At 30.7% G+C, this 72,089-nt stretch overlaps 3 protein-coding genes and 1 long non-coding RNA gene across 20 annotated transcripts; all 4 read left to right on the top strand.

Moving 5' to 3' along the window:
• Window positions 1-21,281: 21,281 nt before the first annotated feature.
• Window positions 21,282-56,954, top strand: LOC146888638 (uncharacterized). Its single transcript, XR_014993051.1, has 2 exons — window positions 21,282-21,397; window positions 56,737-56,954. It is a non-coding gene; the product is annotated as an uncharacterized LOC146888638 (long non-coding RNA).
• LOC146888639 (protein APEM9-like) lies at window positions 27,159-37,628 on the top strand. 13 transcript variants are annotated; one of them, XM_085668393.1, is made up of 11 exons: window positions 27,159-27,414; window positions 28,005-28,041; window positions 30,442-30,541; window positions 30,771-30,819; window positions 30,898-30,999; window positions 33,645-33,757; window positions 33,834-33,977; window positions 34,051-34,128; window positions 34,564-34,846; window positions 35,626-35,978; window positions 37,289-37,628. In XM_085668393.1, exons 6-11 carry the CDS (start codon window positions 33,654-33,656, stop codon window positions 37,416-37,418), a joined length of 1,092 nt encoding a protein of 363 aa, XP_085524519.1. In that variant the 5' UTR covers window positions 27,159-27,414; window positions 28,005-28,041; window positions 30,442-30,541; window positions 30,771-30,819; window positions 30,898-30,999; window positions 33,645-33,653; the 3' UTR covers window positions 37,419-37,628. The 13 variants fall into 13 exon arrangements, with proteins under 13 accessions (XP_085524519.1, XP_085524516.1, XP_085524515.1 ...); XM_085668390.1 differs by having other exon boundaries at window positions 30,442-30,545; XM_085668389.1 differs by having other exon boundaries at window positions 30,442-30,545; window positions 30,728-30,819.
• Window positions 42,360-51,917, top strand: LOC114178899 (uncharacterized protein At4g29660-like). 5 transcript variants are annotated; one of them, XR_014985440.1, is made up of 6 exons: window positions 42,360-42,617; window positions 43,206-43,242; window positions 44,830-45,053; window positions 47,175-47,294; window positions 47,525-47,623; window positions 51,584-51,917. XR_014985440.1 is itself a non-coding variant. In XM_085668216.1 (5 exons), exons 3-4 carry the CDS (start codon window positions 44,871-44,873, stop codon window positions 47,280-47,282), a joined length of 291 nt encoding a protein of 96 aa, XP_085524342.1. In that variant the 5' UTR covers window positions 42,360-42,617; window positions 43,211-43,242; window positions 44,830-44,870; the 3' UTR covers window positions 47,283-47,294; window positions 47,525-47,742. The 5 variants fall into 5 exon arrangements, 3 of the variants coding, with proteins under 3 accessions (XP_085524342.1, XP_085524417.1, XP_085524397.1); XR_014985434.1 differs by lacking the exon at window positions 51,584-51,917 and adding an exon at window positions 49,007-49,404; XM_085668216.1 differs by lacking the exon at window positions 51,584-51,917 and having other exon boundaries at window positions 43,211-43,242; window positions 47,525-47,742.
• Window positions 56,955-63,252: 6,298 nt separating the features above from the next.
• LOC114173441 (G-type lectin S-receptor-like serine/threonine-protein kinase At4g27290) lies at window positions 63,253-66,995 on the top strand. Its single transcript, XM_028057851.2, has 7 exons — window positions 63,253-64,555; window positions 64,841-64,981; window positions 65,178-65,326; window positions 65,406-65,616; window positions 65,708-65,945; window positions 66,027-66,180; window positions 66,472-66,995. Exons 1-7 carry the CDS (start codon window positions 63,289-63,291, stop codon window positions 66,778-66,780), a joined length of 2,469 nt encoding a protein of 822 aa, XP_027913652.2. The 5' UTR covers window positions 63,253-63,288; the 3' UTR covers window positions 66,781-66,995.
• The last annotated feature ends 5,094 nt before the right edge of the window (window positions 66,996-72,089 follow it).

The raw sequence follows: 72,089 nt of genomic DNA, 5'->3' as shown, positions 1-72,089 counted from the left end.
TCTCTTGTTGTAAGACTCGCGAAATTTAATTAACTAAATAAATAATTAATTAATAAATGCGGGTAGTGAGAGCCTTTATGCATTAAATATTAATTGTTGTGACGTGGAAAAGTATTGGCTCAAATAGTTCAGAGTACTTGGTTGTTGTGAAAGGACTTGGGTTTGAGTCCTATGTAAGCCATTTGTGTGTTATTTAATTGATTATTATTTTAATAATAAAGTGCTTGATCATGATGATTGATGATATAATCCTAGAATTATAGGAATTATCACGAAACATGAATTGGCCGAATGATTGTGCATTGACTTGACATTTGTGTGGTTGTAAGTTTGAACCTTGGTAGTCACAAACTAAGCTTTCTTTCATGTTAATGCCAATTTTCGTTTTAGGACCATTAACTTCAATTAAGAGTGCGAGAGAGAGTTTTCGGATTCCATCAATGGTGTGCACTGTGAAGAGAGAAAATTCAACTATGAATCAAATATCAACCAAGACAAATTTATTTACAACAAGAGTAAGCACACATGGCCAAGTAAAGATATGCAGAAATTGAGAAACATGAACAAACTAAACCAGCACTGAAAAGAATTGAAATCAAAGTACTAGTGTTTTAAGCCAATAGACACAATTCTATCTCAAGGAAATTGATTTGAAAAAAAAAACACCGCAGAAATATAGATCATTCTTCAAAACTCACAAGTAAACTCATGGCAATGCAATCAGACTTCAACCAAACAAAAAATAAATTTACCAACATAACTAAGGTAATATATGAAACTTCATATGTATGATAGAATGCACACTCTAGGCTAATCACAGATCAACAAATTGTGATTAAGCAAACACACAATTAAAACAAATACAGTTTCCAATATCAACAAATATCAACATGATTGTACTTCAAATATTTGGATATGGTTCCGCTTCAAAGCAAAATGACACAGCTAAAGCAATGGAACTGCAACTTGTGAATTCAATGGATGTATACAATCTGATATAATTTCACAGCTAGACTTCAAGGAAGTCAACAAAGCAAGCATGAATCAACTACTGAAATTCAATTTTTCAGAATAAAATTGAAGGCACACTAAACACATGAATGAAGATCACTGCCTATTCATTGACTTAAGCAAACTGAATTCCTTCTTCAACAATCTGAATACAGTCAGATCTATCATGAGTTCATTAGAACACACTTAGTTCGGTCAACACAATCCTTAGCCAGAAAAATTGATTCAGAAACGGCACTAGCAACAAACATAGGCAACACAGATTCAATTGAATAGAAATTCAAGAAACACGATACAAATTAAACACGAACAATGGCAAACATACATTGCAGAATAATTTGCCAATGGTCTAATAGCAAATCCAGAATCTCAAACATACCATAGGATCATAGAACAAATCGGCTAACACCAAAATTTACAAAATAAACACACTAACAACATACAAAAATCACAATATTACTTCTATTGAATAATGAACATGTAAACACAACTATACAAAACCTAAGACAAAACACAAGATCATAAAAATTGAAAGCTAGGTAAGAAAATTGAAATTAAACCTAATTTCGAACAATCCATATTGATTCATGATAAATTGGCACAAAGTCAATGAGTCAATTTCAACAAAACAATATCAGCACACTAATTCAACACAGAAATGAAGCAAACTCAAAATGAATCAAAACAAGACCGGAATCAAACAAATGAAGAATAAACAAAGATAAGAAGAGGAACGCTTATCTCTCAACGCTCCATAATTGAATGGCTCTAAATACCACTTGATGAGTAGCACTTCGCGAAGAATCTCCAGATCTGAGTTATGTTCAATGGAAAATCCTGGCAAGGCCGTTAAGTTAAAGGTTGAAAACTGGAGTATGGGTTGCAACTTCAAGTTAAAGCCCACGAGTGATATGCTGCTGAAAACATGTTCATGCGATGATGCTTGGTGATGAATTAGGTTGTGCGAAGATGTGAAGCTTCGACCCAAACAATCAAGGCAGTTGTTGGCTTTGTATTCGTGCTAGAATCATCATGCTTCCAACTACTTGACCCAATAGATTTACAAAGGAAAATAAAGAAAAGATCTTGGGCCTAAATACAACCCAAACATTTGCTAGTTACACCACTAAACACTATTCTATACAATTATTTAAGAATTTAAAAACAAACAAATAAAAATAATTGGGCCTAGGCGTTGACCCAAACTATAAGTCTTGGGGTGGATTCATTAACATGTATATGAAGAAGTGTAATATTATAAATTTGATAAAATTTTGGCAACATTTCTCATTGATCTTTGAAGTACACAAAATAAAAGTGACTACTCATTTATCAACTTCAACACTTTCATTATCCGAAATATGTTTCTGGGTTACACTATTTGCTTTATCATAGACATCTCCATCAATATGTTTGTTAATTGAATCATCCATTATACATATGATGTTCCTATTACACAAAATAAAAATTGAAACATTGAAGGAATTAAAGTGTTTTTGGCCACATAGAATATTGGTGTTTATTGATTTCACAACAAAGCCAAATAATCTCAAAATCCGGGAGAAAATCTTACACGAGCAAAAGAATGTTCGATACTATTGTGTTTCATCCTCATCATGTTATCAATATATTAAAATTGACCTTTGATATGGTTTTAAACACAACTAGTGATTAATGGATGATGTATAATACATAAACAAGCTCCTTTTAAGAAAATTCAATCCCTATTTTTTATGAATACTATTTTGAAGGCATTATCTTTTAAAATATTTTGACCACTTAGAGTTATTCCATTTAAATACTTAAAAAAAAGAAAAAAAATATGGAAGACAAGATATTTATTTCAACTTTCTAACAGACTCCACAAACCAATACTACAAGGCTAGAAGAATTAAATACATAACTAAGAATTAAGTGAGGAATGCTATAGGTAGAAACCCACTCTTCTATGACAAGCTGCATAACTCCCGCTATATACTTCACAACTAGATATCAACTCCAACTAAGATTTTTGTCTTCCAATAGGAAATAACAACACAAATATCTGACAAACTTATATTAACTTTTTCTTTTCATAATTTTTCTTAATTATTTATAAGACACATATTAAATATCTTTAACCTTTTTTATAATTATTTTATATTTATCAAATTGTTATTTAGTACTTTTATTTAATATCTATATAAATATAATTTATTTCTTAATATTTAAAATTGGAAAGAAATATGTTTTCTTTTCTCATCGAATGCTTCATGAAACCACGAATATGAAAATCATATCCACCCTATTGTCATTCCTTTGTATTTGAGTAAATTTTTTTTTTTTAAAACAACAAGACCCAACGAAAGAAACAAATATTAAATTAAAATCCAAAACAATAACTTGTAAAATCCAAATCAAACGTTAGTTTGATTTCATCATCTCCACTTCAGTAACGCTTTTATTTAATACTCATCATTTATTGTTTTTTGTCTCTTTTACATTAATTAATTATATATATATATATATATATATGGTTTGTGTACATAATTATTTTATCAATATTATTTTTTAAAGTGACAATTTTTTTAAATTTAATAGTCAATTTGACAATTTTTTAAAATTTATATATTCTTAATTAAAAACTATAAAAATAAATAAAAAATTATTTATTATTTTATACTTATAATAATAATAACAATAATAATAATTTTATTATTTTTATTATCATAAAAAAAACATGTACATATGTTTTCACTAATACACTATAAAAAGAATACATTTTTAAGGTCATCCTTTTTATCGTTAAAAAGTTTCAATCGGTTACAAAAATCTTTAGCAAACAAAAGTTTGATTAAAAAAAAAAATATGTGGTAGCTAACGTCTTAGTCACACAGTAGCATCAAATATGTGCCGACCAAAATAGATTGGTAAATATGATCACTAACCAAATTTTATCATTAAAAAAATAATCAATCACTATTTAAATTGCATATTAGCAACAAATGTCGTGTTATGACTATTTGGTCGCAAATAATAACATACTTCCGTCTCTAATTTCAATCACATTTCTTATTGTGATAACTCGTAAAATATGTTTGTTTAAATAAATTTTCTATTCATATAAAAAAAGTTATTATTTTAGCTTGTTTCTATTAAAATGTACAAAAATGGGTGAAGAAAGGAGGGATGCTCAAATCAATTTTACAAAATTTTATATTTGACATAAATAAATTTCATTTTCAATTCCTTTTAATTGTCTTTGCCTTTAAAAAAGAAAGATTTAAATGGATTTTTTTTCTCAAAATAATATTTTTTAAAGAAAACTTTCTCGGAACATTATTATTATTTTTTCAAATGGAAAAGAAGCGCTTCTGGTTTTTTTACTGTTTTTTTTTTGTTTTCTAAAATGGGGAGGACAAATAAAAAAAATAAGAAAACTAAAAATTAAAATTATGGAAAAGTAATTTAAATAATCAATTAAAAGTATCATGTAGAAATTTTAATTACTTCAAGAGAAGGAATAAAATAAAAAGTATAAATTGTTTTTATAATATAATTTGAAATGAAATTTGTTATCATTGATTTTTTGAAAATTCAAAATATTATAATTATAATATAAAACATTTATCATAAATAATAATATATAATAATATTATAAAATTTTAAACTAATCTTTTATTTCTCATTCATCTTTTTTGACAAATCATTATAATAATAACAAATTTTATTCTAAATTATATTAGAAAATTAACATCTTTAATTTAATTTTTTTCTAAACAAAATCTTCAAATGGTAGATTCATTTGAGAAGTAACATTATAATATCTTTCCTATTTAAGAGATTTTCATTTAAAAAACATTGTTTATTTTGAAAAAGAAAATTACTCGAATGATATATAATTGATTATGTCCGGTCAATATTAAACTAGGCCCAATATTTCCTGCTCGGTATCACTTATCAGGAAAGAGAAAAGGTCCAAAGTCAAGCTGGACCCAAAAGAACTTGAAAGAAGACGTGAACATACCTCAACGGATAAAAATAGGTTAAATATGTTTTTAGTCATTGAACTTTGATCTAAAATTGGAATTTGTTCTTTTCTAAAACTTTGATACATTTTGCTCCCTAAACTTTAATAATGAATGAATATAATCATTTTAACCCAATTACATTAATTTTTTTTTTTTACGTATTGAACACATTTCATATTAATATTGGATTTATTTATACGGTTTGGCATGTTCCAAATTCAATACCTGTTGAAAAAAGTGTTCGATGTGTCAAAAAAAGTTAACTTAATTGGGTTAAAAAGACTATATTTATTTATTTTTAAAGTTCAGGGATCAAAATTTATCGAAATTTTAGATAGAGAAAGAAAGTGAATAGAGAGGAGGGGACATTTTTTGTATCGGTGATAGAGAGAGAAATTTATAATTGTTTGGGTCGGTTATTTGGCAAGGAGAATAATATCTAAAAACATAATCAATTTTCTATAAAAGTGAAAACATAATCAATTATGTTCCCATTTAAGCATTTCTCTTCTCTCTACTTATCATTACATTAATGATGTTTAACCATAATTATTGTTTCGGTTGTAAGGATCAAATATCTACTTAAATTATTTTCAAGTTCTTCATGTCCTTGGTCATGTTCATTCTATGTTCCTGTTTGTCAACCAATCAGAATGTACCAGTTAAATGTGTTTTGATGCAAGTTGTGAATGAAAGATATGTTAAAACAATAAATATTGTAATTAATGTGAGATAAAAGTTCTAATAACCATATTATTTTTTATATGTATTTATAGTTTTTTCCACTAATCTACTATTAGAATTGGCTTAACCACGACCACATCATTTTTTAATCTTGATTCTTGACTTGTTTATATTAATTAAACCGCTAAGTGACTTCTAAGTGTGTCAACATGATAGTAAAAGTTTTGGAAAAATGTAAGTATTTAATTTTACTTGTCGATAAGACTTTGCAAATTAATTAATAAATTATGTAAATAGAATAAAAATGTATTTAAGCCAACAAAACTATTTTCGTAGTGTTTGTTGCGGATGGTCCTCATTTTAATAGAATGTTTAAAATGGTCCTCATCTTGACCAAATGTTTAAAATGGTCCTCATTTTTGTAATTCGTATTTTATTTGGTCCTTTTATGTGTGACGTCGTTTAAATCAGTAACAGGACACTGTAACACACTCCAATACAACTTAATACAAACAGTGTCACTTGTACAGTGCTTCGTTACTGATTTAAACGACGTCACATAAAAGGACTAAGTAAAACACGAAATGCAAAAATGAGAATTATTTTAAACATTTTGTCAAAATGATGACCATTTAAAATATTCTGTCAAAGTGAGGATCATCTGCAACAAACACTACGAAAATGAGGACGAAAAAAGTATTTAAACCCAAATATTACGAGGAGTATTTTTGAACATTTTTTTAATTATTTGTAGGAATCATACATTTCTTTATTCGGATGATTAAAATTATTACTAAAAAGGTTTGGAGTTTTCTAGAAATATAAGAGTAACGTGTTAAGTTTAAGGTAATATAATAAATTTACATTAATTTTTATTTTGTTTTGTCTTAAGTTTTTTATTTTAATTATAAAATTCATGTATATTTATATAATTATAATTTTTATTCATTATTTTTTACATTGAAAAAAAGAAAATATATATTTTTATATAAAATATTTGATAATATAATTATATTTTATTGTAATATTTATTTTTATAAAAAATTATTTAATTGATATTTGAAACAGTTTCGTAATACAAATGAAAGGAAACGGAAAATTAATATTCATTAAATATGAAAACAGTGATAAGGATGAATTTTTAAAAATTGTCAAATTTGTACCAACCCATTACCATTATTTTGTTTTGGTGTAAAATTACAGAGAAAGATTTTCCAAACATCTAAAGATTAAATTAGAATCCAAGAGACTGAATCGTATAACGGAGATAAGATACTCTTATTGCACTTCATCTTATTTCATAAGTTGAGATACTTGATGAGGAGTTAAAAAAAAAATTTAAGCATAAATATACTATAAAAGAGTAATTTTATTTGAAGGATCCAATTCTGATTTATAAGAAACAAGATTGAAATTGCAATTGGAAGAAGATGAAAGACTTAACATGGGTGAGTACACACACATTGTTTTTTGTTGTTACATTCACCACTTGCTAAGAAGCCATATTTCTTCCGACAAAGATTCAAACACTGGTTCATGTCTCCACAATTGTTGTTTAGTATGTCTGTGCAAACCTTAAACAACGTTTTCTCAAACCTTGTTCCCTCTACCATTTTCAAACCTCCTTCATTTTCTGCACAACACAAACCACATTCGATATTCAACCAAGAATTTTGTTAAAAAAAAAACCATAAATATCATAAGTTAGTGAATAGAAACTAAAACATACCAATGTTGGTCGAAAGAAGTAGCATCACCATGAAAATTGAAGCCATAGCCTTCATCTTAATTTGATTTCAGAGCAATGTACCCTTTCATATCTTTTGATCCGTCTCTACCATATTTATAGCATTGGATGTTAAGTGTTTTTTTTTTTTTAATTAATTTATGTTATAGTATAGTGATCACTTTTTACTCTTCCATACATTAATTTGATTTCATCATCTTCTCTGCAATAACTCTTTTATTTAATATTTATCTCTATTATTATTTGTTTCTTTTAATGTGTTGTTTGAGAGTAAATTTACTATTCGTATAGAAAGGGAAAACTATTATTATTTTGCTTTGTTTATATTGAAATACGCGAAATAGAAGTGAAGAAAGAAGATGGTGTTCAATATTTTTGTTTATACACTTAATTTTTTTCTTTCTTTTTATTACATTGTATAACCTATAAATTTATATTTATATTTTTTCTTTTACGTATAAATTAAGTGTTGATGCATCTATTTAATGAACATGAATGATTTCTTAATGCTCAAGTTTTCACCCACTACATGCATATTTAAAATAAAAGTGAGACATTTTACAAATAAATTTTGTTGTAACTGCTTTTAATTTACTTTGCCTCAAAATAATATTCAAATGAGGTATAAATATTGTATAACCAATACAATACGATATTGTATCATACATGACATGTATATGATATGTTGATTGATACATTTAGTTTGAATATAGATACAAGACATAATATATACATGTTGAAAAGTATACAATAATTCTTAAATATATGATAAATTTATAATTGGTATAATGTGAATCTAAATTAAAATTCAACATTTGATTAAAATAATATAATAAAATTAAATATTTAAATGAGACAATATATATAGACAAATAATTGAGAACAAAATACGAGGATCACACCAAATTCATGATAAAAAATACATCTCATGAAACATAGATAAATAAGATCTTTTATGAAAACTATCCTAAATAAATACATGCAACTCATTAGTAGCACTATACATACACGAGAAACCTCTAATTTAACGCCATTGACCTTAATAACAAATGAAATAAATTGATCATTAATATCAAATATGTGAAACACTTTAACCGAGAAACCATAATCAATTAAAACTTGCTTATTAGAAGTGTTTTTACTTGGAAAATTTTAATATTAACTTTCTCTGATGGTACTATGACGTCCTTGAAACTATAAATTACACATTGATTCAATATTCAATAAATAATTAATAAATTTTGAATTTCCAAAATAATCACTTAATCCACTTTGCGCTTCTTCCAAAATAATATTTTACAATACTATATTACGTTTTACACAAAACGTTATATTTTACATAGTACATATTATATTTCCTATATTAGAAAAGAAAAAAAATATTATTTAACTACATTTCTTTCCTTATATATTATACTTTATGCAGTTGGAGGAAAGAGGTTATAGATAAGATTCATTTGGACTATTGGAGTAGATAAAAAGTGACTCCAATTTGCCCTTCGAGTATAACAAGTGCATTCGAGCAGTTAGAAAGGTGATGGTAGAATTTCCCGTTCCTTGAAACATTACTAAATTATTTATTGCATTTGTTTACCATGCATTTCTTGGGAAGACTGTTATGATATCGACAAAGAAGAGATCAAACATGTTAGGAGCATCCATCTATGATGATATTATAAAGTTTTGTTTTTCATACACAATCAAAAGATGGGGAAGTGAGACCAATATCACATAACAATACAACATGTCTAAATAAAACAAAACAAAATAAAATAAAAAACTCTTTTAAATCCATAAACTTGATGTTTATCTTACTTCATAAAGACTTGGATTAATTTTGTAGTGACTAGTTAGGATAAATGAGTCACATCATGGTCAACAAGTAACCCAAGAACATCTCATATTGAGTAACACTTATCTAAATCTCCAAGATTATACCTCCAACTACAATAATCAAATCTTTATTTATCATATATTTTATTTTGGTATTAAACCATATAATTGTATAAATAAATAATTAAAGGGGACTAGTACATGACTGGAGATAAATATTAATAAACAAGAGTAAGTATAAATTGGATAAATTGTTGTTGATTAAATGTATTTGAAATGTTTTTGATGATGTCCATAATAGCATGACAATGGTTAACATGACATAGCATGACAATGGTTAACATGACATGTGTATAAAATCCTGAATCTGTTAATCTGCTGCCTCGATAGTCGATTAGCCAACTAATGTAGTCGACTATGTGTGTAAAATCCTGAATCTGTTAATCTGTTGCCCCGATAATCGACTAGCCAACTAATGTAGTTGACTAGGCTCGTGCTGACAGCAACTGGTTTTATAAAACGGACTCTGCACCTGCTGTTAAAACAAGTTGTGCAATCAAAAGAAAGAAAGAAAAGTGTGGAACAGGTTCTTGGAGCTATCTTGGAAGATCTTCTTGAGATTTTCATCAAGACACATCAAATTTGGCTTGGCAAGAAGAAGAAAATTCAGACTTGGAAAAGGTGTACTCAATCTAATCTTTAGGCTGTGTTCTTGTGCTCTAAATATAGTTTGAAACTCTCTGTTTTATTGTTTTCTGGTTAAAGCAAGTGTGTGTGATAGCCTTGCTGTTTTTGGTTGTTAAAGCAAGTGTGTGTGATAGCCTTGCTATTGTGTGGTTGTGCAAGTGTGTGGATGCCTTGCATTTGTGTTCCTTTATCTTAGAATTTAGATTTATCAAGTGTATTTGTAAATCTTGAAATTCTTGTGATATAGTGAATATATCTAGCTGTGGTTTGCTAGATGAACTGGATGTAGATTCGTAAGAATCGAACCAGTATAAAAATTCTGTGTGCTTTATCTCTTTCTCTCTATATCTTGTCATAGTATAAATGCTCCATACATTAAGCATCAAACCATACTATTTCAATTGATTCAAAAGCAAAGGTTTTTATCAAAACAATTTCAAAAGTGCTAAAACTAGACAAAATTTGTTAATACCAATTCACCCCCCCCCCCCTCTTGGTTGTGAAATATTGGTGCATCAACTCTAACATAAATAAGACTAGTGCACAATAGGAGATGATTATAAATAAATAATTAAGAACAGAAACTAAATATAAATTAGAATGAGTTAGAGACACCTCACTTAAAGTAAATATAGAAATAAAAATAATTATGAATAGATGAAAAGATAATAAAAATAAAAAAATAAAATGATAGATGCCTCCTCCTTTTACCTCAAACATCGTAAGAGACAATTCCCCGTCCTCCTCCCCTCTTTTTTTTTTTATACACATGCACGGTTAAATTATGTTTTTTTTATTTTGTTATTCTCCATTGATTCTTTTGTTCACGCATCCTCTCCACATCTTTCTCCCTTTTTCTTTCATCATCTATCTTGGTATTTATAATGGTAAAGCAATCATTGCATTTGGTTTAAATTGAAGTTAATCTCCTTTAGTTTGCTATTTTAGTTTGATATGGATTCGTCGTTCAAAGATTCTTTTTCTTTTCACATTGAAAAGATAAAATACCTATGCTAATGTCACTAAATAATTAAATGTTACATTATCTTATAATTTCATCATTTCTTTCTATTTTTAATTTGTATGAGATATAATAATAGTTTCTAACGTCATTCATTGTGTTATATATTTGTTATTCAATCCAATCTTTTATGTTTATCCATTTGCTTTAGAACTTTTATATATAAATGTTTGCATATTAGTCCAATCATTTTAAATATTTGCATTTATTTATTCATACTTTCATACTTCTATATATTCTGTTCTTTATATATATATATATATATATATATATATATATATATATATATATATATATATTTTGATTAATGTTATATATGCTCTTGAATAGTTTTCTTCTTTATGCTCTTGAATATTGTATATATTCTCAAGTTTCTAATAAGCCAGCAGGGATTCAAATTCTTTCATGGTATCAGATTAGTTTTAATCCTAAATCCTTAACAACCACCTCTACTCCACTTTTCTTTTTTCGTTGCATTTTTTTTCTAATGGCTGATCAACCCAAATTTCATCCTGCTTTGACTATCACCAATGTTAAGTCCCTCATTCCCATAACATTGGATGCAGAGCATGGCATGTATCACTCTTGGGCGGCTTTATTCACGGTCCTTGTTAGGGTTCATGATTTACATCATCACATCATATCTCCTACGGAAGCCAACGAGGTAGCCTCCTATGCCGCATCCAAAGTCGCAGACCCTACTTTATGGAAGCATCTCGATGCTACAGTGCTTCAATGGATATACGGGACTATCTCCACTGATCTCCTTCACGCTATCTTGCTCAAAGACGACACGGCTCAAGGGGCATGGGCTCGTCTCAAATCTATGTTTCAGGACAACAAGGTTTCTCGGGCTACTCATCTTGAAGAGGAACTTGCGGACCTTAATTTCGAGAATTTTCCGTCGATTGATAGCTACTGTAATCACATCAAGTCGTTGGTTGATCGACTTGCCGATGTTGATGCCCCTCTTACCAACAACAGATTGGTTCTTAAACTCATGGTAGGGCTGCCTGAAGCCTATGCTGGGATAGTGGATATCATCCAAAATCAAGAACCATTACCTTTGTTTGCGAGTTCCCGATCTTGACTCAAGCTAGCGGAGCGAACCATTAAAAACCACTTGGCAAAGGAAGGAAACTCCAGCAACCGCTCTCAAGCCGCTCTCCTCATGAGCACCGACAGCCACCACGGCACGGACACCAACACTGTTGCCTCCTCTGCCTCATCCCGTCTAGGGATGTCAACGGGGCGGGTAGGGTACGGGTAGTAGTTCCCCCGTACCCTATCCGCTAAATAAATATTCGCCCCGTACCCATACCCATATTCGTCGGGTATCCGTTATGCGGGTACCCGTCTATTTTTTTCATATTCGCGGGTATCCACGGGTACCCGCGGGTATTTACGAAAATATTTAAAAAAATAATTATTTAACCATAATTATTGTTTGGATCAACAAGTTCCCTTTCTCCGATTGATTCTTAAAAAACAAACAAATAAAAAATCACTACCAATTTATATTGTAGTTTATTTTTGAATAAAATATTAAAGAAATTACTAACTTCATCAATATCCACCTCTTGCAACATTGTATAAAGTTTCATGTTGTCCAATTTTAATCTAGAAGAGCCTTAAAACATAAGGAGTTCGGTAAAAATTTCTAACAATCACTTAATTAAAATATCTAAGTAAAAATGTTAATTTCATTACCTTCCATATTGGTCCATAACCAGTCTTAGAGACACATCAATGCCTCCACAGTATATGGAAGTAATTTACTCATTTGTGGGGTAAGAATCTGACCACCATTATTGAATGAAGACTCATAATGTTTTTACTAATATATATATATATATATATATATATATATATATATATATATATATATAAATTTTCTGAATTAAAGTTTTTACTAATATAATGAAGACTCATAATGTTTTGACTCATTTGTGGGGTAATAATTTTTCTGAATTAAAGTTTAGCGGGTACGGGTATCCACGGGTACGGATACTATAATATCCGTACCCGCCCCGTTAACATGCGGGTATAAAAAATACCCATACCCACGGATAGCGGGTATCCATTTTTAATATCCATTTTCTATCTGTTGCGGGTTTTATCCGCGGATACCCGCGGGTACGGATTTTTTTGACATCCTTAATCCCGTCAGATTTCCAAAGGAAATAAGCAAAAGAAGTCCACCTCCAAGGTTTATGGGAAAAGCCGCAATAAGAATGGGCAAGGGACCCTACCACAATTTGGACCCGGGCCATTTAATTGGCAGCAACAGCCATGGGCCGCCTAGGCTCCTTGGTTGGCTCTGTGGCCAAACCCGCCTCCATGCCCATATCCTACTTCCTCCTGGCACTGAAAAATACTACTGCCCCTACTACTGGGCCACGCCAATCTAGTCCAGGGGTCTTAGGTTCGTGTCCCCAAGCGTACAATGTCGTAGCACCATCCACTAGATGCACACCCACAGACATTGAAGCAGCAATGCATGCTTTATCTTTCTCTCAACCGGATGGGAATTTCTATATGGACATCGACGTTACATCTCACATGTCTACGGACCAAGGTATTTTTTCTTCTTATTTCAATTCGAGCATTAAACATCATAACATTGTTGTGGGTAGTGGACATTTGGTTCCAATTGTTGGTCACGACAGTACTACGTTGTCATCCCCTTACCCTCCCTTTCATGAACAATGTCTTACATGCTCCTAAATTGATTAAAAATTTGATATCTATTTGTAAATTCACCACTGATAATTCGGTTTTCGTTGTTTTTGATCCCCTTGGTTTTTCTGTGAATGACTTACAGACGGGAGCCAGACTAATGTGATGTGACAGTACCGGTGACCTTTACCCTCTCGTTTCAAACACTCCAGCCACTCCTCTAGTCAATAATTCAGCTCTTACCGTTGTTTCATCTGATCGTTAGCATACTCGCCTAGGCCATCCTGGTGATGCTGTTCTTAGATCCCTTAGTAGCAAAAATTTTATTGATTGTAATAAGGCTTGTAAAACTTTTTAATCCTCATGTCCTCTCGGGAAACATTCAAAGTTACCGTTTTATGCTTCTATGTCGCACACTGCCTCTCCTTTTGATATAATTCATAGTGATCTTTGGACTTCGCCTATCATGAGTTCTTCTGGCCATTGTTATTATGTTCTATTTCTTGATGATTACAATAAATTTTTGTGGACATATCCTATTGCAAAGAAATCCCAAGTTAAAAACTTGTTCAAATTTTTTCATAGTCTCATTCGTACACAATTTACCCATGATCTTAAGACTTTTCAATCTGACAATGGCACAAAATATATCAATGGCACTTTAAAAGAGTTTTTTGCTCAACATGGCATGTTTTTTCGTCTATCTTGCCCCCATACTTCCCCTCAAAATGGAAAAGTCGAATGCCACATAAAATCCATAAACAATATCATACGAAATTGTTCATGCTTCTTTGCCTCTTTCTTTTTGGCATCATGCATTAGAAAGGACCACATATCTCCTCAACATTCTTCCAACCAAGGTGCTCGGTTTTATGTCTCCCACTCAAATTTTATATCAATGTGACCACATCTACTCGGACTTACGCGTCTTCGGTTGCCTATGTTTTCCTCTCTTCCCGTCCACTTCTATTCACAAATTACAAGAAAGATCCACTCCTTGTGTCTATCTTGGTCCCACCCCAAATCATAAAGGTTCAAAATGCTATGCCATGTCAAGTGGAAAAATTATTATTTGACGTTATGTGAAATTTGTTGAAACGGTTTTCCCTTTCTCTAAGATTCCATTCCCTCACAAAGATGACTTTAATTTTCTCGACTTTAATCCCATTTTTCATCAGTTACACCAACAAAGCATTACTCCTCCTAATTTGGCACACCACGTTGACCCACCTTCCCCTCCTAGACCGGTGGGGTCAACCGAACCCCCTCAGTCCCCCCTCTCATCTACTGGGCCACCTTCCTCCGGCCCACCTCCGCCTCCTCACTCTACAGCTGGGCCACCTTCATCAAGCCCACTTCCTACACCTGGTACTATCACATTGCCTGCTCCTGACCATCACCCTGGTTCGCCCCTTTCTTTCCCTATGCCCACTAGGCCTATCCACCAGCAAGACCATCAATCCTTCCCAAACCGGCCTACACCCATTCCCACATCGTTGCTAGGACCTACTACATTAGGTTGCATTGTGTCCACCATCCGATGAATCGCATGTGCAATCTCATCAACCCCAGTATTATCCGATGAATCGCATGTCCACCAAAGCTTGTGCACGCCACATTTCAGTTGGATGAAACCACGCAACTTAAGTCATGACTATGCAAGGAGAAGGTTTAACATAAAAGAATTAACACACTGACTTGTAAGCGGAACACGATAAGCTCACTCCCCATAGACCCCAAAAATATTTTAAAAACCATGGCTCTGATATCAAATGTAACATCCCGACCGGATATTATGAATTTAAATAATAAAATAATAAAGTAAATAATAAAAATTCATTTATTATAATTGATATTCCCAAAACGCGGGAATTAAAAACTTTTATTACTTTCACAATAAACCAAAATTCATAAGTATAAATAAGATTGTAATTATCCAAAAGTCCAGAATATTCATAATTACAAATTATTTGAAAGCATAAAAACTTCATAAAAGTTCTGATAAAATCTTCTCCCAAAACTAGCCCCGCTCTGTCTCTAGGCCTCACCAGATCCACCGCAATAACATCTGCTCTCGTGTACCGCGTACACGATCATCGCCAAACACAAGTAGATAGGGTGAGCTAACAAATTACACATATATATAAATATTGCACAATTATATATATATATATATATATATATATATATATATATATATATATATATATATCACCCAATCACACCAATACTGCTGCAGTAAAATCGCCTGGCAGGGGACACGTACCACCAAGCGCTGCCCGCTTCCAAACCGCCGGGAAGGTATGATGAGTCGAACCTTGGCTCACATTCAATATTTAAATTTTGGGAATTTAATATTATTTTTGCGCTTAAAAATTGTATTTAATTACATACTATATTATTGGGTATTATTGAGTTTAATAATGCAACTGTAATTTAATTTAGGTCCTTAAAAGTGTAAATAATGAATATTTTAATTCATAAATTAATTCCCAAAATAGCAATTTTGGAGAGAAATAGTTCTGGTACTAAATGCACCCTCAATTCTCATGTTTACACCCCTTTTTTTCCAATTGAATTATCTATTTCTAAAAAAAACATTTTTGGAGCTAATTGCACCCCTGTTTTCAGGTTTACACCCGTTTCTGCAATTGGATTTTCTATTTCTTTTCTGCACCCCTTCTTTTTACTAATTTACACCCCTAATATCACTTAAACTCCAGTCCACCAGATTGAGCACGTGGCAGTCCTCCACTTACTAAATTAACCAATTAACGATTGTCATGTCCTCAATCCCCCACTCTCTAAAATAATCACTCAGAGTTTGTCACATCATCAATCCTCCACTAACTCAAATCACCAATCAAATCATGCCATCTCATCACTCTCTCTCTCCTTCACACAACAAAAACCCTAACTCTAATCTCCTTCTCCCTCTCCATCACTCTTCCGCCGCCGGCATCCCCTATGGCCACCATGAACCAGTCCGGCCACCGCTGCTCACGCCGGAACGCAACAACCACGACGTGTATCACTGAAAAACATCATCTTCGTTGCTGCACCAGTGGCTGGCGACTGCACCGTCTTCTCCGCACCTCTCGCAGTCACCACCACGCCGTGCCTGCACGCACAGGGACAACAACCACCGTCTTCTTCAATACCCCTTGCTTCCACCAACATGCACCACGCTCGAACCTGCAACTCTCGCGCCACCATGAACCACCACTGCGTCTTCTTCATCGCAAAGCCATCGCAATCGCGCATGCACCTGCGCCCTCGTCGCACTCATGTCAGAACTGTGTCGACCCCGTTCACTCCCGTGCCATCGTCGACGGGCATCGCTTCCATGACAGCCACTACATCGCACTCGCACCTCCTGCTTGCTCCACCATCTCACTGCCTCGCGTCAGAACTGCGTACACCGGAAACCACCATGAACTCGCGAAGCCACCACCAACCTTCGTTGATCTCCTTCACCGTGAGGGAAACCACGATTCTGTGAAGCAACGTAGAGCCTTCGCCATTCGCGAACCTCTGATCTACGGCCATAAGCATCACCACTACCACTAGGATGCATGCCTCGTGTCGTCCACACTGCAACAGCGGCGAAACGCACCTTGCGGCAACCCTCACGGCAGCTAAACCCTAATTGCGAAAATGGAATCTGATTTGGGAGAGAGACTGCTCTGACACGTGGCAGCCTCTCGTTGGATAGTCGACGAGTCAACATTGGTCAACCAGTCAACTATGACCAAGGATTTGGTTAACAGTGGTCCAACAGGCTATTTTACACTATATCTGGCAGGTGGTTCCTCTATAGGAACTCTAAATTGCCTAAAGAGGAAAGAATCGTCTGGCGGCAGTTCATCACCGACCAAACAATTTTTGGAAATTCCCAGAAACAATAAATTAAAAGGAATAAAATATCAATCATGATCATACCAAATTCAGCATACCAATCAGAATTAAATTAATCGACGCATGAAATTATCCTATTTAGCATGCCATTCAAATTAAAAATAAAGTTAATGCATAAAGCTCCCCTAACTCGAATTCCTTTGCCAAATTTGAAAATTGCAAGCTCTTCCCTTGATCACTAAAAGCTTTCCTCGGTTCTTCTCAATTCAACTCCAAAAACCTCGTTCAAACCTCGCCACTCTAACAAAATTCGTGTCCTATTTTCTGAGTGCAATTTCAGCTTTGCAAAACCCTTCTCGTAACCTAATTTCTTGCCTTTTAAAGGTGCCTTACTAATAGGTAATTACCAAAAACGAAATTTAATTTTTTAATGGTAATGTTTATTATCATTCATTACTCCTCTATGGTCCGTTTTTCAGCCAACCTTGGCTGCCCATGCATCTAGGTTTTCCTTCAACTCTTCACATTCAAGCCAAAACTAAGTTTGGCAAAAATAAAGTTTAATTTGGGTTCTCCAAAACTTGAACCCACAACCATGTCAATACCAAGTCAATGTTAAACCATTAAGCCAATTCATGTTTCATGATATTTAATATAATTTTATGATTATATTATCACTCAACATGATCAAACATATTATTAAAAATAATAATAAATTAAATAACACACAATTGGCATACATAGAACTTGAATCCAAGTCTTCTCACACAATTAAAGTACTCTTAACCACTTAAGCTAGTACTTTTCCACAATATATAAATCCATAATTAATGACTTAAAGTCTCCCACTACCCGCATTTATTAATTAATTATTTTTTTAATTATTTAATTTTCACGGGTCTTACACCTATCCCTCATCCAATGACCACTAGAGCTCAAAATGGAATCTACAAACCAAATTCAAAATATTTTTCTAATTTTTCTGCCATGACTACCACTACTATATCTCCCTTACCCAAAGATCCCGCTAGTGTTATTTGTGACCCGAATTGGAATAAAGCCCGTCTTGTAGGAGATGGGAAAACGCAGCAGCCGGGTGTTGATTGTGATGAGACTTTTAGTCCGATTGTCAAACCGGTTACTATTTGCACTGTCATTAGCATTGCTATTTCCCAGTCTTGGACCATTCACCAGTTAGATGTCAAGAATGCTTTCTTACATGGTTATCTTAACGAGACAGTTTATATGCATCAGCCCATGGGTTTCTGCGATAAAAGTCGCCCTGATCATGTGTGTTTACTAAAGAAATCTCTCTATGGACTTAAACAGGCCTCGCGAGCCTGGTATCAACGATTTGCATATTTTGTTGCCACCATTGGTTTTTCTCACAATAAATCTAATCACTCATTATTTATTTACAATTAAGGCTTGGATATGGCCTATATTTTGTTATATGTTGATGATATTATTCTTATAACTTCCTCCGATCGCTTGAGATTGCATTGTATGGCTCTATTGGGTGCCAAGTTTGTTATGAAGGATCTAGGTCCTCTAAGCTTCTTTTTGGGATTGTTGTGTCTCGTGATGCTAATGGTATGTTTTAATCTAAGACACAGTACGTCACAAAGATCATTGAGAGAACTGGTATGACTAATTGTAGCTCGTGTCCCACTCCTGTTGACACCAAACCTAAACTTAGTGCATCGAAGGATTCACCTTATGAGGATCCTACAAAGTACCGCTGTCTGGCTGATGCCTTACAATATCTTACTTTTACTAGACCTGACATCTCTTATGCAATTCAACAAATTTGTCTTCACATGCATGATCCAAGGAACGAGCATATGACTGCTCTTAAGCGTATTTTGCGCTATTTGCAGGGTACTTTGTCTTATGGTCTACGCTTGTATAAATCATCTTTCAACAAGCTCATTTCTTATACTGATGCTGACTGGGGAGGATGCCTAGATACTCGACGTTTTACTTCCGGCTATTGTGTTTTTCTAGGTGACAACTTGATCTCTTGGTCATCCAAAAGACAACCAATTGTGTCACGATCCAGTATTGAGGCTGAATATCGAGGAGTAGCTAATGTTGTTTCTAATTCTTGTTGGATCCGAAATTTGTTACTTGACCTACATTGTCCTATTCATACAGCCACTCTGGTTTATTGTGACAATGTGAGTGCCATTTATTTATCAGGAAATCCGGTACAACGTCAACGTACCAAGCATATTGAGATGGACATTCATTTTGTCCAGGAAAAGGTCGCTAAAGGCGACATACGCGTTCTACATGTTCCTTCCCATCATCAGATCGTCGATATTTTTATGAAGGGCCTACCTCGTATTTTATTTAAAGACTTTCGAGTCAGTCTTAGCGTTCGTGAACCTCCTGTTTCGATTGCGGGAGTGTGTTAGAATATATGATGCATATATTCTATATTTATGTATATCTTCTCTTTTGTAACGTAGCCATTTATAATGCATATATGGTGCATATTTCTGTGCAGATTTTCTGCTAAGTGCAGATTCTGTATTTATTAGTTTCCTTCTTTATACTCTTGAATATTGTATATATTCTCAAGTTTCTAATAAGACAGCAGGGATTCAAATTCTTTTAACATTATTAAAATATTTATATAATCATTTATATAAACGTATTATTAAATACAATAAATATATATATATATATATATATATATATATATATTAATTATTAAACGTATATATAATGTTGTAGTATAACATTATTATATTGTTATTAATTAATTAGTTTTGATTTCCTATATATTTATAATGGTTATATTTATATTTTAACAATTTCTTATATTAGATACGTTATTATTTGTAATAATAAGTTTTTTAATAATTTTAAAATATTTATAATATAATACATTGAGTAATGAAATTATTGCATTGATTTTTTGTTAGGATTTTACACGTATACTTCTATGGGGTTTCCAAGTAATTTGAAGTGGGTGGTCGTCTATTTAGTATTAGAATCTTTTCTCTCGTGAACCACATTCATCCATTTAAAAGTTAATTTGAATTTCTTCACAACACGAGTTTTTTTAGATGTCAAAGAATTAAGACCTGTTTCAAAATTATACTATTATGCAAATCAAGTTGTTGTAAGCTCTATTTATAATGGGAGTGAAATCCTCCAAAGAAGGCAACCAGTTAAGGAACCAAACTCCACTAGCTTACCACCATTACATGTATCTAGATTATTAACATAAGAAGATCTATTCGTAACACAAATATTTTCAAGATGAACCACAACAATAGGCTATGACTGAGCAATAAGCGGCACCACAATAGATCATGATTACTTCGTTATCACTTTGCTATACATTTATGCATAATTTTCACATTTAATGAAATAATATGAATATAGCAACAAAATAATCTAATACAGGAACAAATGATTAATATTTTTTAATTAATTAATTATTTTCTTTAAATAAACAATAATATTAAACATTTAACGTAAAAGAGTTGACTTTCAAAAAAAATGAAAGTGATAATTAAGTAGGACTATTAATGTGTGGTGTTTAAAAAGGTAGTGGTTAATATTTTTCATTAATTAATTAATAATTTTCTTTAAATAAACAATAATATTAAACATTTAATGCAAAAGAGTTTACTTCCAAAAAAAATGAAAGTGAGAATTAAGTAGGATTATTAATGTGTGGTGTTTAAATAGGGTGGAAGAGTGGTGATAATCCAGTAAAGATTGTTTAGTTTTGAGAGGTAGAGAAGAAAAGGAGAGAAGATAGTAGGAGAGTGGGTTTGAAGATGATGAATGTAAAGATTAACATAGTTTTGTTGGGAATGATGTGCATTGGTTTGGTTGTGTGTTCAGGTATTGAGAAAATCGATGGAGAGGGGTTTGTCTTTTGTCCCCCAGACTTTGAAGGGACTTGTAAAAGTAACGAAGAGTGTAACAACAATTGCATTAATATTGCTCACTATCATACTGGCTTCTGCATTCAAAAGAATTGTTGTTGTAGAGGATAAAACATCTCTCTTTGTTCTTCTTCATTAATAACATAAGCATCTCTTATTATCTCACTGTGTCTCTTCTTTTCTCTCTCCCTCTCTTTATTTTATTTTATCAAAAACGGATTAAATATGTTTTTGATCTCACAAGTTTTCCTGAATTTTGGATTTGTCCCTCTTCGAAATTTTATACCAATTTAGTCATTTATCTTTAGAGATATTTAACATTTTAAACGCATTTTATAATAATATTTGAGTTAATATTGAACGAAGATATGTCAAACGGTATAAATAATTCAAATACTATCATGAAATGCGCTTAAAACGTCAAATAAACTTAACAAACTTTGGTTAAAAGAATTAAATTCAAACATTTTTAAATATGAAGTACTAAATTGATCCAAAATTTTGAAGAAAGACTAATTCTAAATTTCACTAATACCTTGTTTTTTATATATACTTGGTGGATATATATATATATCCACCAAGTAAACTGCGATGAGAAATTAAATGCTCTACATTTCATGTAATTCTAATTAATAACAAAAACTTTTGCGACTACCGTTTGAAACTTAATTAGTATATAATGCATGCATACATTTGACTCTTTTTTACTTATGTTGGTGTGTTTTTCTTTTACATGAACTAGTCTTTGACCCGTGCACATGCACTGGTCTTTTTTTTTGTTTTTTGTTTTTAAATATTATAATTGATATTATATTTATTATTTATAGAAAATGTGTAATTAATTTTTAAATAAAAATTTTTAAGAAAAAAGAAATAAAAAATACACATTTTTTAATAGTAACTATACGTACCTTTTTTTTATTTAAATATAATATAAACTTATCTCATAAAAATATGATATTATAGTTTTATAAATTTAATAAAAATATTTATAGTTTATGGTCATTGCAATAGAAATAATTAAATAAAATAAAAATAAAATATTATCAATTTTGATTAAATAAATATTTAAAAGTAATACTATACTAATATTTTTACTATTACTAATATTATCAATAAATTTAATAATAACAACAATCATATATAATCATAATATTAATATATTATATATTAATATTGTTAATAATACTAATAATAATAACAATTATAATATAGTAATAATTTTACTATTACTACTAATGTTAATAATTTTTACAATAACAAAATATAATAGTAATAATACTAATAGTAATACTAATAATTTCACTCCTAATTTAAGTATTAATTTTCGTATATTATAGTTAATAATTTTTCTAATTACTTCTTTACTAATAATAATAATAATAATAATAATAATAATAATAATAATAATAATAATAATAGTAATAATAATAATAATAATAATAATAATAATAATAATAATAATAATAATAATAATAATAATAATAATAATAATAATAATAATAATAATAATAATAGTAACTATTTTTTTGAATTAATTACTTCGATGTAATGATAAATCAACAACAAAAGGAAAAAAAAAATGCAAGTAATTGAAACATGATCATGTAGTAAATATCAATAAAATGGGTGTCTAACTATAATAATAATATCCCGTATTGATAAAAAAAAAGTAATAATAATAATACACAACTACATATATAAAGATACATGGTCTCCTTTTTTTTTTTACAATTATATTCTCTTAATTATTATTTTTTAAATTTAAATTATTATTGATAATAAAACAAATTAGTCTTTAGTTATATTATTTTACTAATTTTAGTAACTACATTTTTTAATTCAGCTAATTACTTGGATGTAAAGATAAATCAACAACAAAACAAATAAAAATGCAAGTAATTAATATATAATCCGTAATAGATAAAAGTAAATTGTGTATCTAAATACTACAATTCAAATAATAACACTAAGATTGATATTAATATGATAATAATAACACTAATATTATTTTAAATACAAATACAAATAATAATAATTATTATTATTATTATTATATTAGTATTAATACTAATGCTAATTATTATTTTTTAAATTTAAATGATTATTTATAATAAAAAAAACTACATTTTAGTTTTATTATTTTACTAATTTTAGTAACTACTTTTTTGGATTCAACTAATTACTCAAATGTATAACAAACCAACAATAAAACAAATAACAATGTAAGTAATTAAAATATAATATCGTAGTATATAAAATAAGATGTGTATCTAAATACTACAATCCAAATAATAAAAATATAATCTTGTGTCAAAATGGAAATAATACTAATAATACTAATATTATTTATGATAAGTATAGTACTAATAACCGTAAATAATAATAATAGTACTAATACTAATAACTTCACTACTAATTTAAGTATTAATTTTCGTATATTATAGTTAATAATTTTTCTAATTATTTCTTTACTCATAATAATAATAATAATATATAATAATAGTAATAACTATTTTTTTTAATTAATTAATCCGATGTAATGATACATCAACAACAAAAGGAACAAAAAAGTGCAAGTAGTTGGAACATGATTATGTAGTAAATATAAATAAAATGGGTGTCTAACTAAAATAATAATATGCTGTATTAATAAAAATAATAATAATACACAACTACATGTATAAAGATACATGGTCTCCTATTTTATTTTTACAATTATATTCTCTTAATTATTATTTTTTATATTTAGATGATTATTGATAATAAAAAAATTAGTCTTTAGTTCTATTATTTTACTAGTTTTAGTAACTACTTTTTCTAATTCAACTAATTACTCGGATATAAAGATAAATCAATAACAAAACAAATAAAAATGCAAGTAATTAATATATAATCCTAGTAGATAGAAGTAAAATGTGTATCTAAATACTACAATTCAAATAATAACACTAAGATTGATATTAATATAATAATAATAACACTAATATTATTTAAAATAAAAATACAAATAATAATAATAATAATAATTATTATATTAATATTAATACTAATACTAATTATTATTTTTTAAATTTAAATGATTATTTATAATAAAAAAAACTACATTTTAGTTTTATTATTTTACTAATTTTAGTAACTACTTTTTTGGATTCAACTAATTACTCAGATGTAAAGACAAACCAACAACTCAAATAAAAATGCAAGTATATAAAAGTTAAATGTGTATCTAAATACTACAATCCAAATAATAAAATTGTAAGTAATTAAAGTATAATATCGTGTCAAAATTAAAATAATAGTAATAATACTGATATTATTTATGATAAGTATAGTACTAATAACCATAAATAATAATAATAATTTTATTAATAATAATATCATTAAAACTAATAATAATATTATTATTAGTAATAATAAATTTTCTATTTTTTTTCATAATATATAAAAAGATTAATAAATTAATATTGATATTATAAGTAATACTATACTAATATTTTTACTAATACTAATATTATCAAAAAATTTAATAATAACAACAATCATATATAATCATACTATTAATATATTATATGTTAATATTGTTAGTAATACTAATAATAATAATAACAATAATAATAACAACAATAATTTTACTATTACTAATAATGTTAATAATTTTTATAATAACAAAATATAATAGTAATAATAATAATAGTAATATTAATAATTTCACTACTAATTTAAATATTAATTTTTGTATATTATAGTTAATAATTTTTCTAATTACTTTTTTATTAATAATAATAATAATGTTAATAATAATATTTATAATAATAATATTATTACTAATTACAAATAATAATACTTATAAAAATATTACAAATAATAATATTACTTATAGTTGAAATCATAAATAAATGAAATAAAACAAATTGATTTTTGTAGTATTTGAACCTGGATCCTTTTATTACACAGTTTTAAAATGACGAAAAACTTAAATTTTATGACACTTGTCAATAAAAAAAAATGGGTAATGTAGTAATTTTGGTGGTATTTTTTTTTTAATATATAATAGATTTGAAATATATGTCTGTCAAATCTAACAAATATATTTTATTTATTTATGCAATACCACAATATAGAGACCTGTTCTTCTATAAATAAAAATAAAATAAAAATCGGTCATTTACACGTTTTATTTAAGCAGCTGATCTTTTTACTTCAGTAATACTTTAGTTTGTCTCTAAAGACAACTTTTGTTGAATAGCATATTTTTATTTACCCATAAAATAATAATATAACTTCAAAAGTGAGGGGGAAAACATAAGATAAAAATTACTAAAATTGATTTGATTTGATGATGAATAATATTTGATTTAGGTTGCGTTGGGTACTTTATTTGGGATGTTAACCCCGTCTCTATTATAAATTTAGCATATATTGGTTGAATTTATTTGAAATAAATCATTTTCTCTTGGTTTCTTAAAAAGTCGTAAATAAAAATATTATATTTTAAGAATCAAACTATTGCCGAAACATGTACTCAATTAATTGTATGTAACAACTAACAATACATACAAGGTTCAGGATTTCTAAGTGTGTCTTTAAATTCTATTAATTATTAGTATAAGAGAATTATATTTATCAATCTATAACAAAATATGACAAAGATAATTTTTAAATAGATGTATTATTAAAAAAACAACAAAAATACTTTTAGGGCCTGTTCATTTGCACGTATTATTATGTAGAGAATGATTTGTGAAGATGGTTTTTAAAAAAATTTATGTTCTCATGTACGATTTGAAAAGAGAAACACGGATGAATTTACGAGATTGTTCTGAAAATTCATCACTTCATTTTGCAAGGATTTAAGAAGATAACACATTATTTTACATTTATACCCTCTTTAAATTTTATATAAATATATATTTATTTTAATTATTAATTATAATATACTATTATTATTTTATTAATTATTATATATATATATATATATTATTTATTATTATAATTTATTTTATATATATATATATATATATAATTAATAATATAATAATTATTAATAATTAAAATATTATTTAAAATATAATAATTATATATTTATATATATAGTTAATAATATATATAAATATATATTTAAACTTTTTATTTTAAGATTTTGTATTATTTAAATATTTTATTTAATTTGTATTAATTAATTATAATTATTTTTATAATATTAAATTATAAAATTATTTTTTATTAAGGGTATTTTGGTAATTTCTTAATTTTATCTATTTTTATAATTAATTTTATTTATCACATCAATCAAATCTCTCATTAACTTTTATAAAATTTATCTTCAAATCTATTCACTTTACTCTCTAAATCCACTCAGAAAAATACAAAAACTCATTTATCTAAATTTAAACAAATACATATTCATACTATCTTCCGTGTCCATCCCTTCAAGTGAGCACACCCATATCCATCCCTTCAAGTAAACACACCCTTGATGTTACGTTGTATAATAAAATAAACATATTCTATATTCTCTAAAATTATTTGAGTTATAAGATAAGATGTAGGCAGCCACAATCCAATAATAGTGATATGACCACACAATTTTTTTAATTGTTCTCTTAATAATTTTTAAAATAACGCTTAATTTAACTCCTGTCGACTACCGAAGATAAATATAAAATTTTGGAATAAAGAAAAACTGTAGATATATGAATAAAAAACACGTGCAGTGTAGTGTAGCAGCAGGAGGTGGGCGGTGTGTTTAATATTTTTGAAGTCTCTTCTCTACTCTGCCACTGCCAGACTTATTCCTTCATTCCTCTCACACTCTCTTCTCCTCCTCCTCCACCACCCGCGATTTGGGAAACCAGAAGAGAGCACCCTCGTTTCTCCTCCACCCACGTCGCTGGCAGGGGCAGCAGCGAGAGAACGCAGCGCCACCATCGGACTGCGATTGACGGACGATTCCGACCACCACGAACACAGGTTTGTTTGTAATTTGCGTTCTGGTTCCCTTTTCTTTCGATTTGTAACCTAAATTTATGATTTTCGTAACCCTAAAATTGGTTTACTGTAATTGGAAGTTATGGTGTATGTGTGGTTGTTGTTGCTGCGATTTGCCCTTGTTTGGATTGGACCCATTCTGTGAATCATAATTTTTGTGCTGTTGTTGGTTAAATTTTCCCCCAATGTCAATTACGTAGTTGCTGCCGTTTTGGTGTGGTGGTGATGTTCATTTCTTTTTTTCTTGTTTTTCTAGTGTTACTATTTTTTATCTGACTGTGTGATAGGCTGATAGCTGTGGTTGTTTTCTTTGTTTGTCTGTTTATCTGTAATCATGTTGGAGATATGTGGAGAACATGTATTTCATCGTTGCACTGTGATCAAATAAATACTGCCCCACTGTTTCATATTATTCTATCATCCTTGAGACAAAATTATGTTCTTCATTAATGATTGAATTATATGATAGAAAGTACCAAGTTGCAAAGTTGTATGTGCCGTGTTTGCAAAGCTGGGTTTGAGTTGTTTGGCATTAACTTAAACTGAAATTTGCTTATGTATATTTGATGTAGAACAGTTCAAGCCGATTTTTGCCCATGGTTAACTGAGGTAAAGCCTAGTTCTATCATTCTACTTTATTGTTTTCACGATTATCTTCCTTTGATTGCATCTTTTGTGTCTGCTACTTTGTTGTGTCTCCGATGCAAACTGTGTGCCGAATGATGGTGAGTTTATGCATAGATCTGTATTGTGATATTTCAAATGTCCTGGTGTACTTTGGATGCTGAAAAATGTTGTAGCAAGGTTGATGATTGAATTCCTGTGTTTAGAATATTTTGTTGCAGTTTAGTATGCAAACAAGGAAGGATTGATTCTTGTGGTGCTTAAGTTTATTTGATTTGGGAAAACTAATCGTATTTCTAGATTCTTTCTCGGTGAAGGTGCAGCTTGAATTTCCTGGTGTTATTACCTTTTCTATAGTCATGCATGGTAGTAGTAGTTACACAAAGTAAAATAGGTGTCAGGAATTGAATAGTGGATAGGGGATATTATATGATTACTATTTAAAACGTCATAAATATTGCTTGAGGATGGTTTAATTTATGTGTGGCATGTGTTTCTTAATAACTGTGATCATAATAATTTCAGAGCGAAGTGTACTTCAAGTTCTTCCATTATGTAGTAATAAAGAATCAGAAGAATCATGTATAAAGATAAAAAGAAAAGATTCACAAATATATCAGCTTTAGAATTTTGGAATGAAAATAGTTGGAGGCCGAACCAATCTCAGTGCTGAAGAAATATTCAAATTTGAGGTTTCCATTTCACAGATTTATTTTTAGTACCATTTCTCACTTTACATGTTGCCTCAGCTTCAAAGTATTGCAGCTGCTCTATCTGATATGTAGGCTACTCAGAATATTGTTTGTTGAAAAATAGTGATGAGCAGAAGAAGAATGACATGACTATTAATTTAAATTTCCTCCTTTCTCTCATATGACTAATTATATCATTGCTTCAAATATTTCTTAATTGTTTATTAAGTGTTCCATTAATATCACTACTTGTCCTCTCCATTTCTATAATCATCTTAAAAATTTCTATTGTATATTGTTGTGTGTGGTATATAAAAAATTATCATGTTTAAGTTAAATGAAAATTTAATTATTAATACTATTTTTATCATCTAAAAAAATAATTTTAAATGAAATATAAAATTTAATTATTTATAAAATTCGTGAAAATTAATTAATAAATAAATTTTTAAAAAATATTGTAAATTATTTTTGACAATTTTAAACTTGTAATAAATGTTAAATGTTAAATGATAATAAAATATAATATACTTTTGTAACAGTTTTTAATGGTTAGAATATGATAAAAGATTATAAGAATAGAGTAAAATTTTCTATCATAAATTATTTTCGACATAATTTTGACAATTATTTTCACGATTAAAAATTTTATTTTATGGTTTTTAATCTTTAAAATTAATAATTTTAACCATTATATTTATTATTATTTTTTTAATGGGACTCTTAAATCTAGTTTCTACGCCAATCCCTTTCCCACCATTCAATTCTCTTCCCACCTACATCACATTATTTTCACTCATTCAACGAATAAATTTGAGCAAAATAAATAAATAAACTATATTAAATCCTTTTGACTCTTTAATACTCTTTCAAAATGCTTTGGTCATAAAATAAAAAGTAATAAAATATTAATTATAATTAAAACATTTTTAAAATATTATTCTATGAAGTTAACATTTATTTTTGTGTAAGTATATTTTTAGTTGCTTATAAATAAAATGTAAAAAAAAGATATAGGAGATTCCTTTTTAACACGCAAGAAACATCTCAGAGACGTGTGAAATGTGTTACTCTAAAAATAAAGAGAGCAAGTGTCATTCTAACTCTTATCTTAAGTGTCTGACATGGCAATTTGATGTTTATCATCATTACATAGGATATAGGATATGACCCTAGGAATCCATGTTCTGTTATAATATAATATTATATGGAATATATGTATTTAATATTGGATGGTTATGGTACTTATACGAGTTTCTCAATTCCAAGTTGGAACCAATGTTTATTCTCACAGCATTTCTCAACTGCTTTATGTTCCTTGCAACTTCATCTTCTTCTCGTAACTTTGATGATGCAGAGAATGTTGACATGGAAATAGGTACAAGTTCACCAAAATACACTCAAAATTCAACTGCTGTTACCTATTTTGTAGTTAATTCATTCCTGTCACATGTTTAAGAATTGTAGAAAGTCTTTCTGTCCTTTCTCTTTTGTATCACTCAGCACTTCTTTTTTATTTGTACTGTAAATTTATAGAATGATGAATTTTTTTTTGTTGAATTGTTCATTCTCATAGTCTTTTTTTCAACTTATATATAACTCTTTCATCGTTTTATGATTCCAAGAAAAACACACACTCCTCATTTCAATGATTCACCATCTTCGGAACACTTTCCTTTCGTCCTCTCTGCAGGTCTCGTTTGTGGCTGCCGCAACGCATCACCAAAACCGACGTCAGCGCCGACAGTCGCCAACACCTCCAGCTATCACCGTCAGTGTCGCTGTTAGAGATCGTGTGTGAGGCTTCTCTTCTTCCTCAATTTCAAACTTGCGTTTCAAATTGTATAAATGGGTCTAGCTTTAACCGTCAGAGTCTTCGGTGTTCTGGTTCTATTTCACGCCGCTTATTCAACTATCCACTGTATTCTACAACTGATTCTCACGATTGTTTTACTTTTTATTATGTGTTTGAGCGTTAGGGCTCGTGGATCTGAAATTGGATCTGATTTTTGTTCCCGACAGAGGTCTGTTGAAGATTACAGAGGAGGAGTTTTCAGGGCCTCCATATAACGTAATTTGATTAACGCTACAACTAGGGTTTAATTTCATGTAATGTATCTAATTTTTATTTTTGTTTGGAATAATGCAGGTGGTGATTGAGCTGTTTGTTGGACTGCTGCTTTGTTTCTGGGTTGTGCTCACTGTGCCGGGAAGTTTAAATCCATTCACCCTCACTCCGAGGAGAACAGGTAACTAAAATTAATGCTAGGATGGATGTAGCTGTAACCAGATGAATGTGAACTGATGAAACTGATTTGTAAAATAACATCTCTTATTTCTATGTTTTTGTTTGGATTAGATGTAGTGAATGGTCTTCTAGGAGAATTAAATTTTTAATTATTAGTTTTGGAAGATTGACTTCCTCCACCAATAGCCTCGTCAATTTGTCTATCAGAAACACCACAATCGTATCCGCCATTTCTCTGCACTCTGCAATTTGGATTGGAAATGGACCAAAGTACCAATCGTGGTGCACTGCACTGCACTGGTAGCTTCCTTGTTCTGTATCTAAACACAGAGGTCATACAATCTAGAATAATATAATATGTTATACTTAATGTAATACTTTAATGAGTAGTGCTATGGATGATAATTTTTTGAACGATGTGTATATCACATAATAATAATAATCACGAGACATCCATTACGTAGGAAGTACTGAAGGCATTATTTTAAGATTTCTTTTAAATAAAATTTTAATATCATAGTTTTTTTTACTGGGAAATTTAAATATTAGTTTTTAACTAATTTTTTTATTTTATTTTTGTCTCATTTTATTTACTATTTTTCATTTATTTCCATATTTATTCCACGAATATAACCATATATATGTCTAACCTATAGTTGTGAGATCAAGGTTTAACCATAGTTAGATTATCAACCTTAAACCGTCACCTTCACCAATTAAATGAAAAACTCTGTTTTAAAAATATTGGCTTACTGTTCTTCCCTATCCTTTTGATACTTCTTATGAAGATATTCTTTGGGTGAGAGCTGCCCCATACTTGCTTATTAGCATTACCAAGAATCTTAAGGTCTGTGTTGATTGTCATTCTTAGATGAAAGTTGTTTAAGAAATGTAATGAGAGGGTTCTATGTTTGGTTTTTCGGTTCGAGTATTTTGAAAAAGTCTTTTTTAATACATACTAAGAAAACAAGTTGTTTACACCCACTTTGATTGGTAGCTGTAATTCTGATATCAGGTTAAAGTTGAAGCTTCTGCAATCGTTGCTTGAGATAAAACTTTTCATTCCTTTTACATCAGTCTGCAAAATTTATTTCGTATTTTACTGTTAAACCGAAATTCTTGAGAATGTTCTATTTACACTTTGTAATGTAGTAACTTCTAAAAGAACAATGCTACCAAAGGCTCGAATTGGATAGTATTAAATAGTTATTCGTCTTGGTTTTGTTTACCAATAATCTTTACAAGAACAAGTGCCATTTTGAAAATGGTGGAACCGGTTTGTATCTCGTAATACAATTAGTCTCTTTGTCACTTTTGAAACAGCCTTCATCCAAGAATGACAATCACCACATACCCTAAGATTCTTGGTAATCCTAATTGGCATTCCTGCGCCAGTGTTAATGAGGGCAGCTACAGCAGCAAGACGCTCACTGTGCTCACAAACCCATGTTGCTTTCATATCGTCATTAACATCATGGAGAACAACACTCGTGTTAGGTATATATCCCAAGTCTTTAATAGCATTTGACAACTCGTTCCAAATTTTAATATACTCAGCAGAACGACGAAAATTAGTGCTCCCTCCAGCCACAAATGTATGAATCTTGTGTTTTATTTGTATCCAACTGCACCCGACATCTTTCTTGATTCCGGTCATGGCCATCATTTCCCTAACTCTCTTCACATCTTCCCACATTCCTGCATTTGCATATATATATATATATATATATATATATATATATATATATATATATATATTTGAAAGCATCACATAATTTCCAGGATTGTTAGGTTCAATCTCAAATAGTCGCTTTGCAACTATTTCAGCTAGAGGAACATTTCCATGAGTTGGCATTCGAGTTGCTATCATTGGCAATCTGTGGAATCTATGTGTGCACTTTACGTTTTTGGGTTTAATTCGATTTTGTTGGTGTTTTTTTGATTCGTGACTGGGTTGATATTTTCTCATTGTTTCGGGTGGTAATCATTGGGTTATAATGTATCTAAATTTGTATTTGGATTGAGGGGCTAGAGTCCGCACTGTGTGGGTTACATGAGTGAGGGAGGAAATGGCCATGAAAAAAGAGAATGAATCGCATTGGTATAGATTTAATTCCATAATTGATTTGTTTGGAACAAGAAATGTCATCATCTGGCTAGGACAACTTGATATATAACATTGCACATAATAGAATAGCAAAGACATCTATATCAATAAAAAAAAATGTTGGGTTTATTTTATTTGAGTTGCTGGTTGCTATTCCACCCTTCAGAGCAGAGCATCCTCAGGTTTATATCTTCTTCTTTGTATGATGAATTTTTTAGATGGTTTTTTTTAAGTTTCTTTTTCATGTCAGTTTTGCCTCTATATGATTGAGTTCTCTCTTATTGATCGGTGTAAAAAAATATTCTTGTAGTGGCCCAATAAAAAAACACGTTTTAAAAGTTTTAAAACTTGAAACACCGTCTTAGTGGCGTTGCTGGCAGAGGAGAGAGAGAGAGAATAATGGAAGAAACAAAGAGAAAGGGAGAAGACTATGCAACATGAAACCATTGATTATTATGTAATAGATAATACATAGATGAATAGTTGAAGAAAGGGGTGTTCTTGATTTTCCCCTTTTTGTGTTTTTGATTGGTGAGGTGAGGAGGAGACTATGCAAATTAGGACCGAGTCGATACAAATCAAGACGACGGAGTTGGAGTCAGAATCAGACTCTGAAGCTGCTGCTATATGGAATGAAATTGAGGCTTCAGAGAGGTAATGGAATAAGTGAATCAATTGTAGAACTACCCAAAACCAAAATCTGTGTGATGATGTTTTTTTTCCGATGCAGCTTCCTTGTTTGTTCTATGTACCAAGAAGCTGCATCAGCTGCATCCTCTATTTTGGAACGCTTGCGTCATGCCTCCCTTGCAACTCCAGATATGCTAGAATCCACTGCCATGGTGCTGCTCCAGGCACTTATCCACCTCCCCAGGTTTTTCTTACATTCTCATCTCTATCTTCTCCACAGTTCATTCTAAAATTGAATCATCGTTGCTTTGCTGCAGGAATCAACACATTCTCGATCAACTTAGACTGCATTTCATTTCAGTCAAAGCTATTCCTCCCCGTGTTCTTCTTACTGGGTAGGTATGCTTGTTTTCTTTAACATCTTCTGGTTAATAACAATTTCACGTGCCTTACCAGTTGGCTTCAGCTCAACTCATGTTCAGCGTCAATCAATTTGATACTCACCTTGTCCATTTAGGCATTGCAAAGTTTAATACTCCCTATCACTGTGGATTGAACAGGTTTCCAAACACACCCTATGTCATGTATGATTGCCATTTTTTATTTTTATTTTTGATGTGAACATTTCATCCCTAACACCTGAATACCCGAGATAGCTTCTTCGTTCCGGATCATGATTCTGCAGGACCCTTGTCCTTTCTATATAGTGTTTGACAATAGGGTTGTACTGTCTTTATTTTTTCCATATAGATATGTCTACAAACAAGGTATTAGTGAAAGACCATGTGTATGGAGAGTGATACTACCTCTTTTTATTATTTTTGGTTCAGAGCTTGTTTTCAAATTGCACAAGGTTCTGGGCTTGGTGTTCAAGAATTTGTGGAGGATTTCCTCAATGGATGGAGTCTTGAAGATGCAAGATATTGTGCAGTCATTAAACAGACAAATGTAAAGGATGGAAGTATTAAAGAAAGACACATAATTCTTGAAATTAATGAATATGTGGAAGTTGTCGAGCTCTATTCCGTCACACTTCTTGCAACAGTTCGAAAAGATGTAGATCTTGCAATCTCCTGGGTTGAGAATTCTTCATTGCCTGAGGAAAATCGACAGGTATGAATGTTCTCCACAAATCAAGTTTTCATATTAGTGGTTTTGTAATCAGGCATTTGAATTAGAAATTAGAAATGTGAAACAAAGTTATGGTGTAATTTTGATTAATTGAAATAAAGCAGTTCACTGCATTCTCTTTTGTCTTTATTGGTGGAAGGAATTAGATGTATCCTTTTATCAGTACGTTGAATTTATTAGTCTGAGCTGACATTTGAAAAAATTACTTGGCGAGCTTTTTTTTATTTATAAATATTGTTGTTTAGTTTGCTGTCTGCAGTGGTTATTTCATTGTTAAACTTTATCTCTAGCTGAATAACTACTCTAAATATTACAACCATTCTCTTAATGCAATAGCTTATATGTTAGTAGTCCTCTTTATTGATTTAAGCATCACACTCATACAAATCAGAGGTAAACACAAGTATGCCATCTAAAGCAGCCCTCTCATTTTCACACTGGAAAAATCCATTTAAAAGAATTATTTCAAAAACTCCTCCCAAATCAATAGAGGGCTTATTTATAGCCTATACAATAACTGATTTAACTTAGTTTCCCACACTAAAATTATAACTTGACCTTTTTTCTCCTTCTATATTAAACCTGCAAAGTTTATAATACTCCCTAAATTTATTCCTGACATAATCACTCTATTTGGTCCTTTATTGTAAATTAAAAGTAATAAACTTTTCTCGTCTTTTTGTAAGTATTGGCTTGTTTGCTCTTAGGCAGTGTGCTTCCCTCAGATTTGCTAACTATTTCTATGACATTATATTTTTTAGGGACTTCTGAGAAGGTTACGTTCCATGCATTCTCCTGAAAGTACTATTCTGTCACAACCTTTTCCTCAGTCACCTACAAATAGAAATGAAGATTATTCTTTGAAAGAACGAAATATGTCCGAAGGATTACCTCAATCCTTCAAAACCAAACATCTCAACAATGAAAAGGATAGGTCCAAGAATGCTCTTATAAAATTGTCTAAACAAATAGAAACATGTTTCTGTTGCTTCCGTGGTATCCATTTGAAGATTGGCTCTACTAAGTTTGTCATAACTAGTGGGAAGATCATGCTTGGTTGTTTACTAGTGTTCATCTACTATGTTTTCAGAAAGAAGCAAGCCACTATAAAAAGGTACTCAATTAAATTTTTAGCTCCGTGGTAGAATGTATCTCTAATATCTGTTTTCTGCATCCTCTCATCTTAGAGGATACAATCACCATTTGATATCAAAATCATCTTTAGTTTTATATTAATCATATTTGTTCTTACCTGTTTAGTTGCTATAATTCATCTTGGGCAAAATATCACATCTTTAGGACCTTTATTATTCTGATTTGTATAGTTGTATTTCTTTGTTTCTTTGTTTAATTTATTACCTCAAGCAATTTAATAGATTCCTGATTCAAAAGAGAGCTACATCCTGTCTTCCCTTTATGGGGCCCTAGCTCCAAACATCAAATCAAATTTTCCCCTGTAAATTTTGTGTGCAACCGAAATTGGGAGAAGATCTGAAGCACTGATTGGTCATTTGAGAGTAACCAAGAAATAGATAGAATATGTTGAAGGGTTTAGATTTTAGCTTTGCTGCGGAGATAGGAGAGAATCATGCTACCTTTGAAAAGTTCCTAAGAAAAACCAGATGATGGTCCCTAACCGAATTCCCATAACTTTTCTGCCCCTAACAACTTTTTAGAATTTAGGACAAGAGAATAAGAATTAATAACAAATTTCCGTGATGATAAAAAGCTTAGAATCACATAGTAATAGATGACAACTTCCTTAATGGATGACAGATTCCTAAATATGTTTCTTCTCATTCCTCCCAGTGTTCCAAACCTGTCAACTACTCTCATATTATAATGTTAAAACTTGAAAAGGAGTGTTTTAGACCATACCTAGAACTGATGGACAACAAGATTTTGAACAGGCAGCTTGTGTTATGTTTTTTGACTTGAAAAACTTGTGATTCCTAGTATTATTAGTTACAGAATTTGTAGGGATATTTCGTAACCTTCTCTCAAGAACCATGTTGTTCCAAATGGATTGACCTATATTTAATATCAGCTTTTAATTAAAAGCCCCCCACCCTCTGGTGTGAGCTTTTCAGTCTCTTGTAATTTCTCTTTTAACCATCTAAGGCTGAGATTTTCCAATATAGTTCTTATGGAATCTGTTATAATGATGAGTAAAATCCATTTCTCTTTCTGGTGTGCCATGGTTAAGAATTTCCATTTTATTTATTCTGGGGTTGGGGCACCCTTGGTTAACAAGCAAGTGTATTATACTGAATACTAAATTAATAATCTGCATTGTTTACTGTAACCAAACTCATTGAATGGATTTATAAAGGTTATAGCAAGTTCTGCAATATATATTTGCTCGCTCTTTGTGCTTCATAGGGATTACATGGTTCTGAATGACTGAGACTAATCGTGATTTAGGATTTTAAGAAGACAAGCTATCTCCGTAAAGAGGGCTTTGGTAGATTTGTGGCAGCTTGCGTTTTCGTACCAAGTAAATCCTCTGGCAGCTGTTCAACCGCCATCTGCTGCAACACGTCAAGGTCAGTGAGGCCATGATGGAATTCTTGACCGAGCATTTCCATAATCAGAAGCTTGTCATGACACAACTGATCCTCAACCAAAGTTTCAGTATGCTAATCAATTGCACCTTTGTAAAGTGATGAATTTTAGATTTAATTGAATTGTAAAAAAAGATTTGACATAATGTCCAATATTTAATTTGAATATTTTAATTTAAATGGAAAGACACTTTATATCATCTCCTATTCCAAGTAGTACTTAGAGTGCAAGATAAGAAACAGGCAAAGTACAAGATTTTATTAGTGTAGCCTATGAATAAGGAAAAATCCAACACAAACTTCATTATTTTGTGTTCTTCATTTCAAAATTCAGTGTCGTCATGACTTTTGGAAACAAAGAAGCTCGCCAACATAGCACACAAATAGGTTTCAGTTTTCACTTTTTTGGGAACTTTCATTTATTTTCAGACCACACTGCAACCCTACACACCAACTTCATCTTCATCTATTTCCATAATTTCTTCTCATATTTTTTTTGTACTCTTAACTACAAGGTTCTTATATTATTTCTCCTCAAACTGTATACTTTTACTATTTTTATTAAAAGCATTGCAAATAATAGTTCACACTTTAGTTTCTATATATTAATGTTGTTTGAAAGTATGAAGTTTATTAGATTATTTTATCCTTACTTCATACGAAAATGACAAGGAGTTCTGATTATTATTGTCCGTGACATTAAGTTGTACAAAACTAGTACTACTTGTCATCTCTATCGCAATGAAGCCAAGTGCTGAATATACAGAACAGTGACAAAATTTTAACCATTTTTTTAATGTCTTCTCGTCAAATCTCTAAAATTAAACCATGATGAGTAGATATTGTTTTAATATTAAAGAACTTTTAAACGCCATGGTTTAATTAAGAACCTTAAATTATATATTTATATATTTAATTATGTTCATTAATACAATAAATATTAATATATGATTTAGTATAACTGTAACTAAAAAAAATTATTTACAAAAGAAATTATATATTATCATATATTGGATATCCCTATATTTTCTTATATCACAACCCAAACAATAAATAAAAAATTTCTCACTTGTAGTTATTCTTTGAACCTTATCAAAAGACTTTTGCAATTGAACAAAACAATTAGATGATTAGTATCATGTTTCATAACATGTAAAGAAGTTAAATCTATTCTTTTTTAAAATAAATCTTTCCTTTTATTTTTCATCGATATATGTATTTTTTTAAAGTTTAAGATTACAAAATAATTTATTATAATCAAATCAAAAATCCAAAAACGCAATTACTAAAAAAAAACTATATTAATTGAGTAACAATTAAAAATCAGTTATGAAAAAACGCAGTACATTATTCTCTCTTTTATATCGATAAAAAATTGAAAATATACATGCTCATGAGATTAAAAAAATAATGCTAACTATTAAACTAATATTTCACTCTCACATGAGACAGAGATAAAAGAGAGTTATTTTTTTTTTCTTTAAGAATAGAAGAAAACAGATGAAAGATGAAAGTACAAATAATGAGTTTGTGTTTAACTTACTTCTTTGTAAACAAAGAGAAAAATATGTAAGAGTGAAGGATGAGTACAAGATGTGATAAATTTAAAATACAATGAAAAAGAAAATAAAAAATATCTTAATAAATATTTTTATTATTAATTTATTATTTATTAACATTAAATGTCGTGTTATAAAAAAATAAATATTATCTAGTTTAATTTCCACCGATTCTAATGTATAAATTACATTATAATTTAAAAATTTTAAAAACTTACAACATTTTTAATTCTAGTATCATTGTCCTTTTAAGATTTATGGGAAAAATGCATCGTACGATTATTATTATTATTATTATTATTTTGTAAATTTATCTATCATATATATACCTGTGGACAAGGTCATCATTATCCATGGTTACCTTTCATGTTGTGATGCATGTATTATGACAGGTTCCGTATTTGATGTATCAAAATCCTCCTTCGTAAAAAGAATATCCGTATATTTTTATCGGAGTCCAGCTTTGATTTAATGTATGGGCCTGGTCCTGGGCCTGGCCCTCTGTAAGCTTTGAGCTCCACTACTCTTAAACTTATAACCTTTTTTTTTAATATAGTAAATAATAAATAAATGAGACTCAGGTTAATATTAATTGAGATACTATTTGTTATAATTTGTCTCACACCGAAAAATTTCAATCTGGATTTATCTGAATTCTTTTCTGGCGATTATTTTTTATTTTGCTTCATTGGGTTTATAATTCACCGTTTACTCATTAGTGGCTTCTTCATCAGTTTAGAAATTATGAAAAGTTATCATTTGGTATCCAACTTTTTTTTTTCTTGCTTATATTATATTTAACTAAAAAAATAAATATAAATAAAATTTTAAAATAAAATAATATATTTATGGTTGTTAAATGAAAATATAAGAAAATGATACCATGTTGAAAAAATTATTTATCGATGTAAGAAAAATTTACCTCGTTTGGAGTTGTTATTATGTTGCCCCACGTACACAGATGTGTTTCCCTTTTTCGATCAAGACTCTTATCGTATTAATTTTTCACAAAAATAATATGTTAATTACAACTTGTTAGTGGCGGCTAAACAGGAAACAATGCAGAAGAAGAAGAAGACTTGGCATATGATGAGTTGTATTTTCAGAGCAAAAGCATTTGGTTTTTCTGTAATTCTATTTGACAGCTTTCACAATCCATACTTAGAATGTTAACATCAACAAAGGACCACATCCTAACTGTCAGTTTCCTTGATAAATTATCATCTTAACTAGAAAACGACAACTTATACTACAATTACGTATCATTAATCTTATGACACACCCTTTCTTTTAGTTTCAGATGATTAAATAGCTTAACAAGACAACACAACAGAACACATCGGTTTCATCAGTTTTTGTTTTTCATAAACCTGCGTCAAAGAATTCTCCAACGGTGAACTTCACAGCCTCGGCGCTGGAGATGACACGAAAGCCTCCGCATTTCACCCTTCCTCCGGTGCCAGCACCTGCTCCTGTGTTCGCATGTTCACCGTAATATAGAGTTCCCAGTGCAAAGTTTGCATTCCACTCAGACCAATCTGTAGAAATACTCCACTTTCTACTTCTAACTCATCTTATTTTTATTTTCTAGATAATAATATAGGAGAATGCTGTTAAGATTAGAAGCATTTTGGTTTCATAAATATTTATTTTTAATTATTTTAATTACAAAAAAAAATTATAATAATTTTATTTTAAAATAACTTTTATTTAAATATTAAAATGTGTAAGTTGTCAACAAAATATTAATTATACCCATTAAATAGGATAAAATTTATTTTTAGGGTAAGTTTAGTTTTTCTTTTCTTTTAATTATTTCTTTCTCTTTTCTTTTTAATCATATCACTTATTTATATCTACATTTTCTTTTTCTTTCTGTCCTCATATACCACCAAAGGGCAAGCATGCTTCTGTAGCTAGTTATTATCCTTTTCAACATCCCCATCTTGCTAAGAAGAGTATTAACGTATGAATACTTATATATAGTTTATTAATTCTTGTTATTTTTCTCCCTTTTATTCTATTGTATCGTATCGTATCGTATCGTATCATACCTAAATTATTTTTATATATATCTTCTCTTACTTTTCAGTATACACATAAAATCATTTTATAACTACAATTCTTAATTACAAATAATTATAGTACCTTCCTTTCACTTAAAACTTATTGCCATACACTTTAACTATTAGAAAATCATCTCTAACTAATTGTTAAGTGGAAGCAATCTGTCAAAACATAATTTTACTTTTAGAAAGATTATAATTTGACAAAAAAAAATTTGACAAACTTAGTGTCCATTAGTTTTTTCCTTTCAACAATTGTACTTGCATGATAAAGAAAGATGATTGAGTCCCACTTTAACCCTAGTCTTTCTCTCTCTTCGTACGGTCTATCAAAGAAAAATATGAAAGTTTCTAACTTCACTGTCTAATCTAAGATGTGCAAATGAAAATAATATAATTTACTTGATTGGAGTAACCATCTTAAATGAGATAAGGAAATCGTTCCAACCAATTATAATCTTCATTTTTTACTTGAGATAAAACCCTTTTGTATTATAGAAAATTGATGCAGTTATAGAGTATGAAGAAAAAATGGTGAACCTGCGGGGTTAATCAAGCCATCAAGGGTACTCACTATAGCATTTAGTAGCTACAGCAACATTTAACTAGCTACATTTATTAAAAATGTTACTATTAGCATAATACAATTACATTTTCTTAAAATTGTTACTATAAAAAATATTAATATTAATATTGTAACACTTTAAAGATGTCACCATAGATAGTTACACTTTTTTCTATTTTTTACTAACATTTGTGTAATCACATTTACTAAGAATGTTACTATATACATCCTAATATTGCAACATGTTTTAAAAATGTTACTGTAAATAAATAAATATACGGTATAATATCAGTATTATCAGAAATTAATTAAATATAAAATAATAATAACACATACATTGTTAAGAAGTAATTAAAATTTATTTTCTAGTCATTTTTAATTTATTTTAGGAACTAAATTTTAATCGATAAAAATAATTAAAAATAGAAACTAATTTTTAGTTTTTAATTATTGTAATATTAAAAAATTATTTTTTATCTTTATTTTAGATGTTGATTTTTCAGTAATTAAAATTCGTAAAACCATTTCCTTTTCTTTAGGGTTGCTGATTAGGAATACCAAAATAAATCTCTGACGAGCCGAGCCGTTAGCCTGTAAAAAAATATGAACCGGGTCAAAAAATTTTGATCTGCCAATCCGTGACAATCTGACCTATCAAACCCGTTGACTCGTCGGGTCAGCCCGCGGGTCAAAACGGACCAGCCCGCGGACCGTATAAGTTAATGAAAAAAAAAAAAAAACACGTGCAGTGAGCAGGAGGAGGTGGGTGGTGTGTTTAATTTTTTTGAAGTCTCTTCTCTACTCTGCCACTGCCAGACTTATTCCTTCATTCCTCTCACACTCTCTTCTCCTCCTCCTCCACCACCCGCGATTTGGGAAACCAGAAGAGAGCACCCTCGTTTCTCCTCCACCCACGTCGCTGGCAGGGGCAGCAGCGAGAGAACGCAGCGCCACCATCGGACTGCGATTGACGGACGATTCCGACCACCACGAACACAGGTTTGTTTGTAATTTGCGTTCTGGTTCCCTTTTCTTTCGATTTGTAACCTAAATTTATGATTTTCGTAACCCTAAAATTGGTTTACTGTAATTGGAAGTTATGGTGTATGTGTGGTTGTTGTTGCTGCGATTTGCCCTTGTTTGGATTGGACCCATTCTGTGAATCATAATTGTTGTGCTGTTGTTGGTTAAATTTTCCCCCAATTTCAATTTCGTAGTTGCTGCCGTTTTGGTGTGGTGGTGATGTTCATTTCCTTTTTTCTTGTTTTTCTAGTGTTACTATTTTTTATTTGACTGTGTGATAGGCTGATAGCTGTGGTTGTTTTCTTTGTTTGTCTGTTTATCTGTAATCATGTTGGAGATATGTGGAGAACATGTATTTCATCGTTGCACTGTGATCAAATAAATACTGCCACTGTTTCATATTATTCTATCATCCTTGAGACAAAATTATGTTCTTCATTAATGATTGAATTATATGATAGAAAGTACCAAGTTGCAAAGTTGTATGTGCCGTGTTTGCAAAGCTGGGTTTGAGTTGTTTGGCATTAACTTAAACTGAAATTTGCTTATGTATATTTGATGTAGAACAGTTCAAGCCGATTTTTGCCCATGGTTAACTGAGGTAAAGCCTAGTTCTATCATTCTACTTTATTGTTTTCACGATTATCTTCCTTTGATTGCATCTTTTGTGTCTGCTACTTTGTTGTGTCTCCGATGCAAACTGTGTGCCGAATGATGGTGAGTTTATGCATAGATCTGTATTGTGATATTTCAAATGTCCTGGTGTACTTTGGATGCTGAAAAATGTTGTAGCAAGGTTGATGATTGAATTCCTGTGTTTAGAATATTTTGTTGCAGTTTAGTATGCAAACAAGGAAGGATTGATTCTTGTGGTGCTTAAGTTTATTTGATTTGGGAAAACTAATCGTATTTCTAGATTCTTTCTCGGTGAAGGTGCAGCTTGAATTTCCTGGTGTTATTACCTTTTCTATAGTCATGCATGGTAGTAGTAGTTACACAAAGTAAAATAGGTGTCAGGAATTGAATAGTGGATAGGGGATATTATATGATTACTATTTAAAACGTCATAAATATTGCTTGAGGATGGTTTAATTTATGTGTGGCATGTGTTTCTTAATAACTGTGATCATAATAATTTCAGAGCTAAGTGTACTTCAAGTTCTTCCATTATGTAGTAATAAAGAATCAGAAGAATCATGTATAAAGATAAAAAGAAAAGATTCACAAATATATCAGCTTTAGAATTTTGGAATGAAAATAGTTGGAGGCCGAACCAATCTCAGTGCTGAAGAAATATTCAAATTTGAGGTTTCCATTTCACAGATTTATTTTTAGTACCATTTCTCACTTTACATGTTGCCTCAGCTTCAAAGTATTGCAGCTGCTCTCTATCTGATATGTAGGCTACTCAGAATATTGTTTGTTGAAAAATAGTGATGAGCAGAAGAAGAATGACATGACTATTAATTTAAATTTCCTCCTTTCTCTCATATGACTAATTATATCATTGCTTCAAATATTTCTTAATTATCCTTGTCGGTCCTTTAAAATAAAAAATATTTTTGTTTCTTATATATTATTTTCTTATTATTTTGTTTCGGGAAAAATTAAACATTTTGAAAACCATGTCATTTTTGTATATCTAATTAAAGGTATAGCCTTTGGACGGACATTATAGGGTGCTAATACCTTCTCACTGCGTAACCAACTCCCCGACTCCCAAAACTTTATTTTATTTTTTTTCGAGTTAGCTATTTTCTGTCGCGATTTAGGTTGCGACAGACAGATGGTAATCATAATCCTGTTTATAAATTGTTCATTTACAACAACTGAGTCTTTTCCTATTATGTAGGGCTGGTTAGATGAATTAGATCGATGTCATAATGTTTGATCTTAAATCATGTCTATAGATATTAAACTTTGAGTTTATTGGTTTTTTTTTTTCTTGGTGTCTGTTTGCCTATATCAATCAGACTACCCTCAGCTTCTTTTTGGTGCTTTTAACCTCCATCTCTAAATCGTATATGTAGATTAATTAGAAAGGAGGTGCCCATGTAACTGTTGACTCATCTTAGCACAGTCAATAACAAACAATGAATATATTGAGAGCGCTCTTGATCATATGGTTACTTCAGTCGTCCTTTCAATTGAAGGTACTATTACTGTCTTCTTTCTCTTTTTTTTCCAGGACCTTGAATACTGATTGAGGGTGAAAGTGAAGTAATTGAAATGACAAGCTACATGTGGAGAAAATATGCAGATTATTTGTACACAAAGTGGGAAAAAACCTTTCTTTGGGATATGGTAGAGCCTTACAGAAGGCCCAAATCATTTACTCCATTGGTCACTATTTACGTCGCGGCTTTCTACTCTGGAGTCATTGGTGCTGCCATTACTGAACAACTCTACAAGGTTATTTAAATTTAATTTTTTATCCTGTTATTTTTAGTATGTTTGGTATTTTTGTTTTATTTTTCTTTCTCTTATCTGTACTACCACTTATTGGATATCTGTAGTTTTAGGCATAACTGAGACTCTGTGAGTGGGTTTTATTTTGTATATTCTGATGGGATTGGAAAGAGAAAAATAGTGAAATTTTGTTGTTTATGCCAACTCGTAGTTTATGTTTGGGTACACTTGTGGACTTAGATTCCTATGACTGATTTTTTCAAAGGGGCTGTTTAAACGATTTTGATACCTAGAGAAGTGCCACTTATGGGTTTTGTTTGTTGGATGAAGGGATGATTAATCATTATTGTTAGAAAATATGCTTCAGTATCTAACCAGGATCACTGAAGGCTGAGCTCGTGCCTTGAGGCTTTCAATTGAATCTGTGTAGGCCGTAACTTTTTTCAAACTAATGTGTAAATGTTGTGTTACTTGGGGTCCTGATTTTTGTTTGGTTTATCTATGTTTCTCTTTCCTTACAAGATCTTTTCAACTATCAATACCTCCCTTATCCCCAATTTGGAAATTTAAGTTCTATTGGGATTGGAATTACATTTTGTTATTTAGTTTTTGTCTATTTGATGTAGTTCAGTGATTGATCAGTGATTTGGGTAGCTTCAGCATGGATAGCTTATGCATGAGTTTAATTCAGTTTTAATCTGTTCAAGTGTTTTATGTTATATTTGATTAGCTGCTGCTTTAGATTTTGATGGCTTAAAGCAATTATATTGCCTATATGATGTGTGCATTTGCATTAAATTTTTCACTTGGTTTGTTAATCTCCAGGTTCTAAAAGTGCAGAGTGACTGGTATATTTTAGCAATTAGTTTATAATTGATTGTGCTTATCAATATAATTCATTTTCTGCCATTTCAATTTTGTGCCTTCTGTCGCTGTTTCTTGGATACAGCCTTGTGATAAAATCTATCTATTGAATGTGCTTGTGGTTCAGCTTTCGAAAGCTATAGACCTTTCTTTATAATTTCTGCCAATAAATTGTTTATTATACAGGGATTTTCTGGTTTCCTGTAGCATGCTTATGAAGTAAAGGCTTCTTGTATTTGTATCTAAAAAAGATTGAGAACTTCCCTTTCCATTTTAGCTCAATTTCAATATATTACCAGGACAAAGAAGATTCAGCTTGGGCCCTAGAAGGCTCCACCACTGTTCAGCTTTAGGGTCCAAGATGAGAACGGAAATTAATTACAATCAGAAGAGAGGTCAGACAGGGAAGTTACTAAAATTAAAAGAAGATATAGATTTTATATGAAGTAATTGTGTGGAGGTGGAGGTCACATTTTTAAAAGTAAAACTTGGCGGGATGCAAGCATTGTAAATAATAAATCGCTGTTGACCATGTCATTGCAGTTCTCTGCTATATTATTTGTTGTGAATATCTACCAAAATACACAATCTAAACAACAAGAATCGCATTTATTATTTGGTTTAATCTTTAGGGTCTAATACTTTGTTCGAATTGATAGTAATAGGTATTTGATTATTTTTATTAAACAAATTCAAATTACATCTATTCTCTGGGAATCTACTTGCTGCTTCTGCTAGTTTGGATAAATTGTGTTCACTTTTCTTACATTCATTTCTGTATAATATAATCTGAAATATTTTTCTGGAAAACACTTAATATAGAATGCCAAGTTTTACTAGCACAATAATTTGATAGCTAACCTTTGTTTATTAATTATCCATTTATGTGATGGATCAGACATTTTGGACAGTTGCATTGCATGAGTGGTATTCCCCCAAGCTTGGTTTTTATGCCCTTTTGCCAAAGAGAGACGTTTGAAACAAAAAAAAAAGAGAGAAGTGCCACAATCATCAAACCACTAAAATAAATATTCTTGAAAATCCAATCCCTACGCAATCAATCACCTCCTTTCACGAGGCTTGCGATTGCAACATAGCTGTCAATTAACAAGATGATGCCTCGTGGAATAACTTCATAATGATTGCCCATTTGCCTAGTGCAATAATAGTGATTGCTCATTTTGGTTGAAAAACGCGTAATTGGAATATATACTAGGGTAATCTGTGTTTCAAAAACTAACTTCTATTGTAACATCACAGGAAAAGTACTGGGAAGAGCACCCTGGGAAAGTAGTTCCTCTCATGAGACCAAAGTTTTATTGGGGTCCCTGGAGGATCATGGGCGGTGATGTTCCTAAATTTGAATGAAAAGCTCTGAAGGCATGTTCATTCTTGATTCCTATTCACTTTCATGTTTTATGATTAATTGATAACGGACTGTTTGATGTCAACAAAATTTTACTACAGCAGACTTTTTTTTTTTTTTTTTTTTCTGGGCAAAACAATCCTTATATAACGGAGACTTTTTCTTGCTATGTTCTCCATGTTGCTTGCTTTTCTTATAGCTTTTGCAATTCTTGATTGGTTATCAAGATAGGGTTTCTTTACAGGTTAATTAGGAACTATGTGTGGGCTCTTCAAATGGGTCAGCCTGAGTAGTATGTATGAAGTCTTCTATTCGAACCTCAATATCCATTATACATAAAAAGGTACTATTTGTTGGTTTATGGGATTATTGGTTATCAACGGCAATCCTCTGAATGTACATGAGCTGAACATTGATTTGAACTGTTGCCAATCAAATTATTCTGTTTCACTTTCATATTTATCAATGTTTCTTCTTGCAAACCCAATTTATTTAAATTAGTCTAACGTGGCGTTATGATGGATTCGGTTATGATGTCAGGATATAAGTATATAATTGATTCATGTTAATTGAACTGATCTATTTCGTTTTAAAAAGTAATGCATTATTGTTGTTAGTAGGATATTAGGTGATTCTAGAGATCTCTTTATTATTACTATTAGAGGGTTAGAGTACTCTATACATAGAGAGATGAATAACTGTTTAAAAAAAAAAAATTCTTTGAAATTAATCTTTTCAAGTTGGTATCACAGCTCCTCAACTTGTGAGTCCTGTTTTCCATTTCTTTTTTATTGTCTTCGTTATTGTACCTTTCAAGGTTGTTTAAAGTGCACTCATTTCCTTTAATTGTTGGGGTTGCTTGAAGTACACTCTTCTATCACTACTATTGTTTTTGTTTTATTTAGGAGGGGTTAAAGAATTCCTATTATTTATTTTAGCATGACAATTCCACTAAGTAATGCTCATCTTCCAACTATAGACTCTGAAAATCTTGCCAAATCTGAAATTGAACGTCTAAAATTTATCGTGGAGTTTATCAACAAGTCACCTTTTGGTACTTGTTCTCTAACCATGATTGTTAAGAACTTCAATTCCTCTTTTAATGTTTCTAAAACTGTATGTAGGGACTCTTGGATTCTAGACTATGGTACACAAATCATATGATCCTTCATTTATTTCTTTTAACATCATATGTTTATCTTTATGGTAACAACATTATTATTGCTAATGAGACTCTTATCCCAATAAATAGATGTGGTAATTTTCTCTTTTGCCATCCTTCATCCTTAAAATGTTTTGTGTTTCAAAACTTTATAATAATCTTATTTTTGTTCACAAACATACCCATGACCTAAATTATTATGTATTCTTCGTTCTCACTCGTGTTTTTCATGACCTTGGTATGTGGAGGATGATTGGAATTGTTAAGGAATAAGGAGGGTTGTATTGCTTTTAACAACTTGGGAATTAAGGATAGTATTAGTACACAAAGGGGCATTTCTTATCTCTTTGCATTACTTTTAAGTCTTTTCAAATTTGGCTTTTCCTAGGACATCTATTATTTTTTGTTCTAAAGTTTATGTTCACTTCCCTTCCTTATTTTTCAAAAAGTTTAATTCCTTTAAATATGATGTATGTCAATGTGCAAAGCACTTTCGGGTCACATATCCTCCTTAATATTATCGAAAATCTATTATGTTGGTGTTATGGCGGAAATCAATGGCAGGTTTACAACATGTCATCTCAATGTAATAATGGTGATGTGGGTTTGTCATGGATGTGGTTTTGTATCATGGAATGCTGGTATGAAATGGAGATGATGGAGAAGACATAGAGGCACACAACTCCCATCTGAAAACAAAGGAGGCAGATGTGTAGCAATGCATAAGTGAAACCCTAATGTTCTCTTTGTTCTTAGTCTTATGTTGGTTTATCAGGGCAACTAATCATTTTGTTAAAAGTTGGGCCATACTCGGCCCAATACAAAAATATAAGTTAACCTAATACTCTAATACTTTAATACCATAGGATTGGAGTTCTCTATATAGGATTAAAAACAAATGTTCTTTCTTTCAAATTAATCTTTTCTAGTATTTTTGTTCAATTTAAGATAAGTTGCATGTATTTTTCTTTTAGTCTCTTTAAATATTTAAATCTAGGCTCTTATTCTTCATTTAATTGTCAATTACTACTTGTTTGATCCTACGATTCTACAAGGACTAAGTTTACTATTGTTTGTTGTTACTCAAATTAAAAATCTAGGAAGTTGGACATAAATTAAGGTACTTAAATGGTTTGAAGTAAAGTATAAAAGAAATAACTTATTGTTGATTTATTAAGACAAAGAATCATGATTGTCTAAAAGGAATAAATATTATAATCAAGCAAGGGAATGGTAAGGAAGCCACATAAAGGAAATCATTGCATGGAAGTAGGTCTTCCCATATAAGACAAGCTGGTCTTTGACAACATAGTAAATTGCAAATTTGTAGGTTAGGTCTATAAATAGGAGTTTCATGTAAGTTGTAGGTGTGAAAAAACAAAAAACAAAGTATAGATAAAATATAGGTAATTTAGTAACATTAAACTGGGAAACACTAATGAAAAATTTGTATCCATGTCTCTATTCATCAAACTAAGCATATGTAAAATAATAAGATACACAAAAATATAGAAGACAGACATCAACAGAAAAAATCCATGGGATTTAGTTTAGTAAACTCTTCCACTAATAATAATTAATGTATATACAACAAATTCTTTTGGAACTTCCAAGGATCAATAAAAAAATGTATTCTTTGGGTACTCAATTAAACATCAGAGGGAGCCCTAATATTTGAGTGGTGGAATAAAACATTTTTTCCAAGCCAACTTTTCTGTACAGGTTTGCACAAGATACATGGGTTGCTTTCTTCTTCTTCTTCATTTTCTAGTGACTTCTTTTCTTTTCTCAGTAGAAACACTCATAGCTTTTTGTCTCTATCTCCCACTCTATTTTTTTTTCTTCATAGAAACTTGATGCAAAGGGCTACATTGTTTTTAAATTGCACAATGGGCTAGAAGCCTATAAATACAAATACCTCCTTTCCTTTTTCTTAATTAAATCAATGTGAGCCCAATAAATTGGTGACCCACCTAACAAATCTCCTTTTCACCAATTAATTGGAGCCATAGTCAACTAAATCGGATTTCTTCTTACGACTAGCAAATTATCCTACATGTATGATCTTTGTTATCATATCTAACCCATTCTCGTTAGTGTAGATTTTTTTCTTCTAATGATAATTGCTTCATCTCTAATGCATCTTGTATATAATATCAAACTTCAATATACTTTGACCTTGAATTAAAAATTGAGTTTTGTTTAAATGGATTTCACTTCGACTATCACAATGTAAAACTTATTTTTCTTATGATTATCCAAATTATTGTAAGAATTTTTGCATCCATAAGAGCAAACTCCTTAGAAGCTTTTGTAACAACAATATATTTTGCCTTTGTATAAGATAAAACAACACATTTTTGTAGTTTGGATTGCAATGATATTGCTACCTTGCAAAAGTTTTCATATAGCCAAAAGTAGACTTCATAGAATGCACACCACCGACCATGTCTACATCTATGTAACCTTTTCAATACAAGCTAAACACTTCCAAAGCATAAACAAACTTTATAAGTACATTTTAGATACCTAAATATCCACTTCATAGTTTGCCGATGCTCTTTCCCACAATTAGTAAGGAAACTATTAGCACAAATGATTTGATGTTTGAAGATATATGAAGACATTGCATTGGGATGTGATAAAGCTATGTTAAATTGATGAAGATGTGAGGACTTGGAGATTTGCATGTTGATCAAACTTGAAGTGTGTGTTGAATATGAGTTTCACATGAAGATCACAAAGCTTGAAGATTGATGCTTTTATTGTAAACAATTTGTCATTGTATCGATATCTAAGGTCTAATTGGTGTCTTTTAACATGTTAAATGAGTTTTTAAAAGATTAAATGGTTTGCACTGCTATGCATATTCAATTAGCTAAATTAACTTTCAATTGATTGCACTTAAGTTAAGTGAAATCAACATATTGAATGGAAAAATCAACATGTTGAATATGCTAACATATAGGCTATAAGTTTTGGTTTTTCAGAAAGGGTGGGTACACTTGCTATTTTGAGCGTGAATTCATTCTAAACTTTGGGAAAATTCTCTCTTTCTCTCTCTCTCTCTCTACATCATATAGAAGTGCAACTCTTCCTGAAGGATCTTTAATCTTCTTGGAACATTTTTTCTTGGTTTAGGAACTTGGAGAAAGAGATTTGGTTGGCTAGGGAGAGCCTTCATTCAAGTTTGGTCTTTCTTAAGTTTCTAGTGGTTTTCCAGGTTTGCAAGTTTGATTTTGCTGTGCTTGTTGAGACTCTTGTGGGATTCAGGAGTCTTGATGTTTGTTTTTGCATATTTTGAAAGTGTAATGTTAAGGATTGTGTAAACCTTTTGAAGCAGCACAAGTCAGACTCGGGTTGTCTTGACAAACTGTATGTAGCTCAATTTTGAGAGAACCAATATAAAATATGTGTGCTTGTGTTTGTATCTCTCTCTTTTTCCTTGGTTCATAATATAAAGTTTTAGGAAATATGTTTTTAATAGTCTTTTATTGGTTCTTGAGTGATTTGACATAATCTGAGATGGTATCTTTATTTGTATTGTTGATTGGATTCAAAAACTTTTCTGAGTTAATCTTCAAATTCATACTTCTGCAGAATTTTCTTGTATTTCAATTGACTGTTTTTGTATTTTGATATTTTGAGAATTGCCCCACGTACACAGATGTGTTTCCCTTTTTCGATCAAGACTCTTATTGTATTAATTTTTCACAAAAATAATATGTTAATTACAACTTGTTAGTGGCGGCTAAACAAGAAAAAATGCAGAAGAAGAAGAAGACTTGACATATCATGAGTTGTATTTTCAGAGCAAAACCATTTGGTTTTTCTGTAATTCTATTTGACAGCTTTCACAATCCATATTTAGAATGTTACCATCAACAAAGGACCAAATCCTAACTGTCAGTTTCCTTAATAAATTATCATCTTAACTAGAAAACGACAACTTATAGTACAATTACGTATCATTAATCTTATTTGCGATCTGCTTGTACCAGTATAAACAGTTGTTTAATTTCATGCAGTATGCATTTTATGACACACCCTTTCTTTTAGTTTCAGATGATTAAATAACTTAACAGAAGATAAGATCAGTTGTTATGTCCCAATTTTGAAACAAGGCCACCCAAGTCCTCCCCACTTCACCCACCACCTTGACAAGACAACACAACAGAACACATCGGTTTCATCAGTTTTTGTTTTTCATAAACTTACGTCAAAGGGCACGCCACTCCCAGGAATCCAGGAGCCACCGGCCAAGAATTCTCTGACGGTGAACTTCACAGCCTTGGCGCTGGAGATGACACGAAAGCCTCCCCATTTCACCCTTCCTCCAGTGCCAGCACCTGCTTCTGGCCTAAGCGAGGCCCTCATTCGCCCAAACAAACTAACATAGTCTGATAGCCTACTGCCCATGGCACTCTGCAACGTCTGCCAGAAACGAGAGGTGAAACGTGGATCCCTATCAGACACTATGCTCGACGGGACTCCATGCAGTCTCACAATCTCACTGATATACAACTGTGCCAGCTTCGTCATGGACATCCTCAGGTTTACTGCTAGGAAATGGGCACTCTTGGTCAGACGGTCTACTACCACCCATATGGCATCATGGCTCCTCACCGTCCGTGGTAAATGGGTAACAAAATCCATAGCAATGCTATCCCATTTCCATTCCGGGATCTCTAACTGTTGTAGCATCCCTCCAGGTCTCTGGTGTTCTGCTTTAGCCTTCTGACAGGTCAAGCAGGATGACACATACCGAGCTACATCTGACTTCATTCCTTACCACCAGAAGGATTCTTTCAGATCATGGTACATTTTAGTCATGCCTGGATGCATGCTAAAACGACTTTTGTGCCCCTCTTCGAGAATCATGCCCTTCACCTCCAAATCCTCAAGTATGCAGACCCTGCTTCTGAATCTTAACACCCCATCCCTCCCTACTACAAAGTCCTTGGCCTTCTTAGTGCCAAGCAATTCCACTGTTCTCTGCAACTTGTGATCAGATAATTGCCTCTCCTTTATCAGGACGAGGAAATCACTAGACACTGTAAGATGGTTGCATCTAATGACATCCTCTTCTAAAGTCACTTGCAATCGCATGTCTCTGAATTGCTCCACCAAATCCAACTCCCTGACCATCATACAAGATGCGTGAACTATTTTTCGGCTTAAGGCATCGGCCACCACATTTGCTTTCCCCGGGTGGTATAACAACTCGAAGTCGAAGTCCTTTAAGAACTCCATCCATCGTCTCTGCCTCATGTTCAACTCTTTCTGGTCGAACAGGTACTTCAGGCTCTTGTGGTCACTAAAAACTTGGAACTGAGCACCATACAGATAATGTCTCTAGATTTTCAGTGCAAACACCACAACCGCTAACTCGAGATTGTGTGTGGGGTAGTTCTTCTCATGACTTTTAAGCTGCCTAGAGGCGTAAGCAACCCCTCTCCTTTCTTGCATCAGAACACACCCTAACCCCTGATGGGAGGCATCACAGTAAACTTCAAAGAGTCTACTGGTATCAGGGATCACCAACATGGGAGCACTGGTCAGCTTCTGCTTCAACTCCTGGAAGCTATTTTCACACCGGTCGGTCCAGGCTAAAACTCACATGCCATCCGAAAGTGATTTTGTTACTAGCATCTATCGGTCCATTTCGAACCCATATATGAGAAAGGCTCATTTGATCCTTTCTCTGAACTTGTGGATTATAAACGTTATTAGTTCCACTAACTTTATAATAAGGACCAGCGGTTGATAAGAGATAAACTTTTCATGCTACAAAATTTAAAAGATTCAAATAATTATTCAAATTGAAACATTACATGGTGAATATAGAAACAAATTAATGACACCTTCAATTTTGTCATACAAGAAAGAAAAAACTTACATGAACACCCGAAATATTTTTAGCCAAGATGCGATTATTTGATAATAATTTTCTTTGGATGAGATTATCTTTTGTTGTTCTTCTAATAGGAACCGTTCCTTTTGGACATTCTTTCTTCTCAAGTTCAAATAAGAATTTTGTAGTAGAATTCTCCACCGTTTTCTTTCCAAATGAGTTTTGAAAACTGGGTTTTCTCTATTATTAAATAATAAAAGATATATAACCAGGAAAAAAAGTCTATAAATTGACTAAATTTGAAAATATTCAAAAGAATGTACCTGTATCTTATGGTTCTTCAATAAAGGATGATGAAATGCTGGTTGTTTGTAAATATCAATACAATCAACAATATATCCATATTTTGTCTACAAAATAAAAATATACAATATGTAAAAAAAAATTATTAAAGCAAATAATGACATCAAATTCAACTAAAGAAGAAATATGCATAATGAAATATAATAAAAATATATAATACATGAATGCTTTTCAGAGGAGATTTGTTAATAAGTTGTAATTGTCTTTCCAACTCCAAATCTTCTTCGAGTGTGTTGGATGCCATGAACTCTATGACTATCATGGCTATTCACTAAACACAAAACAAAGAACAATATATGGATCATTTCTTCTATCAAATATAATAAGTGATGTTGGAGCAACTTGTGGAATTGTTTATTTTTATATTAGTACTACAACATAAATAATACATATAAAATGGGATAAATATAGTAAAAACTATACAAAATAAAATAAGGGGAAAAAAATACTTAAATTAGCCATACATATAAAAAAGTGGTTTATAAACTTCTTCTCCCTCTCCATACATATAAATGGGTATAAAAAAGTGGAGGAGTCGACTGAGGAGGAATCTTCTTCTCCCTCTCCTCCGTTCTATTTTCATGTCGGACGATGAAGTACAGTGGTTTATAAACTATTACATTATTATATAGTAGTTACTCTGTAATCTATTGTTATATATCTTTTATGCATACTGATGTTCAATGTTTCAGAAACTAAGGAAGCATTTATACGTGTTTTTGCGGTACTTCAGAAACTAAGAAACTACGTTGTTTAAACTCACTCTCTGCAATGTTTTGATAGCTTGTAAATTGGAGTTCCACGTCTAGTGATAGTGATTTTTATTAACCCATATAATGATAACTCAAATTTGATATTGAATACGGTAGGCGGTTACTTAAACTGTATTTGTATTAATATGTAAAATATTTAATAATTTATCTGGTTGAAATGAAAGGTACAGTTTTTTATTATCCCATAATATAAGCAGGATTTGAGGCATGGATCTATAGACAGGCGGCAAGATTTTAGTGGTTTCTTGAATGTTTCTGATGACTAGAATTGAATCCCTCGTTGTTTCAAAGGAAGAGATACACCTATAAAAGACTATCTAACACTCATGTAGTAAAAAAGTTTTAGAATCTATATCAGTAGAATAGTTAACATGCATTATAATTGTACTTCCTAGAAAAATACCATGGGTACTTATAGGATTTCTCGGCCTTATGAAATATGTTATGCAATAAAGATATTAAAAAATTACCACATTTATTTAAAATCAACATGATAATAACAATAGTATATTATTTGACCAGATTAACCATATATTTTATTGATATATGTTATAAAAGGATATTTATGATGTAATCAAATATCTCAGTTAATATTATTATATTAATATATAGTGATTGTACCAACAAATATCTCGGTTAATATTATTTAACCATTTTAGGCCAATAATATTGATTGGACATTGTTGGGCAAAACTCTTTAGTAAATTTGTGGACCGAATATGTACATTAATAAAAAAGTAAATATCTATGAGTGGAGCATCGATTATTATTATTATTAATAATAATAATAAATTATTATTATATCAATATTGTTATATTTTTTTTAGCCATAATTGTATATTTAGAAAAAGAAAGGAAGAATACATAATACAATAATGTAAAATAAAAGAAACTATTTATGTTAAATTAATTAGAAATAGTTAATATTTTTCATTAATTTTTTTTGTTAATTATTTTTCGTTACCTATGTGGCATGACTATTCAATTGCTCTGTCATCTTGATTATGTTTCTTCACGTGTTAATAAATGTGAACTGATCATTAATACAAAATGATATTATAATTAATGTAAGAGGACAAGTCACTTTTATTATTTTCATTAAAGACGTGTTGGATAAGAAAAATAGTCTCATCCATGACAGTGACGAGATAATATGAACATTAAAAGAGTTGACTTCCAAAAAGTGAAAGTGACCATTAAGTAGCATTATTAATGTTTGTGGTGTTTAAATAGGATGGAAGTGTAGTGGTAAATATTAACAGTTTTGTTGGGAATGATGTGCATTGGTTTGGTTGTGTGTTCAGGTAGGGATATTGAGAATAATGTGAGAAGTGATAGAGGAGAGTTGGTTATTTGCTTCATCGACTTTGGGAGTTGTCATGATAACAATGTTTGTAACAAAGAGTGCGTGAATACTTCCTATCCTCGTGGTGGCTACTGCCAGGAAAAGACTTGTTGTTGCAAAATATACAACAAATCTCTTTTTCTTCCCCAATAATAACATAAGCATATATTATTATCTCATTGTGTCTTTTCTTTTCTCTTTCCCTCTCCCTCTATTTTATTTTATTTTATCAAAAGCTAAACACTGATTAATCTGATTCATATTCATTCTGACAAACCTCTTGGTTATTCTTTAATAATTTTTTATGTGAAATAAAGTCTTACAAGTTTAGAATTCGAGTTTTCTGTCTGAGTTGTAAAAGTTTTCACGAATTTGCATAAATATTGAGTTTAATAATGTTGATAAAACAATCAATCACTTTAAAATATAATTTATTTTTGTTAAAAATATCATTTGCATACATATTTGATTATCTTATCTTGTATCATAAGCAGTTATCATAAACAAAATAATTGATCATCTTAAAATATTAATGATTATTTTATGAGTGTTCAAAATATGATTTTGTATAGATAATTGACTGCTACTTGAAGTAATCAATTAATTGGTTAGAGATTAATTTTCATTTTAATTCAAGATTGAAGTATGCTTATTGTTTCTGGTGTAAGGATCAAACACCTATCTAAAACACTTAATTTGTTTTCACTCAACATTCCTTTTGTTTTTGCAACTTCTTTCGTTCAGTCTTCTTTCCTTTCCTTCCGTTCAGTTGTCCAGACGATTGGGGTACCTGTCAATTAGGCTTTGATGCTTAAGTCAGTTCAAGTCTGTTTGGGTGAATGTAATTAATGCTGTAAAAAATGCGAGATAAAAGTTCTCACCAACTTACCTTGGGCCTCTATTTATAGTCTTTGATATGGGCATGTGATTAAGGTATTATTAATTACGATCCAAATGCTTTTTAAACTTAATTACTGACCTTTTTTACCTTAATCTTTAGATGTATTGATATTTATCTTTTGATCTGCCCGACTGATGCTTCTTCATATCCGCAGCCTGATCGGTCATGTTGTTGCACTCAAATAGTTGGATGAGAATGGTCAGTCATGGCCAGCGTTGTCGGTGTTTACATTAAGAGGGATTTGAATGTGATTTTCAATTACATGAAGTGTAACCGATCGACCGCTTGTCCTCGGGGTCGTTTGATTGTGAGCTCCCTAAAATCATTCCAAAGAGATTGCAACATCAATAAAACGCTAGATAGTCCACCTGTAGCGGGCGATGTTCGACCGTTTATCCTAGGGTCGCTTGGCCAAAGGGCCAGCTGGGGGTGTTGATATACACTTATGATTGCAAAAGTAAATGAATATTATGATTACAAAGACCATTAGGAGATAAGTGAAGGGTCCAAGTTTCCAAAGACTATTAAGTGTCCCTACTCTTTTGAGCCCTTAATTTCTTTTGCATATGTTTTTAGTGTCCAAATATAGGTCCTTTATTTTACATTTAGAAAAGTTATATATTTTATGTAACTTTTCTTCTATGTACGTTTATTTATTTTCTTTCTAGTTGTATTTTGGTTAAGTTTGTTGCATTTATTTTTATTTTATAAAAAAAATTACTTTGGTGACCATTACAACCGCTACTAAATATTGAATAAATTTCTTTTTGAAAAAGTTATATTTTCATGGTAGTTATAATTGTCACTAAATATTGAATGAGATTTTCTTTTTAAATTAATTTGGAAGTAGTTAAAACCAACTCTAATAATTTTAAAAGAGGTTTCTCACAATTATATTAAATTAACATTATATGCTTTTGTGACTATAAATTCTATGTCAACGAATCATGTAAAACCTAGGAAAAACTAGGAAAAACTTAGAGTATTTAGGTGAAGTGTAAAAGTGCTTGATGCTTTATAAGAACTTTTGTTGTTTTATTATTTTATTTTATTTATTTATTTAATTATAGCATGAAGAATATATGCGTTTATAAATTGGTGATGTTCTTTATATCATATAGGAGGACATGTGGCTTAGTAGTTAGAGTATGTGTTTGGTGTGTGAGTGGACATGGGTTCAATAGTATTGGTTTTAAATCTACAAAATCTAAAATCGTGAACTACCTAGGCAAGGGTTTTAGGAGGCATGCTGCAACATGCATTAGAGGAAGAGTATCACTTAGATTATAAGCATTTTATAACAACTAGGGATAAGCATTTTATACCAAAGACCCGAATGGGGCGGACGACCTAGATGGGCTCGGCGACCCGAACGAGCCCAACGACTCAGACGGGCCTGACGACCCGGACGAGCCTGACAACCTACATGGGCCTTACGACCTGGATGACATGACGAAACGAAGACCCGAACGAGCATTACGACCCAAACGCTCCCTACGACTCGGACAGGCTCGACGACCCAAACAGGTCTGATGACCCGGCATGCCCGATGACGCGAACGGGCCTGACGACCTTGACGTACCCGACGACCCAGACGGACCCCACGACTCGAACGTGCTCGACTACCTGATTGGGCCCGACTTTTTGGACGAGTCTATCCGGATCATCTGACCTGTCTGGCCCATCCGGGTTTTCGGGCCCATTCGGGTCGTCCGGCCCGTTCGCGTCATTGAGCATGTTCGTGTTGTCGGGCTCGTCCGGCCTGTCCGGGTCGTTGAGCCTGTTCGGGTTGTCGAGCCCATCTGGGTCGTCCAGGTCGTCGGCTCCATCCGGGCCTTAATGACACAAGTTTTAAAAAATTCAACTTAAATTTCTTTTATAAAAAATGGATTATGGATTTTGAACTTGATCCAAATATTTGGATTGGATTTAAATCTTGATCCAAATATTTGGATCTGGATTTTAAAAAAAATCCAAACTACTTTTGCTAAAAATATGGATTTGGGTCAAAAATCTAATCTAATTATTTGGATCTAAAATAGATGTGGATTGGATCATTAAAAATCCAATCCATGCCCACCCCTACTTGAGTATAAGACTATATATCTTATAAACAATAAATATATAAAAAATAGAGATAACACGATAAGTCTAACAAACAAGAAATCTTACTGAAAAAATATTTGAATACCTCTAATTCAACCTTATAAAACTTACCTACAAAATAATATTTACACCTGTTTAAATATAGTAAATTCTCATTGGGAGATCTCCCTTCAAAAATTAAAAATTAAGTTCATATATAATATAGTTATTAAAAGCAAATGGAATGGGTTTTGGAGGTAGGTAAAACAATATATTCATGAATACATACAGTTCTCCTAATTTTGATCTGATAATACTTTAATTGTATTTAATAAATAAAGCTATTGAAATTAATTTTATTGTTTTAGTTTTTTAATATTACTGTTTTTACAATTTGGAATATTGATTTGAACTTTTTTTTTGCATAATTTTATATTATTTAATAATTAAAAATGAAAATAAAATTCTAAATTATTATATTATTTATATCTATATATTTTATTTAAATCTTAAATAATATCATAGATCTTACAATAATTATATATATACTATTAAATAATATCTAAGATGTTATAATAGAAATTTTTTATAATAATAAAAATTAATAAAAGTATTATTATTATAATTACAATATTAGATCTAAATAATTTTGATAAGATAATTACTTTAATTTAAAAAAATTATTCAAAGTGTAAAATTGTCATTATATATTATTTAAAAAAGTGTAAAATAATTATATTATTTATATCTATACATTTTATTTAAAGCTTAAATACTATCATAGATGTTATAATAATTATTTATATACTAGTGAAAATTCATGTGTTAAATGTTTTATAATAAAAAAAATTAATAAAACTATTATTATTATAATCAAAAAATTAGATCTAAATAATTTTCATAAAATAATTATTTTAATTTAAAAAAATTATTCAAACTGAAAATTTGTAACATAAATATGAACACTAAAAACATCTTCTTTATATATACTAATAAAACACACACTTTTCACTTTTGTTATGATAATAAAATTAATAAAATTTTTATTATTGTTATTATTATAATTATAAAATAAGTATAATTAATTTGTATAACTTTTTTGTAAATAGTTTGTATTTATTTTTTACATAAGTTTTTAATTAAAAAATATTTAAGTTTAAAACAAATGTCAAATAAAAAAAAGGTTTAAATTTTAAAAAGTGTTAAAATGGTAAAATAATTATTTTAATTAAAAAAACATTTATTTAAAGGGTAAAATGAAAAAACAAATGTTGACAAAAAGAATCCCTTATATAGGTATATATAATGTAATAAAAAATAATAAAATTATTATTATTGGTAATGCTATAATTATAAAATTAAATATAAATAATTTTGATGCTAGTAAAAACACATGTCATATGTGTTCACTTTTTTTATAATGATAAAAAAAATAAAATTGTTATTATAATTATAATTATAAAATTAAATTTAAATATTTTTTTTTATAATTTTATTATAAATAGTTTTCATTTATTTTATAGTTAACTTTTTAAAATAAAAAAGTGATTAAACCTAAAAAACTGATATGTTGAAAAAAAACAGTTAAATTTTTAAAAAATCACTTAAGAAGTAAAATTGATAAAATAATTATTTTATTAAAAAATATTTAAAGAGTAAAATTAGAAAAAACATTAAAAAATAATCACTTTATATATATATATATAGATAATTATAAAAGTAAATATAATTAATCTTTATAACTTTATTATAATTAGTTTTTATTTATTTTATAATTAATTTTTTAATTTCAAAAGGTTATGTCTAGAAAGAGGTCAATTCGAAAAACAACGATTAAATTAAAAAAAGAAGGCATAGATAAAATTGGTAAAATAACTATTTTATTAAAAAAATTATTTAAAAAATAAAATTAAAAAATAAATATGGGAAAAAAATCATCTTTTATATATATATATATATATATATATATATATATATATATATATAATAAAAAAAGTCCAATTTCAAATTTTTTTTTAAGTATGACGGATTTCATAATATATAATTAATTGTAATTTTATTTGCATATGATTTTTTATAGTTAATATTACTCTTTATTTTATAGAAATTAACAAGTCTTTTGTCTTGATTTATATAATAGGACGTATTGGAAATATTATTCCTTTTAAAATTCAAAATTTTGCAATGATTTTACTTTTGAGAGACGTTTTAAAAAACTAAAAAAGATAATATATTTAAATTATCTTAGATTTAATGAATTATTAATATTAGAATATTATTCCTTTGTTTGAAGTGTTTGATGAGAAACTCCTCCTTCTTCTTTGTTTTTCGCTGCTCATGTGCTTCTCAAGTGATTTGGTAAGCTTTTTTATTGAGATCATTGACAAGTACTTGGACATCTTGTTTGTGCAAGCAATATTTTCAAAGTCAGGATTAATGACCTTAAGATTTTCTCCACCTTTCAGTAAGTGGATAGCGTCTTTCCATTCCTCCTTCTAAGCTGGTTCACCACATTCTCAACACGGGAGATGTACTCGACAACTCTTTCAGCCTCTTTCATCCCCATGGTTTCAAGTTCGCTTCTAAGAGTTTAAAGCCTAACCTGTTTCACACGATTATCCCCTTTATAATCCTTCTCCAATATGTCTCATGCTTTTTTTGAAGATTTAGCATTTGCTATTTTTTCAAAGTCGGATTCATCGACAACTTGGTACAACGCATATACTTTGTCTTTCACTCGCATTACTCTCAACACAGCAAGCTGGGCAATTGTATGTTCTTCTATCCTCTGGTTCTTGGTGTCTATTTTCGACCACATTCCATACTTCCCAAAATGTAAGGAAAATCTTCATCTCCAGAGTCCAGCTTTCATAGTTGACGCTTAATCTTAAGTGATACTCAAACTCTCTAACTCTCATATTTTAGGCAGGGGCATGCTATTAGCTAGGCTACTCAAACTCTCTAACTCTCAAACACTCTCTCTTAATCACTCTCAAGTTTTTTTTTTTTTTTCGATGGAGCGGATAGTGATACATACCATTTGTGCTTGTTTTGACTGATTACGATTCCTAATCTTAAATATGCTGAAATAAATAGTTAGATAAATAGTTAGTTGGATATAATAAATATTGATATGTATCATTTTTAGTATAATAAGAAAAATAAAAGGACAATAGTAGAATACAAAGACTTGGCAGTTTTGCCCAACCTTCTAAGGATTTGAATCCTGATGTCAAAGAAATTGGCTGACGAAAGTTCGTAGAAAATACTGAGGAATGGGTAAGTCAACCGTTCGTAGTTAACTTGCATAGATCAATACTTTAGTGAGTTAATGTGTGGCCCCTCAGGAAGTACACCAAACTGAGTGGAAAATGTTAACCTGTCAATGTAATTAGAATCAATTTCAAAACGAAATTTTGAAAAGGACAAAATGGCAGAGTTGACTAACCAGTTTGAATGTAATATAGATTATTAGATTAAGAGGATGATGGTAGCAGTAACCATAACAAAACCTACAGAAACACAATGGAGAGCCAACAAATTCTCATGCTAATCATTTACACTACTTTCTTTTGTTTCATGCCCACTTCCTCTACTATCACCCCAAATCAGTCCTTACAATACCATGAAACCCTTGTTTCTTCTGCAGGAACCTTTGAAGCAGGGTTTTTTGACTTTGGAAACTCAAGAAGACAATATTTTGGTATATGGTACAAGAGCATATTACCTAGGACTATTGTGTGGGTTGCCAACAGGAATGTCCCAGCACAAAACTCAACAGCAGTTCTGAAACTTACTCATCAAGGAGATCTTGTCATTCTTGATGGCTCCGGAGGCAGAGTGTGGTCCTCCAACTCATCAAAAATTGCAGTGAAACCAGTTGTGCAGCTTTTAGATTCAGGAAACCTTGTTGTGAAAGATGGAGAGAGCTCAGAGAATTTCTTGTGGGAAAGCTTTGATTATCCTGGAGACACTTTCCTTGCAGGGATGAAACTGAAAAGTGATTTTGTTACTGGTCCATATCAGTATCTCACGTCTTGGAGGGACAATGAAGATCCAGCTGAAGGTGAGTTTTATTATAAGATCGATACAAGGGGCTTTCCTCAACAAGTTACTACAAAGGGAACTACAATTTTTTACAGCACAGGGCCTTGGAATGGCTATCTTTTCAGTGGTGTTTCTTGGGACAGAATGCACAGATTCTTGAATTTCTCTTTTGAGCTCACTAACAAAGGGGTTACTTATGGATATGAAACGTTAAACAGTTCAGTTCTTAGTAGAACAATGCTCAAGCTCAATCCAAGAGGGGGTACAGAGCGTTTTCTATGGTCAAACCAAAGACAAAGTTGGGATACTGTAAACAGTCATCCAATAGATCAGTGTGAATATTTTGGCACTTGTGGTGTCAACTCTATCTGCAATATTAATAAGCTTCCAATATGTGAATGCTTGCAAGGTTTCACACCAAAGTTTCTAGCAAAGTGGGATTCTCATGATTGGTCTGGTGGTTGTGTGAGAAGAACAAAGTTAAGTTGTGATAATGGAGATTGGTTTAAGGAGTACAGAGGAATAAAGTTTCCAGAAACGTCTTCTTCCTGGTTTGACAGGAGCTTGAGCCTTGAGGAATGTGAGACATTGTGTTTCAGAAACTGCTCTTGTACTGCATATGCAAATTCAAATATTAGAGATGGTGGGAGTGGTTGCTTGCTTTGGTTCGGTGACCTTGTGGACCTGAGAACTCACACCGATCGAGGGCAAGAAATTCATATACGAATGCCATTCTCTGAACGTGGTAATTTCATTCCAAATCCCTCTTGTGCCTTTTTTTTCAGGTTTAGAGGAAATATAATTTATGTTAAGTTGGAATTAATAGAATGAAATTATAACAATACTAGATTCTGCTTACCATGAACAAGTATACTATGGCCAATAGTCATGTGTCAGAAGTTGGAACAAGAGATTACAAATCAGCTTCCAAGTTGAAATTGTTCTGTATAACATGCCTTTCATTTTCTTGTTTTTCCCTGAATTGTAAGATTAGAGCTACTTGTGGATTAACACTAATTTCATTCCTCAGATCAAAGAAGGAATAAGAGGGACCTAAGTCCAAAGAGACTTGCAGGGATTATAGTAGGACTTGTTACATTCATAGTTGGACTAACAGTTCTTGTGTGGGCAACTTCAAAACGTATAAAAGGGATGAAGCTACCCAAGCCAGGTGAACAATTTATAACTTTTGAAGTATTTTACATTACAATGAAAAAAAAGAATAACATTGAAATGAAAGATTATTTTTCAATTCTCAAGTTTGTTTTCTGGTTCACCTAATGTCTATTTATCTGGGTTACATTATAAGCACAAATATAATAATGTTATTTATAAGCAATTCATGTCTCCTACTACATTGGGAGCAGTGAAAAAATCTATTCCTTGGAAGCACATGATGGACAAGGAAGGCAACAACTTACCAACGATGTTTAATTTTTCAACCATTGATATTGCCACAAATCATTTTTCTAACAGAAACAAGTTAGGAGAAGGTGGTTTCGGAACAGTACACAAGGTAGGTGGTCAAATTTGTTCTTGGTTACCTAGTTATTCATATTGATGTCAAGTACCAAGTGTTCCAAAATCATTGCTAGGGAACGTTGATAGATGGACAAGAGATTGCGGTTAAGAGACTTTCAAAAACTTCGAGACAGGGAACTGAGGAGTTCAAAAATGAAGTAAAATTGATGGCAACACTTCAACACCGTAATCTTGTAAAACTTCTTGGTTGTTCTATTCAACAAGATGAGAAGTTGTTGATCTATGAATTCATGCCCAACAGAAGTTTGGATTACTTTATTTTTGGTTTGGTCTTTCACCCATCAATTTTTTTGCTTTAATTTTTATCTTACCTTCGTGTTATTTCCATGCTAACTTACAAAATGAATATTGCCAGATACATTGCAAGGCAAATCCCTAGATTGGACTAAACGGTTGAAAATTATCGACGGAATTGCTCGGGGTCTTATGTATCTTCATCAAGACTCTAGACTAAGAATAATACATAGAGACATCAAAACAAGTAACATTCTTCTTGATGACAATATGATTCCAAAGATATCAGACTTTGGATTAGCAAGAATATTTGGAGCAGATCAAGCTGAAGCAAATACAAACAGAGTGATGGGAACACAGTAAGAAACATATTTTTTGTTTAACAAAGCTATATATGCCTGTACACAACCACTTCTCCTTACTTTGATACTATTTTGCAGTGGCTATATGCCTCCAGAATATGCAGGGCATGGTTGTTTCTCAACCAAATCTGATGTTTTCAGTTTTGGAGTAATTGTTATTGAGATAATTAGTGGAAGGAAGAATCGTGGATTTCGTGACCCTCACCATCATCTTCTCAACCTTCTTGGCCATGTAAGCTTGAAGTGGATTTTGTATAATATATCTTTTGATACATTATTTGTTTGTCCAAGTCAGACCTGAAGAATTATGAAACTTAAAATGAAAACTAATTCATGCATACTCAATGTAATTGAACTATAGTTGAAAGTAAAATCCACATCCACATCCAAAAGTTAAGTAAAACAGCATAGGAAAGTGAAACTTTGCTTTAAGTTTTATCATCTATTGAAACTTCCATATGTTTGAATTGAAATTTTGAGAAGGGAATGAACTCACTCTTGTTATGCCTTTTCGTTATTTTAGGCGTGGAGATTATGGAATGAAGAAAGGCCATTGGAGTTAATGGATGAGATATTAGATGATGGTGCAGACTTATGTTTAGAAATATTACGGTGTATTCATGTGGGTCTGTTGTGTGTACAACAGAATCCAGAAAATAGGCCTAATATGTCATCTGTTGTTTTGATGTTAAATGGTGACAAATTACTACCAAAACCAGGCCAACCTGGATTCTATATAGGAAAAGATAATATAGCTGACACTGGATCTTCAAAGCAACATGAAAGGTGTTCAATAAATGAAGTTTCAATTTCATCCTTAGAGGCGCGATAGAACATTTTTCATGTAATGATATAGATATATAAATGAAATATTGTTCAAATGTGCTGAAACTTGTGTATTTGTTATGTGTTTTTAATTTTTTTTTTTGGTTAAATTTTGTAGTGCAAAACTTATTACTCTGTCATCAACAAGTCTGGTTACAATGTCCACAAGTTTCTGTGGTAACACTACAACAAGCTGGATTATATATTACTTTTCCCCGTTCACTGTGACCTTGTGGAAAGTACAGTTTCTGCTTGCAAAATCCATCCCATGATGTCATCAATATGAAATAGAAAAGGTTTATAATCTGTCTGGAAGGACAAATTGATTTTGGTATAATCTTGCCAAATCCAAGTTCTTAAAACATTAATACAAATCACAAAAGATTTGTTTGTCTGGCAAATGAAATCACCAAACTGCTTTTTTTATCTGAGATGTGGCATACTTATGACTGTTTTAATATATCTGATATTAAAGCATATACTAATAGGATGAATGGTCAAGTGATACATGGTTGATTTGATTTCCCTTAGGATCTCATGCACGAAAGAAAATCTCTATTGCAAAAGCTGGCTTCACCCTTAAAGTTATAAACATCTATGACTTATGGAAGATATTTACTTTATAAATCCTTATTTTACAAAACCCATTTCATATCAGATTTCTGGGCTAATTACTCCAGCAGAACCTTCTTTGTCTGTTTACTCAATTTAGATTTCTCTAATGGATTGAAACACAATTTAGATTTTCTCCAAACACATAAAATCTGTTCAGAATATAAACTCCTCACGAATTTTTAGAAATTATAACTTCTTCTGTCAACTTCTTTGCTTATGTCCACTCCCTGATTTCAGAATTTACCTCTTGAGGACATACTTAAAGGTTTTTATTTATTTCTTACCATACCTTTGTAAAATAGGTTACTATACAATGCTTTTGAATAGAAAATTCTAAAAACAAATATTTCTTATTGCTACTAAACTTGCTAAGATCTTCCCATATCATTCTCTAAAGCATTTTCTCTTTCTCCTTCCCCATCTTCCCAAGAGTGATCTTGCAGCTTATGATTTTAGAGTGACACTTACAACATGTGACACTTTTCATATTGATAGTGGGAGAAAGAGTAATTGCATAGAGCCAGATAACCCACAAAGCAAATAGAAAGTTTTACGTCAGAGTAAAACAGGTTAAAAGGAAGACGATAAACGATTTTTATTGTTTTCATTAAATATATATCGATAAAAAAAAACATGGTTAAATCATTCCATAGGTTCTCATTTTTGTAGCGAAATCTTCCTATTTTTATTTGACTTAATTGAGTCTTTATTTTCGAAAATTCGTTACAATTGGTTCCTTTCCGTTAATTGACCAGTAACCGTGTTAATTATATGTCACGTGTTAGCACGTGATTTTTTTTAATTTTTTTTAATTTTTTTTAATTTTTAATTTTTTTTATAGTTTTTTTAAAAAAAATTAAAATTGTCACGTATTTTTCTGATAGAAATCAGCTTCCAAGTTGAAGTTGTTTTGTATAACATGCCTTTCTCCTTCTTTTTTTTTTCATTAATTGTAAGCTTAGAGCTACTTGTGGATTGGCACTGATTTCATGCCTCATATCAAAAAAGGAATAAGAGGGACCTTAATGGAAAGAGACTTTGCACCGATTGTAGTAGGAAAATTGATTATGATACAAATATTGATTACGATACAAAATAATCAATATATATATATATACACGGAAGTGATATTTTTAATAATAATAAATTATAATTTAAAGTAATTATTTTACTTATGTTATCAAACTCGATATCTTATGTGAACTCGTGAAAGTTTCGAAAACTCCGTAAACTCGAATCTTATAAATTGTTAGAGTATATTTCGTATAAAACATATTTAAGAATATCTAAGGGATTTGTTAAAACGCACATGAATCAAACTAAACATTCTATTTAGTTTTTTTTTTTTTATAAAATAGAGGGAGAGAGAAAAGAAAGACACAATGAGATGGTTATTTTATTGATGGAGAAGAAAAAGAGAGATGTTTTATATTTTGCAGCAACATTTGTTATCCTTGCAGTAACCACCCCGAGCAAAGGAAGCACTCACACACTCTTTGTTACAAACATCGTTATCTTGACAATGCCCCACATCGATGTAGCAAAATACCCACCCGTCTTCATCGCTTTTCACATTCTGCTCAATATCTCTACTACTTGAACACATAACCAAACCAATGCACATCATTCCCAACAAAACTATCTTAATCTTTAAACTCATCATCGTTAAACTTATTCTCCTACTAATATCTTCTCTACCTTCTCTCAAACCTAAACAATCTTCGATCAATTACCACCACTCCTCCACCCTTTTTAAACATACTCATTTTCACTTTTTAGAAACTCAATTCCTTTACATTAAATGTTTAATGTTATTATTTATTTAAAGAAAAAAATTAATTAATAAAAAATACTAATAATCTGTTCCTATATTACATTATTTTTGTGATATATTCTTCTAATTTAATTAGATACGAGAATTATGACTAAATATAATTGTCATGTTCTGATCATCAGACTATTTAATCACCACCATTAATAAGAATATTTTTCTTAATCAATATATCTTTAATGAAAACAATAAAAAGACATTTGTCCTCTTACATTAATTATAATATCATTTTGTATCAACCATAAATTCACATTTATTAACATGTGAACAATGGAATAGTCATACTACATAAGTAACCGAAAACAATTATTGAAAAATATTAATTTATTTTAATAACAACTAAGGAAAATATCAAAACAATTAATGAAAAATGATAAATATATAGAATTTAAATATAATTTAAAATAATTTCAAAAATATAAATATAATTTAAAAAATCAAAAAATTACATATAATTTAAAAAAAAAATCAAAAATATTAGGGAGAGAGGGCATGGCCCCACCTTGCCCTTTAAATGATCTGCCCCTATGCTTATACAAGACCTAGGAACATTCATACAAGACCGCAGGAATGGGCCAGCCTGCGTGGACTACAAATTATGCATGCTAGACTTTTATGGGCTAACGGACTAAATATCTCAGTCCGCATCGCGTTTTTTATCGGACTTGTGGGCTAGCCCTCTAGGCTAAACCCACATTGTCACCCATTTTCAAAATTGCTAAATCACTAAAAGAATCCAAGGTAATAGCATTGGCCAAAAGTAAGCTTAACTACATTTTCACTTCATCATAAATTTCAATGGAGTATTTGTCGTTTACTTTTTCCATTAAAAGTGTGATGTGTTCTCTCATTTTACTATTGCTTACTTGTCTTCAAATGTTAAAAATGTGAAGTTGTGTTGTTAATATAAAATAATAATGTTAAAAATGTGAAGTTGCGTTATTAATATAAAATAATAATGCGATTAATGGAAGAGGATAAGTAACTTTTCTTATTTTTATTAAATATATATTGGATAAAATAACATACTACCATCAATTTTTGTAAGAGAGGGAGTCCCTTCCCTTGATGGATAAAGGTATGTAATTTTGAGAGTACGTCAACCTCATTATTCCTTTATTATACACTTAGTCAAAAAATCTACATTTAACTAAATTAAAAAAAAATATACTACAAAAATAAAATAATATAGGAAGAGATCATTTACTTTATATGAGGAATAAATAATTAAAATTTTTATTGATTTTTTTCTCTAAATAAAAAACAATACTAAACTTTTTTTAACATAAAAGATTTAATTATCATAAAATTAGCAATAAGTAGAATTGATTCTCATAATGTTAGCATTAAGTAGAATTGATTCTCATAAAGTTAGCATTAAGTAGAATTATTAAAAGAGCGGAATGAGAAAGTGAAAAGTAATATTTGGTGTTTAAATAGGGTGAAAAAGCGGTGGTAAGAAATCCATGATTGTTCTTTGTTTTGAAAATTAGAGAAGAAAAAAAAGAGAGAAAACAATAGCAGAATGGGTTTGAAAATGATGGATGTAAAGATTAACATAGTTTTATTGGGATTGATATGTATTGGTTTGGTTGTGTGTTCATCAATTGAAAAGAATGAAAAAAGCGATGGAGAATCGCGGTTGATTTGCTCCAACACCGAGGGGCAATGCCCAGATAACAATGCATGCAACAAATTCTGTTTGAGTGTTCCCTTTCCCGGTGGTGGCTCTTGTATTAATAACAATTGTTGTTGCAAAGAGTAGAACATCTCTTTTTCTTTCTTCTTTTCGTTAATAATACACACATCACTCATTGTCTCGTATCATTTTTTTTTCCTATCTCCCTATTTTATTTTATTTTACCGCACGTGTAATATTTAGGCTTGTTTCAGTCTCACCAACTCAGTTTGTATTTCTTATATATGGTTAATTCGTCCTCTATCTATAATCAGTACGAGATCTTTAACACAATCCCTCCACGCTGAGACATATACATAACATGTGCGATTATATGTCTAACAAACAACAAATCTCATTTGAAAAAGTTCTTGAAGACCGATAATATCTCATTATATTATATTCCCATTGACTTTTAGAGAATTTTTATTAAATTTATCCAAGTCACTAGTCATATCTTTTGAGGAACCCTTGTCAAGATACTACACAAATTTCTTGCTGCAAGGCATGCTTTCAAAAACATATTAAAGAATATTTTTAGTACTTAAACTATATCAGATCCTTTGGAGTTAAGTTCTCCTTGATTTTCCTTTAAGAATCTAAATATACTTCTGACTTTGGAACACCTTAATAATTATTGTTTTATATAATATATTAAGAAAAATAAATAAAATTCAAAAATAGTTAATATTAAAAACAATAAAACGCGCGCGTGTATATATATATATATATATATATATATATATATATATATATATATAATGTATTAAGAAAAAATAAATAAATAAAATTTTAAAGTAAATAAATTTAAAAAAAAAAACTAACCTAATAAAATTAAAGAAAACAAAGAAAAAAGTTTAAAACAAAATTAATATATATTTATATATATATATATATATATATACATTTTTAAATTTAAAAAAAAAATTGGTTTTTTAAAAATTTTGAATGTTGTTGTTTTTTTCCTTAACATATTTTACAAAAACAAAAGAATAAAATATATATTAATTTAATTTTTTATTTTTCTTTAGATAGTTTTTTTGAATATTTTTTATATTAACCTTTTTATAATTTTATTTATTTATATTCTTATACATTATATGAAAAAAAATTAAAGAAATGTGATACTGCTACGTGTCACACCAAGGACCTAATCTATGGCAACTCATATATAAATTTGTAATAGTGCTAA

The sequence above is a fragment of the Vigna unguiculata genome, chromosome 1, assembly GCF_037176805.1.
Source record: "Vigna unguiculata cultivar grain cowpea cultivar isolate G323 ecotype 2 chromosome 1, ASM3717680v1, whole genome shotgun sequence".
NCBI classification, from domain to species: Eukaryota; Viridiplantae; Streptophyta; class Magnoliopsida; order Fabales; family Fabaceae; genus Vigna; species Vigna unguiculata.
The sequence above is the reverse complement of the archived record's forward strand: the minus strand, read 5'-3'. Positions and strand labels throughout refer to the sequence as shown.

Excerpts from the sequence above, each read along its gene's own strand:
- LOC146888639 (XM_085668393.1), top strand. The coding sequence starts at position 33,654 with ATGCAAATTAGGACCGAGTCGATACAAATCAAGACGACGGAGTTGGAG. Across the intron at positions 33,758-33,833 it reads GAAATTGAGGCTTCAGAGAG|CTTCCTTGTTTGTTCTATGT; the intron begins GTAATGGAATAA and ends TTTCCGATGCAG. Across the intron at positions 34,129-34,563 it reads CCCCGTGTTCTTCTTACTGG|AGCTTGTTTTCAAATTGCAC; the intron begins GTAGGTATGCTT and ends TTTTTGGTTCAG.
- LOC114178899 (XM_085668271.1), top strand. The coding sequence starts at position 44,871 with ATGACAAGCTACATGTGGAGAAAATATGCAGATTATTTGTACACAAAG. Across the intron at positions 45,054-47,174 it reads TTACTGAACAACTCTACAAG|GAAAAGTACTGGGAAGAGCA; the intron begins GTTATTTAAATT and ends GTAACATCACAG.
- LOC114173441 (XM_028057851.2), top strand. The coding sequence starts at position 63,289 with ATGGAGAGCCAACAAATTCTCATGCTAATCATTTACACTACTTTCTTT. Across the intron at positions 64,982-65,177 it reads GATGAAGCTACCCAAGCCAG|TGAAAAAATCTATTCCTTGG; the intron begins GTGAACAATTTA and ends CATTGGGAGCAG. Across the intron at positions 65,617-65,707 it reads TTTGGATTACTTTATTTTTG|ATACATTGCAAGGCAAATCC; the intron begins GTTTGGTCTTTC and ends GAATATTGCCAG.